The 72,089-nt window shown below is 43.5% G+C and overlaps 1 protein-coding gene across 1 annotated transcript; it reads right to left on the minus strand.

The window, feature by feature from the left end:
• Window positions 1–29,669: 29,669 nt before the first annotated feature.
• med10 (mediator complex subunit 10) lies at window positions 29,670–60,149 on the minus strand. The gene is made up of 4 exons (XM_068050599.1): window positions 59,886–60,149; window positions 52,018–52,101; window positions 41,865–41,967; window positions 29,670–30,946 (listed from the first exon to the last, which is right to left on the minus strand). The coding sequence occupies exons 1-4, from the start codon at window positions 60,005–60,007 to the stop codon at window positions 30,848–30,850; spliced, it is 408 nt and encodes a 135-aa protein (XP_067906700.1). The 5' UTR covers window positions 60,008–60,149; the 3' UTR covers window positions 29,670–30,847.
• Between the last annotated feature and the right edge of the window lie 11,940 nt (window positions 60,150–72,089).

The following is a 72,089-nucleotide window of genomic DNA, read 5'->3' on the forward strand; positions in this document are numbered from 1 at the left end:
TGATAGACGGTGTTGTCATTCATGCGACTAAGTGACACTAAACCCACCAATAACCTGCTTATTGATGCTCAGTTTAGGATACACCAGAACCTATGGACCTCGTTACAGCCTTAGTCTAACCATGGACATAACAGCTCAACTCCTAAATTGAGGTGAGTGTGACTGCCGTATGAGATGCTGAGCTCCCTATGGGTGTTCCAGCCCTATATTCTTGTCTGCTCCCAGCACATCCCCAATTAAAATCAACTGTGTCGATGCACATGGGGACTGCTGTATGATGGTCTGCTTTCTTGTTCTAATTCTTTTTCTTACTACACACATCAGTTGTATCAATGCAGAATCAGGACTTTAATGAGATATCACACTTCACAAAGTCAAAATAAGCGATTGAAAACAGGGTCATTTTGTGCTTGCATTTCTGTAATTGGACGCTAACATGATGGGTATAAGTCAATGATTGGTCTAGTAAAATGTGGTGGTTTTCATTTGCCGGAAAGCATTTTAAAAAGGAGGTACAAAAACAGAAAATGGGGCGGCACAGTGGTTAGTACCGCAGCCTCACAGCTCCAGCGACCCGGGTTCAATTCTGGGTACTGCCTGTGTGGAGTTTGCAAGTTCTCCCTGTGTCTGCGTGGGTTTCCTCCGGGTGCTCCAGTTTCCTCCCACATGCCAAAGACTTGCAGGTTGATAGGTTAATTGGCCATTATAAATTGCCCCTAGTATAGGTTGGTGGTAGGGAAATATAGGGACAGGTGGGGATGTGGTTGGAATATGGAATTAGTGTAGGATTAGTATAAATGGGTGGTTGATGGTCGGCACAGACTCGGTAGGCCGAAGGGCCTGTTTCAGTGCTGTATCTCTAAACTAAAACTAAAAACTAAAACTAAATATTGCTCATGGCGAATGCATTTACCATTATAAAAATCAGCTGGGTGAATTAATACATGGTTGCAATGAAGTAACATGATAGCTGATGCAATACAAGACTTCACCAGACTCTAAGTGATGTGGTTAAAAAATATACCAAGCTTAGTTAAAATGGTACTGAATCATACAATGAGAAGGTCTAAGGCTTGATCTTTAGTTAGTCATGAGTTAGCTGATTACCACTGTGGCAGAAGTTAAAATCTTACAATCGGGCACCAACACCTATTGGGGAAAAAAAATTATTCAGGGTTCTGACTCTTGATTTTTATCCAATTCTATATGGTAGAAAGTGTGCATGTATGGCCATCATCATACCCCTTCTCAAAAAATGCACCCTTGATACCTTTGTCCTTGTAAACTGTTACCCCATCACCAACCTGTTCCTCCCAAAAGTCCTTGAATATTTTGTCAGTGCCCAAACTAGTAATCATCTTTCCTACAACTCCATACTTGAATCTCTCCAATCAGGACTCTGCTCTTGCTAGAGCACTGAAATGCCCTGATCCAAGTCACAAATTACATCCTCCATGATTATAACCATGGTGCACTATTGCTTATCGGTCTCGATCGCCTTGCAGTCTTTAACATGGTCGACCTTATTATCCTCTTCTAATCCTTTCCTCCACTGTCCACCTGAGTGGGACTGCCCTTGCTTTGTTCCAATCTACCTACTGAACTGTAATCAGGGTATCACCAGCATGCAATTTTTTCAGACTTCCATAAGGGTCGATTGTTGCCCCCCTCCTCTTTATCTATATGCTTCCCCTTGGTGACATCATTGAAGATAGGTGTTGTCAGTGTACATATGTAACCTGACCCTCTATCTTTATCACTCCAGTACCACCCTCCACTGCTTCTCTGTTGTCAGCCTTCTTGTCCAATGTCCAGTCCTGGATCATCCACATTTCCTCCAGTTAAACATTGGGAAAAATAAAGCCATCGGGCTAGATTTAAAGGCCGTCCGTCGCCAGGAACGGTGGTGGGGCGGGGCAATGAAGATCAATATGGTAGCAGCCCGCCACCGATGCCAGCAGGCCCTGTACCGATCTTGGCAGCAGCAGCGAGGCCTCGTTGCGGCCGCCCTGCCGCTCAGCAATGGGACATGCATTACAATATGTTAATTGCTACTTACCATGCAGGCCGCAACGATTCTTCCAGCATGTTACAATCTTCATTCTAGCGGCCTTCGAAACCCCAGTCAGGGAAATGTGGTGCGATACCTTGGGGGGGTGGGTGGCGAGGGCAGTTTTTTCTCTGTGCGGGGGGAGGGGGTTAGAACGACTCAGATAGGTTGGGGGGGTGATGGGAAGGGGTAAAGGAGAAAGGTGCCGACCTTTGGGGGAAAAGGTCAAATTTTCAATATAGGTATTGTGGGGGGAAAAGGGAAGAATGTTGTGATATGCCATGGGTGGAGGGGGGAAAGAATGCATGAGAAGTCTTGTCCATTCATTTTTTTTAAACTTTAAAGTTACTTGCCCTTTAAAAATTTGAAAGCTCTTTTCAGGCTGCAAGCCCTTTAAAAATGGCGCTGGACGCCGTTGCCAGTGACAGCTTGCCTGCCCCCTCCACATCATTGCGGGGGGACGGCGCCGCGGCCATGCAAATGAGCCCGGCAGAGTCTTAAAATGCAGCCCATCGTCTTTGGCTCCTAGCACAAACATTGCACCCTAGTTGACAAGTCCATTCCCTTCCCCCACTTTGTCAGGCTGAAACGGAAGAATGAATTTTACCAAATTGCTGCGAGCTTCAAAGATGGTGGGGGGAGCGTGTGGGACTTACTCCGCAGAGCCACTGCGATATTAAACACGGCAGCTCATTTACATGGCTGGGGCAGAGATCCGAAAGCGTGAGAGTCCCAGCAATCGATTGGAATATCGGAGTGGGACAGCCGGCTGCAGCAGGTAAGGCATTAATTCATACATTAGCATCTATTAACATATTTAAATTTCAGCCCCGTCGCTGAGCGGTGGGAGGTCGCCACGAGGCATCACTGCTGCCGGTAATATGGGGCGGGGCATTCCCAGCGTTGAGGCCCATGGCGGGCCTCTCCCGGAAGCATTTTCCAGGCCCCCCTGCCACAACCCCTGGCATCGGGGGGCCAGTAACATTCAGCCCCAAGTGTTCACAACCTCTGCATCCTATTTCACCCTAAGCAGAGCTTCCACACCCTATCTCCTCTCCATCACAAATGCCAACTTCTACTTCCATAGCGTCACCCAAATGCAGCCCTGCCTCATCCCATATGGTGCTGAAAACCTCATCCATGTCTTTGGAATAAGGGATTGACATGACAATGCTCTCCTCGCCAGTCTTCCATCCTCTATCCTTCGTAACCTTCAGATTACCCCAAATCTCTGCTGCTGTTATCCAAGTTCCACTCACCCAACACACCAGTGCTCACTGACTTATATTGGCTCCCAATTCCCCCACTGCCTCCAATTTCAAGTTCTCATTCTCCAGTTCAAATCTTTTCACAGTCTTACCCTCCCTTCTCTAACATTCTCCATCCTTACAACCATCTGAAAACTCTACATTCCTCCAATCTGGTCTCTTGTGCATCTCCCATACCTTTCTCTCCACCACTGGCAGCAGTGCCTTCAGCTGTCTCAATCCCTTGGCTCTGTAATCTTCTCCCGGTCTCTCCTTCTTTAACGTTCATCTTAAAACCTCGTTCCATGACCAAGCTTTTCCATACCCCACCTAATAGACTGCATTTTACATTTGGCGATGTCGTAAACAATGGCGGACCGCACATCGCGGAGCCGCTGCGATATTCAGTGGGGTGGCTCATTTAAATAGCCGAGGCGGACCCCCCACCCTGTTGGCGTGGGAGGGGCAGGCAGTCTGCCCCTGGCAATGGCCTCAGCAGCCTTTGCGCAAACGCTGACGCCATTTTTAATGGACTTCGAGCCCTTCCATTTAATTTAAATATTTAAGGAGAGATGTTGCAAAAAAATTTTTTAATATTTAACTTGTCCCTCTCCCACCCCCCCCCCCATAACCATGCAATGCATAATTTGCCCTCTCCCTCCAAATATTTCCCCTGCCCAACTGACCTTCTCCCCCCCGAAGTTCATAAACTATAAACTTTACCCCTTCCCACCATCCCCTACACCAATGAAATTACTTTGATGCCGCTCCCTGCTCCCCCCCCCCACCCCCACCCCTGCGCTGAAAAACTTATCTGCTCCCCCGTAGCCTTGTATGCAATGGCATTTCAAGTGCTCATCTAAATACTTCTTAAATGGTGTGATGGTTCCTGCCTCTACCACCTCTTCAGGCTGTGCGTTCCAGATTCCAACCACCCTCGGGGTGAAAATTTGTTGCCTCAAATCCCCTCTAAATCTCCTGCCCCTTACCTTAACTTTATGCCCCCTGGTCATTGACCCCTCTGCTAAGGGAAAAAGTTTCTTCCTATCAATACCCTTCATAATTTTGTATACCTCAATCATGTCCCCCCCTCAGCCTTCTCTGCTCTAAGGAAAACAACCCGAGCCTTTTCAGTCTCTCTTCATAGCTGAAATGCACCATCCCAGGCAACATCCTGGTGAATCTCCTCTGCACCCTCTCCAGTGCAATTACATCCTTCCTATAGTGCGGTGCCCAGAACTGTACACAATACTCCAGCTGTGGCCTCTTATATTCTATGCCTCGGTTGATAAAGGCAAGTATCCCATATGCCTTCCAAACCACCTTGTCTACCTATGCTGCTGCCTTCAGTGATCTATGGACAAGTACACCAAGGTCCCTCTGACCCTCTGTACTTCCTAGGGTACTACCATCCATTGTATATTCCCTTGCCTTGTTAGTCCTCCCAAAATGCATCACCTCACACTTCTCAGGATTAAATTCCATTTGCCACTGCTCTGCCCATCCATATCATCCTGTAATCTAAGGCTTTTCTTCACACTATTTACGAAACCACCAATTTTCGTGTCATCTGCAAACTTACTGATCATACCTCCTATATTCACATCTAAATCATTAATGTACACTACAAACACCAATGGTCCCAGCACCGATCCCTGCAGTACACCACTGGGCACAGGCTTCCACTTGCAGAAACAAGCCTCGACCATCACCCTCTGCCTCCTGCCACTAAGCCAATTTTGGATCCAATTTGCCAAATTGTCCTGGATCACATGGGCTCTTACCTTCTTAACCAATCTCCCATGCGGGACCTTATCAAAAGCCTTACTGAAGTCCATGTAGACTACATCAACTACTTCACCCTCATCTACACATCTAGTCACCGCCTCGAAAAATTCAATCAAGTTAGTTAGATACGATCTCCCCCTGACAAAGCCATGCTGACTATCCCTGATTAATCCCTGCCTCTCCAAGTGGAGATTAATCCTGTCCCTCAGAATTTTTTCCAATAGTTTCCCAACCACTGATGTTAGACTCACCGGCCTGTAATTACCTGGTTTATCCTTGCTACCCTTCTTGAATAATGGTACCACATTCGCTGTCCTCCAGCCCTCTGGCACCTCTCCTGTGGCCAGAGAGGATTTGAAAGTTTGTGTCAGAGTCCCTGCTATCTCCTCCCTTGCATAACAGCCATGGGATACATCTCATCTGGGCCTGGGGATTTATCCACTTTTAAGCCCGCTAAAACAGCTAATACTTCCTCCCTTTCAATACTAATATGTTCAAGTATATCACAATCCCCCTCCCTGATCTCTGCATAGTGAGCACAGACGAAAAGTAATCATTTAAAACCTCACCTATATCCTCCAGCTCCACACACAGATTGCCACTTTGGTCCCTAATGGGCCCTACTCTTTCCCTGCTTATCCTCTTGCTCTTAACATACTTATAAAATGCCTTAGGATTTTCCTATATCTTGCCCGCCAGTGATTTTTCATGTACCCTCTTCAGTCTCCTAATTACTTTTTTAAGTACGCCCCAACACTTTATATACTCCTCTAGGGCCTCCACTGTTTTCAGCCCTCTGAATCTGCCATAAGCCTCCTTTTTTTTCCTGATCCAATCCTATATATCCCTTAACATCCAGGGTTCCCTGGACTTGTTGGTCCTACCCTTCACCTTAACGGGTACTTGTTGGCTCTGAACTCTCATTATTTCTTCTTTGAATGACTCCCACTGGTCTGATGTCAACTTTCCTACAAGTAGCTGCTCCCAGTCCACTTTGGACAGATCCTGTTTTATCATACTGAAATCGGCCTTCCCCCAATTCAGTACCTTTATTTCCGGTCCGTCTTTGTCCTTTTCCATAACTACTTTAAATCTTACAGAGTTATGGTCACTACCCCCGAAATGCTCCCCCACTGACACTTCTACCATTTGTCCAGCTTCATTCCCTAGGATTAGGTCCAGTACTGCCCCTACTACTCTTGTAGGACTTTCTACGTACTGGGTCAAAAAGCTCTCCTGTATGCATTTTAAGAATTCCGCCCCCTTTAAGCCTTTTGCACTAAGACTATCCCAGTTGATATTAGGGAAGTTGAAATCCCCTACTATTATTACCCTATTATTTTTACACCTCTGAGATTTGTCTACATATCTGCTCCTCCATCTCTCCCTGACTGTTTGGAGGCCTGTAGTACAGTCCCAGACAAGTGATTGCCCCCTTTTTGTTTTTAAGTTCTACCCATATGGCCTCATTTGAGGAACGTTCTAAGATATCATCCCTCCTTTCTGCAGTAATTGACTCCTTCATCAACAGTGCAATGCCACCTCCTCTTTTATCCCCGCCCCTGGTCTCGTCTGTAGATTCTATACCCTGGAATATTGAGCTGCCAGTCCTGCCCCTCCCTCAACCATGTCTCTGTGACAGCAATAATATCATAATCCCATGTGCAAATCAATGCCCTCAATTCATCTGCCTTACTAGTAAGACTCCTTGCATTAAAATAGATGCAATACAGCCTTGCATTTTTCACTTGTGCCTTAACAGGTCGATATTTGCTCTGCCTTTCAGACTGACTTTGCTTCTCTTCTATATTTGACCGTGCATCACCCCTTACTGTACATCCACTCTATATTCCATCCCCCTGCCAAATTAGTTTAAACACCCCCTCCCCAAACAGCACGAGCAAACCTCCCAGCAAGGATGTTGGTCCCATTCCGGTTCAGGTGTAACCCGTCCAACTTGTACAGGTCCCACTTTTGCCAGAAACAGTACCAGTGATCCAGGAAACTAAAGCCCTCCCTCCTGCACCATCTCCTCAGCCACATATTCATCTGATCTATCCTCCTATTCCTATACTCACCAGCACGTGGCACCGGGAGCAATCCAGAGATTACAAGCTTTGAGGTTCTGCTTTTTAATCTGCTACCTAGCTCCCTAAATTCTTGTTGCAGGACCTCATCCCTCTTTCTACCTATGTCGTTGGTACCAATGTGTACCACAACCTCTGACTGTTCACCCTCCCCCTTCAGAATGTCCTGCAGCTGCTCAGTGATATCCTTGATCCTAGCACCAGGGAGGCAACATACCATCCTGGAGTCACGTTTGAGGCCACAGAAACGCCTATCTGCACCCCTTACGACAGAATCCCCTATCACCATAGCTCTCCCACTCCTTTTCCTCCTCTCCTGTGCAGCTGAGCCACCCGTGGAGCCACAGATTTGGCTCTTGCTGCATTCCCCTGAGAAGCTATCTCCCTCAACAGTATCCAAAGTGGAAAATCTATTAGAAAGGGTGATGGGCCCAGGGGACTCCTGCACTACCTGCCTAGTTCTTCTACTCTGCCTGGTGGTCACCCATTCCCTTTCTGTCTGAGCAGTCTTTACCTGCGCTAACCAAGTGTTCGGCCAAAGCTTAACACCAGCCAAAGCCAAGCTTTGAGAAGCTGTCCTTCTTTCCAAAGAAGACTGATTATTTCCAAGTGCTGGTCGTTTACCCTACGTCAATCACTTGTTTAATTCCAGTTACCCAATCTTCAATGGACAGGTGCTCAACCTAAAAAGCTCCCCTGCCCATCACTGTGCACACCACCACCCCACCCCTCACCCCCCCAAAGTCACCTTGTATCTTATCGTTTGCTCGGTACCATTTGTCAACTTCTGTCAGACACTTGTCTAGAGAGGGTGCAAGGCTCTATCTTATCAGCTTTAGGAATGTCTTGTTTCAGAGCCTGTGCTCGAGTCATGTCCTTGGCAGAGATAACAGGCCCACACTGTCCTGTGTCTGTCAGCTCTGGCTAACAGAATCTTTCTTAATTAGAGAGAGAGAACTATTTCTATAAGATTCAATTAATTTCTTAGGGTATTAGACAGCCATTTCTTACACCACTGTATGGCCTGTGTCTGCATTATCTTTTGCAGGTTTTGCAATTGCATTCAGCTTGTCTGTCAGACATGCCAAAATGTTGCCTAGAAAAAAATCAAACAGAGGCTCTTGTACAATGAAATTGTCTTCAGAGCAATTAAGAGTGCTTCTAAGAGATTGTTCTCATACAGGTTGATCTTTCACACCATTATTTGGCCTAACTAAAAGTTTGTTTGCACATGAGATTAAAAATTAAAATACTAATAATATAAAATAATCATTTTACATAATGGCAATTCCTGTTTTCAAAACCTACCATTACTCATATAGGACAACACATACAGGCTGGAATGTTTATAATACAGTAACAAGTCAAGGACTCAGATGACATCATGAATTGCAACTGCAATTCTCAAGTGGATTAGGATCATCTCAACCCCCGAGCTGTTTTCTGTCCTTGAAACAGTGTCACAAACCACAAACGGAGCTCGTGTGATGATTTATTCAACTTTTGGTGAGACTTGTTTTGCTGGTGACAGGTACCATTGCAGATAATAAAGGATGGCACACTCCTACAGCTAAATCCTGTTATTTGAATTAAAGTGCTTCTGTACCTCATGATTTAAATTGTAATAATCAAAATCCATATTACAAAGGAATAACATTTCTTTGTAAATATCGAAAGGTCATTTGCCTGTATCATTTTACAAAATAAAACTCTCCAGCACAATAGTTTGAAAGATTTGGCAAAAACTACATAGGAGTCTATAGTCCATCTGAAGCTGAACAGCAGTACCTTCACTCCACTGAACAGCTACTTCTCAGCCCCATCCCATTTCATGAAAAAGATACTTACCTCCTTACATGTTGATTACCTTCGACATTCCTTTCTGTCTTATCTCCTATAGTCACTGGCTCATTCTCATCAGCTGCACTCTGGTACCGCATCAGAGAGTTATTCCTCATTTGCAAGTTTACAGAATAAGCGCTGGTGGACTACAGGGCATTAAAGCTCAGCCAGATTATCTGTACAGCCTGGGTCATTAGATAGCAATCTAACCAATTGATCACTGGAGTGGTGAGGTCAATTATAGTTTTGCACCTGCATGCCCAAAATACGATTAGCTAATTTGGCAAAAAAGGAATTGAACCTCATACCTTTTGGTTTGCATGGCTTAGTATTACATCCAATGGTGCCTTTATCCATTAGGCTATGGCAGGATAAAAACAGAAAATGCTGGAAATACTCAGAGGTCTGGCAGCATTTGTGGAAAGAGAAAGTTACAATTTCAGGTTGGTGACCTTTCATCAGATTTCTGATGAAACTCAAAAAGTGCCCAAAAAGGAGGCCCCTCCTACCACCCTGGAGCCCACCGGGAGACCGCCAGGCTTTATCTGGTGGTCTCCCCAACCAGCGGAGGGCCCCCCCAAGCACTGCCAGCGGAGGCAGGAAAAGGCCACTTAAGTGGCTCAATTGGGCTCTGGGCTGATGGGCCATCTGCCACCTCGCCCACTGCAAGATGGTATGAAGGCAGGAAGACAATGGGCTCACTGCCTTCCTGTGCCATTTTGCCAGCCTTCCTGCCTCCCAGCCTGTTCCCAAAGGGCTTGTAAAATCCAGCCCGTTAACTCTGTTTTTCTCTCCACAGATGCTGCCAGACCTGCTGAGTATTTCCAACATTTTCAGTTTTTATTTCAGATTTCCTGCATCCGCAGTGTTTTGCTTTTACCTATACAAGGAAGGGCAAAGCAAATGGTCAAGGCCAGAAACCACACAGCGAGGAGGAAGAACGGCCGGGTACAGTTTACATCCGCGGGCCGGATGGAAACCTTTGACCGGCTGGATTCTGGCCCGCAGGCCGTATGCTGGACAGCCCTGGTATAAGACAAAAATTGAAATGTGCCCCCCACCCCACACAAAAAGGTTGGACACCCCTGGTATAAGTGATGGCGGGAGTTGTATGTTTTTCTTTTAAAAAAAATTAGAGAAGTGTTTTATACTGTATTAAATAGTATTTCCCTTAGCTTTTCATTTATAATCTAATTGTAGCTCCTTTCCCTGTCCACATTTTTAGCACTATTATATTTTCTTAAATGCATGTAAAGAATAAAGAAAATAGGGAGAATGTAGTGATCTACCTTCATGTGGCCCTTTCATTTCTTGGATTTATTTTCCACATGTTCCCTCCCATTTCTAATTCTTCATACTCTAACTTTATCCCATACTTCAAGCTGGATTTGTGAGGATTAGACTGGTGGCAGGGTGTTTAAGCAATACGAGACTTGGGGGAATCATAGGATTCTCACACAACTGCAGAGGGAATTAAATTCTAAGAAAAACAAAACTGCAGCTGGGGGTTTGGGCTTATTGTAAAAGCACATGGAAAATAAATGGTTGAACAAGATTTTTCTACACATATAATTTAAACACAGATGTGTGTTAAGTCAGTAACACAACTAGATGATGTAGAAACAGCTCACACTTTTCCCTTGTGGTTTCTACCATTTCAATCCCTCAACAAATTACTGCCTTATAATACAAAGAGTATACTATTCTTGTATAATATGGCGTGGAAATTCCAATTAAAATCACCATAGTAATGCAACTCAAATTACAAGAAAGTCTTAACAGAATAACCCAAGTTGCTCGTGTATATATTATATTGAAAAATTATTTCAGGAAAAACGCATCTCAGGGGTTCAGATCTGGTCAGTCACTTTCCATTTATGATGCCATCTGAGCTCCTCAACATGAACAATGTACCCCCAGCTATTTGCTACCTTAGATGTAGCATAAATAAATAGCCTGATAATATAAATCGCTTTAGTTTTGCTCTCTGTAACTAGACCCTGACTAAAATACACTATGAATAATTTTTTCCTTGCTCATTTGTCCCCTGAATGGATTAATTCCTTGCTGAGACATGGTGCTATAATTTCCAGTTACTCTCAAATCACAACAGCCATTCTTCATTTAATGAGTCTTAAAAGGAGGCTTTGGCAGGTTATTTGACTGCAGGGGGGCAACTCAAGATTCACACATGCAAACTCTCAATATAAAATGCTGGACAACAATCAGGAGCAACAGCATAAACTGTTTTACCTTTCCTAACCCAGAGGCACAAAGGCCAGTTGTTGCACCTGCATCTGCCTTGGCCGAGAACAAGAAACGCAGCACTAATCAAACTCAAATAAAAACAGAAAATGCTTGAAATACTCAGGAGGTGAGGCAGCATTTGTGGAGAGAGAAATAGAGTTAACATTTCAGGTTGGTGACCTTTCATCAGAATGGGGAAAAGTTAGAAAATAATAGGTTTTAAGCAAGTGAAGTGGGGGGGGGGAGGATAGAAAAAGAACAAAAAGGGAAGGTCAGTGATAGGGTGGAAGACAAGAGATTAAATGACAAAAGAGTTGCCGGTGCAGGTCAAAAGGGCATGGTAATAGGACAAGTAAAGAAACAAAAGGTGTGACTCGAGATGTGACTGACAGACTGACAAACAGCTGCCGTCCAAGAGCAAAAATAATGGAAAAACGAGACTAAAATGGAAAACTGCAATGAAAGAGGAAAAATGGGGCAGAGATTTCAGTTTGAAATTGTTGAACTCAATGTTGAGTCCAGAAGGCTGTAAAATGCCTAATTGAAAGATGAGATGCAGTTCCTCGAGCTTACAGTGAGCTTCAATAGGCTGAGGACAGAGGGGTCAGCATGAGAGCAAGGTGGAGATTTAAAATGGCAGGCGACACGAAGCTTAGGGTCATGCTTGCAGACTTGAACAGAGGTGTTCCACAAAGCAGTCACCCAATCTGCGTTTGATTTCCCCAATGTAGAGCAGACCACATTGTGAGCAGTGAATATAGTATACTAAATTGAAAGCACGTGTAAATCACTATTTCACCTGGAAGGAGAGATTGGGGCCTTAGACGGTGAGGAGAGGCAGGTGTTGCATCTCCTGCGCTTGCATAGAGAGGTGCCATGGGAAGGGCACAGGGTACTGGGGGCAGTTGAAGAGTGGACAAGGGTGTCACAGAGGGAATGGTTCCCTTGGAATGCTGAAAGAGGAGGTAAAGGAATGTGTTTGGTGGCGGTGGAAATGGCAGAGGATGATCCACTGAATACGGAGGCTGGTTGGGTGGAAGGTGAGGACAAGAGGAACCCTATCATGATTCTGGGAGAGGGGAGGGGCGGGGGGAAAGGGGTAAGAGCAGAAGTGCAGGAAATGGAACAGACACGTTCAGGGGCCCTGTTGACCACAGTGTTGGGGGGAATTCTTGACTGAGGAAAAAAGAGGATATATCAGAAGCACTGGTATGGAAGCTTGAATCATCAGAACAAATGTGACGAAGACATAGAAAGTGGGAGAATGGAATGGAGTGTTTACAGGAAGCAGGGCGTGAGGAAGTGTCGTCGAGGTCGTTGTGGGAGTCACTGGACTTATAGTAAATATTTGTTGATAGCCTATCCGTAGAAATGGAGACAGAGAAGTCAAGGAAGGGAAGAGTCAGAGATGGACCATGCGAATGCGAGAGAAGGGTGGAAATTAGAAACAAAGTTGATGATATTTTCCAGTTCAAGTCAAGAGCAGAAAAGGGCACTGACACAGTAATCAATGTACTGGAAAAAGAGGTGAGAGATGTGGCCTGAGTAGGCAGGCATAGCTAGGACCCATGTGGGTACCCATAGCAACATCTTTTATTTGGAGAAAGTGAGTGGAGTTAAAGGAGAATTTATTCAATGTGAGAACATGTTCAATGTGAGAACGAAATCAAGGATTGTATTAGAGCAAAGGAAGAGACATATAAAGTTGCCCAAAAAAATGGTAACCCTAAGGATTGGAAGCATTTCAGAACTTTGCAAAGGAGGACCAAGAAAAAAAGATTAAGAAAGGGAAAATAGAATATGGCAGTAAACTAACGAGAAACATAAAACGGACTGTAAAAGCTTCTGTCAGTATATTAAAAGGAAATGATTAGCAAAGACAAATATGGGTCCATTACAAGCAGAGTCAGGAGAATTTATAGTGGGGAATAAGGAAATAGCAGAGAAACTAAACAAATACTTTGTGTCTGTCTTCATGGAGAAAAATACTAAAACCTCCCAGAAATAATGGAGAATCAAGGGACTAGAGTAAACAAGGAACTGCAAGATAATATTAGTAAAAAAACAAAGTACTAGAGAAAGTAATGGGGCTTAAAGTAGATAAATCCCCTGGATCTGATGATCTACATCCCAGAGTGTTGAAAGAGGTGGCTGTAGAGATAGCAGATGCATTGGTGGTCATCTTTCAAAATTCTATAGACTCTGGAATGGTTCCTGCAGACTGAAAGGTAGCAAATGTAACACCACTATTTAAGGAGAGAGACAGAGAGAGAAAGAAAACAGGGAACTACAGACTGTTAGCTTAACAGTCGTAGGGAAAATACTAGAATCTATACTCAAGGTTGTGATAACAGGACACTTAGAAAATAATGGTAGGATTTGGCAGAGTCAACATGGATTTATGAAAGGGAAATCATGTTTGACAAATGTATTGGAGTTTTTTTTGAGGATGTAACTTGCAGAATAGATAAGGGGAACTGGTGGAAATGGTATATTTAGATTTACAGAAAGCTTTTGATAAGGTCCCACACAAGAGATTAGTAAACAAAATTAGAGCACATGGGATTGGGAGGAATATATTGGCATGGATTGATAACTGGTTAGCGGTCAGAAAACAGAGAATAGGAATAAGTGGGTCATTTTCAGATTGGCAGGCTGTGACTAGTGGAGTACCACAAGGATCAGTGTTTGACCACAATCTATATCAATGACTTGGATGTGGGGATTAAATGTAATATTTCAAACTATCAGATGACACAAAACTAGGTGGAAAAGAGAGAGGTGTGAAGCTGATGCAAAGACACTTCAAGGGGATTTAGAGAAGCTAAGCGAGTGGACAAAAATTTGGCAGATGGAATACAATGTAGAGAAATGTGAGGTTATCCACTTTGGTAGGAAAAACAGAAATACAGAGTATTTCTTAAATGGAGAGAGGCTGGGAAGTGTTGAATTTCAAAGGGACTTGGGTGTCTTTGTTCATGAGTCACTGAATGCTCACATGCAAGTACAGCAAGCAGTTAAGGCAGCAAATGGTATGTTGGCCTTCATTACAAGAGGATTTGAGTATAAGAGTAAAGATGTCTTACTGCAATTATATAGAGCCTTGGTGAGACCACACCTGGGGTATTATGTGCAGTTTTGGTCTCCTTATCTAAGGAAAGATATACTCGCCATAGAGGGAGTACAACAAAGGTTCACCAAACTAATTCCTGGGATAGAGGGATTGTCCTGTGAGGAAAGATTAAATAGACTGGGCCTTTATTCTCTGGAATTTAGAATGAGAGGTGATCTCATTCAAACATACAAAATTCTTACTGGGCTCAACAGGGTTGATGCAGGAAGGATGTTTCATCTGGCTGGGGAGTTCAGAACCAGGGGACACAGTCTCAATAAAGGACAGGCTATTTAGGACTGAGATGAGGAGAAATTTCTTCACTCAGAGGGTGGTGAATCTTTGGAATTCCCTGTCTTATAAGGCTGTGGGAGCTCAGTTGTTGAGTAGGTTCAAGACTGAGATTGATAGATTTCTACATATTAAAAACATCAAGAGTTACAGGGATAGTGCAGGAAAAAGATGTTAAAGTCGCTGATCATCTATGATCTCATTGAATGGTAGAGCAGGCTCAAAGGGCTGAATGGCCTACTCCTGTTCATATTTCTTATGTTCAGCCAGGTGAAAGAGGGTGGATACACAGGTTGGGCCTCTATTCAAGGAAAAATCAGAGAGCCCTCAGGCTGTCCGAGGTGCAGAGATTTTCTTTTCATGTTCCTGATGAAGAGACGACAGTTAGAGGGAGGAAATTGGAAACTGTTAGTGCTGGTAGAGGCACAGATGTGGGAAGAGACAGGACGGGGGGGCGGGGTGGAAACAAAGAGTCGAGATAAGAAGAAATCAGTTCGGGGGGCTGGAACAAGCTGAAGTGATAGGTCTACCAGGGCAGTCCTGTTAGTCCTCACCTTCCATCCCACCAGCCTCTGTATTCAACAGATCATCCACCGCTATGAAGTAAGTAGCATGGAGTCCAGCTCGACAGGGTACTGCTTCGACAGAGTACTTAACTTGGGGAATTTGGTGAGTGAGGAAAGTTTAAGGGTTGATCATTTTCTAAAATCTCGTCAAGTTTTGTATTTAGCATTTAACTTAACTTTGACTATAACAAGTAGTTTTGTTTGTTATATAGTGTTAGTCAGTGGAAAATAAGCTGTCTCCAAGTGGCAGCTGCAGCCAATTAGATGGCTAGTTGGAACTGGTTATTTGGTCAGCAGGAGCTGACTCAGGTCTTTGGGATTTTTGCTAGTATAAATACAGGAGGTCTTTGCTTATGCACAAAGTGAGTAGCATGGACTCCAGCTTCAACAGAGTGCTTAATTTGGGCAATTTGGTGAGTGAGGAAATTTGGCGCAGTGAAGGAAGAGGTGCTATTCTGGTCTTTTACAAAACAAGGAGTGGTCCGAGTCAAGAAATGGGTGACAGCAAAACCTGAGAGCTGAACTGCAGAGGCATTAATTAGGTGAGCAGGGAGATGTTCATCTATATTAGAGAGACTCTCACTGGCAGCAACAAGGTGGTGGTGAATCTGGGTGGAGACTGAGCACACAACTGAGGAGCAAAAGCAAGGGAGAGAGCCTCCAGCAAAATCTCTGACAACAAAAGCAACATCTGCAAAACTATAGTGATGTCCCAACAAGGGAAGGAGCTAATTGGTGAGTGGCTGGAAAGTGTTTCTAGATAATAATCTAGAAAGTAAAGGTAAGGCAGGGAACCTCAGCCCTGTGGTATGTATATCCTGTGCCATGTGGGAAATCCTGGATGACCACATGTGCAGGAAGCATTGCCAATTGGAGCGCTGGATTTCAGAGCTTGAGCAGCGGCTGAAGTCACTACAGGGCATCCGTGAGGCAGAGATCTTTGTGGATAGCATGTTTCTGGAGGTGGTCACCCTGCAACTTAGAAAAGTGCAAGCAGGGAGGGAATGGGTGACCGCCGGAAGGACAAGGAGGACCAGGCAGGAAGAGCAGGGATCCCATGAGTGCATCTTGCTCTCCAACCAATTTTCAGTTTGTGAGAGCAATGGCTCCTCTGGAGTGCGCAGGCAGAGCCATGTTCATGGCATCATGGGTGGCTCAGCTGCACAGAGTGGGAAGGAAGAGAGGAAGTGCAATAGTGGTAGGGGATTCGATAGTGAGTGGAACAGACAGCGGCTGCAGTCTTGACTCCAAGATTGTACATTGCCTCCCTGGTGCCAGGGTCAAGAATGTCATTGAGTGGCTGCAGGACATTCTGAGGGGAAAGGGGGAACAGCCATAGGTCATGCTCCGTATCTGGACCAATGGCACAGAGGGATGATGTCCTGAAGGCAGAGTTTAGGGAGAAAGATGGAAAAGCAGGACCTCAAATGTGGTAATTTCCAAATTACTCCTGTGCCACTGAATATAGAAAAAGGAAGAGAGCGCTGATAAATAGATGACCGGAGAGATGGTGCAAGAGGGAGGGCTTTAGATTTCTGAGGCGTTGGGACCACTTCTGGGGGAGGTGGGACCAGTACAGCCAGACGGATTGTACCTTAACAAGACCCGAACCAATATCCTCACAGGGAGTTTTGCTAGTGCTTTTGGGGAGCATTTCAACTAGTTTGACAAGGAGATGGCAACTTGAGAGTAGTTTCAGAAGGGAGAGAAGAAAAATTGAAAATGGAAAGCAGAAAATTAGTAAGCGTGTTTGGAAGACAAGAGAAAACAAAGGCTAGAAAATAAACAAGAAGGGACTTTGGCAGTGCCAGGTGGTATATACTTTGATACAAGAAGTCTAGGGAATGTGGCAGATGAGCTGAGAGCATGCAGGAGTATGATATTATAACTATTACTGAGACATAACTGAAAGGGCAGGAATGGCAGCTCAACATTCCTGGCTACAGGATTTTTAGGCAAGATGGGGAAAAGATAAAAAAAGGAGAGGGGGTCGCAATATTGATTAAGGAAACAATTAAGCTGTGAGGGGGTGTGGGGGGGGGGGGGGGGGGGGGAGGGGAATGAGATGGTAGGATCATCAAATGAAGCCATATGGGTTGAAGTGAAGAACACAAAAAGGCAATCAATGACTGGGAGTGTATTTTAGACCCCTCAAACAAAGGGAGATAGAAAAGCAAATGTGTAAGCAAATCTGAGAAATCTGCAAAAATAATAAAACAGTAATAGTGGGGGATTTCAATTACCCTAATATTAACTGGGATAGAATTAGTGTGAAAGACACAAAAGGAGAAAAATTTGTAAAATGCATTCAGAACTTCTTTTTAGCGAGTACATAGCAAGCTCAACAAGGGAGGGGGGGGGGCAGTTCTGGACTTAGTTTTAGGTAATGAAGCTGGGCAGGTGGAAGGCGTATCAGTTGGACCGCACTTTGGTGGAAATGATCATAATTCAATTAAATTTAGGATAGGTATAGAAAAGGACAAAAAGACAGACCAGAAATAAAAGCTCTCAATTGGGGAAGAACTAACTTTCCTAAGCTGAGATGTGATTTAGCTAAAATTGACTAGAAACAGCTACTTGAAGGTAAATCAGTGCCAGATCAGTGGGAGGCATTCAAGGAAGAGGTAGTGAGGGTTCAGAGCTGTGATAGAATATTGGTATAAGAGGCTTAATTAGGTAGAATTTAGATATAGTTAATATATTATACCTTTTAGAATTAAAGATTGAATAAATGGTCAGTTTTGAAGACTCACTGACAGTCCCCTTTAAGAAGGTAGAGTTAAAAAATTCAAGGTCATTCAAGGTCCCTGTTACAATAGAATGTGAACCAGAAACAAATTGGAAAATCCATTTTAGTGTTTCTGTTGCCAGGGAATCGGAGAATAAACACACATTGAAATATCCTGTGTGACAACAGTAAGAGGTAGCAATAAACTTAATTGATAGACAGATCGGCCTAAAAGGTTTTTATTTTTATTTATTTAGCGATACAGCACTGAAACAGGCCCTTCGGCCCACCGAGTCTGTGCCGACCATCAACCACCCATTTATACTAACCCAACACTAATCCCATATTCCTACCACATCCCCACCTGTCTCTATCTTCCCCTACCACCTACCTATACTAGGGGCAATTTATATAATGGCCAATTTACCTATCAACCTGCAAGTCTTTTGGTGATGGGAGGAAACCGGAGCACCCGGCGAAAACCCACGTAGACACAGGGAGAACTTGCAAACTCCACACAGACAGTACCCAGAATTGAACCCGGGTCGCTGGAGCTGTGAGGCTGCGGTGCTAACCACTGCGCCGCCCTTACAAGGTACCATAAAAACACAATTATAGATAATAAAACAATAAATGGAATAGTACTTACAGAAACAAGAGGTCAAGTAAAGCCAATTCTAAACATTTTGACCAGATAAATGCTCACAACTTCAAGAGCAGGGGAATTCCAGAAAAACATTAAGTGGAGATGTTAGTTAATGATATTCTCATATGGGTCTTGAAAGCAGGAAAAACATACACAAAGGTTAGATGACACCTTAGAAAGAGTATAAACATGAGGGTATCTGAAGCAAAAATCAGAAGTGTTGAATTCCTCAGACAATACTTCTCACCCTATGGTTTACTCAGGGAATTTAAGATAAAAGCTTACTTCAAATTTTGATGGATATTCTAAGATATTTTGCTGTAACATTAGCAAGGTTAAACATTTGGATTCTATGTTCGAAATAAGATTGCATTACATCTCTTAATATTTGATACTGTGATATACTTATATGAGGAAAGTCCTCATCAGGGAACTCCTCTTTGCTGACGATGCTGTATTAACACCTCACACTGAAGAGTGTCTGCAGAGACTCATTGACAGGACTGCGGCTGCCTGCAACGAATTTGGCCTAACCACGAGCCTCAAGAAAACGAATATCATGGGATAGGATGTCAGAAATGCTCCATCCATCAATATCAGCGACCACGCTCTGGAAGTGGTTCAAGAGTTCACCTACCTAGGCTCAACTATCACCAGTAAACTGTCTCTCAATACAGAAATCAACAAGCGCATGGGAAAGGCTTCCACTGCTATGTCCAGACTGGCCAAGAGAGCGTGGGAAAATGACGCACTGACACGGAACACAAAAGTCCAAGTGTACCAAGCCTGTGTCCTCAGTACCTTGCTCTATGGCAGCGAGGCCTGGACAATGTATGCAGCCAAGAGCGACATCTCAATTCATTCTATCTTCGCTGCCTCTGGAGAATCCTTGGCATCAGGTGGCAGGACCGTATCTCCAACACAGAAGTCCTCGAGGCGGCCAACATCCCCAGCACATACACCCTACTGAGCCAGCAGCGCTTGAGACGGCTTGGCCACGTGAGCCGCATGGAAGATGGCAGGATCCCCAAGGACACATTGTACAGCAAACCCATCACTGGTATCAGACCCACCGGCCGTCCATGTCTCCGCTTTAAAGACGTCTGCAAACGCGACATGAAGTCCTGTGACATTGATCACAAGTCGTGGGAATCAGTTGCCAGTGATCGCCAGAGCTGGCGGACAGCCTTAAAGGCGGGGCTAAAGTGTGGCGAGTCGAAGAGACTTAGCTGTTCGCAGAAAAAAAGACAGAAGCGCAAGGAGAGCCAACTGTGTAACAGCCCCGACAACCAATTTTATCTGCAGTGCCTGTGGAAGAGTCTGTTACTCTAGAATTGGCCTTTATAGCCACTCCAGGCGCTGCTCCACAAACCACTGACCACCTCCAGGCGCTTACCCATTGTCTCTCGAGACAAGGAGGCCGAAGAAGAAGAAGAAGACGAAGAAGAGTCCTTTTGAGGAGATTTACCAGAATGGTTCCAGGGATGGAGGATTTTAGTTACAAGGTTAGGTTGGAAAAGCTGGGCTTGTTCTCCTTAGAACAGAGGAGATTGAGCAGAGATTTAATAGAAATGGGCAAGATTATGACAGGCATAGATAAGTTAGATAAGGAACAGTGGCGCAGTGGTTAGCACCGCAGCCTCACAGCTCCAGGGACCCGGGTTCGATTCTGGGTACTGCCTGTGTGGAGTTTGCAAGTTCTCCCTGTGTCTGCGTGGGTTTTCTCCGGGTGCTCCGGTTTCCTCCCACAAGCCAAAAGACTTGCAGGTTGGTAGGTAAATTGGCCATTATAAATTGTCACTAGTATAGGTAGGTGGTAGGGAAATATAGGGACAGGTGGGGATGTTTGGTAGGAATATGGGATTAGTGTAGGATTAGTATAAATGGGTGGTTGATGGTCGGCACAGACTCGGTGGGCCGAAGGGCCTGTTTCAGTGCTGTATCTCTAATCTCTAATCTCTAATCTAAGTCCTGTGACATTGATCACAAGTCGTGGGAATCAGTTGCCAGTGATCGCCAGAGCTGGCGGACAGCCTTAAAGGCGGGGCTAAAGTGTGGCGAGGCGAAGAGACTTAGCAGTTGGCAGGAAAACAGACAGAAGTGCAAGGGGAGAGCCAACTGTGTAACAGCCCCGACAACCAATTTTATCTGCAGCACCTGTGGAAGAGCCTGTCACTCTAGAATTGGCCTTTATAGCCATTCCAGGCGCTGCTTCACAAACCACTGACCACCTCCAGGCGCTTACCCATTGTCTCCCGAGACAAGGAGGCCAAAGAAGGAGAAAAGATATACTTATCCACTTAAAAGTGTGTTGCATGTTAAATTCTTTAATAAATTTATAAAAGTTAATAAATCATCTCATGTAGTATTCCGCATACAACTACAAGAATCCCCTCTCTGTGTCTCTAAGTGGAGAAATATGTATTGGAGTTTCCTAGACCCATAATATCTGGAATATTTATGACAGCCATAATTATTTTTTTTTAAATAGGCACTCCGAAAGATAGTAATATTCTGTTAGTTTTCTTTGAGGGAAAACTAGTTCAATTCTTTGGACCCAAATAAGTGTCTATAAGAATTTGTCTGGTTTGAACTTAATTAAAGGAGATTCATAGCAATGTTCGCCTGATTTGGTTTAGTCGCCATAAGGGGTTAAAGTCATAAATCACTTCAGAGCAAGTATGTTTCCTTAAAGAAAAAGGTGGGATTAAAAAATCCAGAGCCCCCAGATATCAAGGGTCTTAAAGGAGAGGATAAAGAAAAAAAAGGAAGCATATGACAGATACCCAGGATTTAATACTGAAAAAAACTTAACTGTCGGGGTGAAATTAAAAAGGAAATTCTGAAAGCAAAGAGCATGAAAAAATATTGGAAAACAAAATCAAGGAAACCTAAAGATTGTTTTATAAATACATAACGAGCAAGAGGATAACTGAAGAAAGAATAGGGCCTATTGGGGACCATAATGATAACCTGTGTGGAGGCAGAGGATATTGATATGGTTCTTAATGCATCTGTTTTCACAAACAAGGAGGACGATACGGGTTTTGCAATCCGGGAGAAATGTGAAAGATTAGATGAAATTAACAGTGAGAGGAAATATTAAGGGGTTTAACGTCTTAGAAAGTGGATAAATCCCAAGGCCCAAATGAAATGTATCCTAGACTAAGGGAAGCAAGAGAAGGGCGGCACAGTGGCGCAGTGGTTAGCACCGCAGCCTCACAGCTCCAGCGACCCAGGTTCAATTCTGGGTACTGCCTGTGCGGAGTTTGCAAGTTCTCCCTGTGTCTGCGTGGGTTTCCTCCGGGTGCTCCGGTTTCCTCCCACACGCCAAAGACTTGCAGGTTGATAGATTAATTGGCCATTACAAATTGCCCCTAGTATAGGTAGGTGGTAGGGAAATATATAGGGACAGGTGGGGATGTGGTAGGAATATGGGATTAGTGTAGGATTAGTATAAATGGGTGGTTGATGGTCGGCACAGACTCGGTGGGCCGAAGGGCCTGTTTCAGTGCTGTATCTCTAAACTAAACTAAAACTAAGAAACAGCAAAGACTCTGACCAGCATCTTCTAATCCTCTCTAGCTAAAGATGTTGTGCCAGAGAGCTGGAGGACAGCTAATATTGTACCATCATTTAAAAAAGGAGAAAGGGATAGACCAAGTAACTATAGGCCAGTCAGCTTAACCTCAGTGATGGGAAAATCATTGGAAAAAATTCTGAGGGACAGGATAAATCTTCATTTAGAAAGACATGGATTAATCAGTCAGCATAGATTCGTGAAGGGACAGTCATGTCTGACTAACGTGATTGAATTTTTTGAGGAGGTAACAAGGAGAGTCGATGAGAGTCGTGCATTTTACGTAGTCGAGATGAATTTTAGCAAGGCTTTTGACAAGGTACTACATGGCAGACTGGTCACTAAAGGCCATGGGATCTAAAGCAATGTGGCAAGTTGGATCCAAAATTGGCTCAGAGGCGAGAAGAAAAGGGTGATGGCCGATGGACGTTTTTGTGACTGGAAGGTTGTTTCCGGTGGGTTTCCACAGGGTTCAGTACTAGGTCCCTTGCTTTTTGCATATTTATCAATGATTTGGACTTGAATGGAGGCGAAAGATTAAAATGTTTGTGACAATGCAAAAATTGGCCATGTGGTTGATAATGAAGAGAGCAGTAGACTGCAGGAAGTTATCAACGGACAGTCAGGTGGTTGGAAAAATGGCTCAATGGAGTTCAACCTGGAGAAATGTGAGGTAATGCATTTGAAGGCTAACAAGGCAAGGGAATGCACAATAAACGGTAGGATACTGAAAAGTGTAGAGGAGCAGAATGACTTTGGAGTGCATGTCCACAGATCCTTGAAGGTGGCTGGACAGATAGATAAGGTGGTCAAGAAGGCATACAAGATACTTGCTTTCATTAGCTGAGGCATAGAATATAAGAGCTGGGAGGTTATGCTGAAACTGTATAAAACACTTAGGCCACAGCTGGAGTATTGCAAGCAGTTCTGCTCACCACACTAAAGGAAAGATGAGATTGCACTGGAGAGGGTACAGAGGAGATATACAAGGATGTTGCCTGGACTGGAAAAGTTTAATTATGAGCAAAGATTGGATAGGCTAGGGCTGCTTTCTTTGGAAAAGAGGAGGCTGAGAGGAGACCTAATTGAAGTATATAAAATTGAGGGGCTAGTTTGAGTGGATAGGAAAGCCCTATTCTCCTTGGTTGAGGAGTCCATAACCAGGGGGCATAGATTTAGGGTGAGGGGATTAGAGGGAAATTTTTTTTACCAGAGTGGTGGGGATCTGGAACTCTACCTGGAAGTGTGGTAGAGGCAGAGACTATCATATAACTTAAATAATTACTTGGACATGCACTAGAAGTGCCGTAACCTACAAGGCGACAGACCAAGAGTTGGAAAATGGGTTAGGTTGGATGGCTACTTGTCAGCCAACGTGCACCCGATGGGCCAAATGGCTTTCTTCCTTGCTGTAAATTTCTATGATTCAACAAAAGCTCAGAACCGTACCTCATTTTACAATTAGGCTTTCAGCCACAACATGGAGTTCCATTTCAGACCATAATTTCTGCCCCCATTTTGTCTTTCTTCGCAGATTTCAGTTTTAGTCTCATTTTTCCTTTTTTGGTTTTGGACGACAGCTGTTTAGTCTGTTCACACCTCCTCTAGTCACTTGCCTTTCTTGTCCCATTCTTTTGTTTCTTTACTTGCCCCATTACCACTCCCTTTGGCCCTGCATAACTAATTCCTGTCATTTAATCTCTCCTGTCTTCCACCATATCACAGACCTACCCCTTTCACTTGCTTAAAACCTATAACATTTCTAACTTTTCCAGTTCTGATAAAAGGTTATCAACCTGAAACAATAACTGTTTCTCTCTCCAAATACTGCCTGACCTGATTAATTCCAGCATTTTGTTTTTAATTTCAGATTTCCAGCATCCACAATATTTTGTTTTTGTATTAATGGATCAAACTCAGCTGTTCCTGGTTTGTATGCCTGAACTACTCACTGAACAATCAGGTGAGCCCCATCTTGTACTTTTTTTTTGAATTAATAGAAGGCAGCCATTCAGCCCATTGTGCCTGCATCAGCTCTTTGAAAACACTATCCAATTAGGCCCACTCATCTTCCCTTACCCCATGGGGTTGAAAGGTTTTCCCCTTTTAAGTATTTTCCAATTTCCTTTTGGAAGTTACTAAGGAGCCTGCTTCCAAATTGGTAAAACTTCACATTTAAGTTCATATCTTGTATTACCAGTTTTTCAACAACTGTTCTAGCTCAGTATTATTGGAAACTGTTATTCTGTTAGCTTTTTTGATTATGCTCCCGTGAAGCACCTCTGAACATTTTACTACATTAAAGGTGCTTTATAAACGCAAGGTTCCCCCCCTTCCCCCTTTTGGCTTTCATGACACACAATGACAGGGAATATCATTTGTATTAAATCAGTAAATTGAGGGATTGAAATGACAAACCATAAGGGAAAAGTCGGAATAGTTTTCGCATCATAACAAATAGGTACTGGCTTAAAACATTGTGCATTATGTGACAGAGGTAGTCTTATTGGAAAATTATGCAGGTTCTTCAGTTGCATACATTGTATGAAAACACCAATAACCCAGGATTGTATTCTTGTTTTACTATATACCAAGTCACACACTGATAAAAGATTACCATGCAAGAAAAGCTTAATCCCCTAATTTGGGGACGTTTATGGTAATAAAAGTTTTTTTTGCCCACCTCCCCTTTACTTGCAACAGAATTCAAAATTTTCCTGCAATATTTTAGCTCTTATGATGTTTCCTTTTAGAGTGAATCAATTTGATTGGCACACTGGTCTATAACAGAATGCTACTTGATAAATAGTATACACCCAGCAATATCCTTTTGGTCCTTTTAAGTCTTTAACCTGAACAAGGTAAATAGGATATTTATGTAATCATTGAAATGCAATTCTGGAGGCTACCCTCTAAATTAAACATCTATAGACCAGCACTCCTACTGGTAAGTACGTCTAAACTTAAGGAAACCAGTGAACTAAAAGCTGCTGCAAAATCAAGCACAGCTCTGCTGTCTGATTGCCAATTTGGTTTTAAAGCAAATCAATTAACTTTTGATGCTCACAATCTTGGTCAAGAAATGGTGCAATTCTCTCCCTGTGAAGCACTGAACTAAGCTGTAGTCCACAATTTCCAGAGGTTTTGATAAAAGTATTGCACTCAGCCTCATTGTAAAGCTGCTTGCATGTAACATAATGGAGAACATTAAACTTCCTCAGAAAACAAGGTCATTTTGAGTCACTATTCATTTTCTTATCCTAACACCCATAAAAGATTTAACCTGAAAGCATGCCTGACCAAAATTGATTCCTCCTCGATCAAAAACCATATCTTTGCAAACCACTCTCTGCTGGTTGATTAAATCCCACCTAAAATTGGCAACTGAATCACTGCAGATATTGTTATAATTGAGGCAGTGACTGTACACATATTATCCTCAGCACAGAATATAGCAAGTCAAGAACTCTGTTTAGGAAGATTGATTAAAAGGTCATGGTGAAAATTTTAGGCCTCTACAAGATTATGACTGGAGTTGCATTACAATGGTTGCTCAGCACTCAAGCCAGTGTTACGACCAAGTGAAAAAAGGTGTCTAGGGTTCCCGCTCAGCCTTCACCTGGTCTTACTGTAACTGGGTGCAAATTTTTAAAACACTGTTTTTAGCTCCCACTTGGTGAATCCTTGTTCACCGCTTTCCAATTATAAGACAAGGAAACTAGCACAAACAGGTTTTCTCAGGTTTAAAGGAGGTTGAAATTTAACAAACTCTAATTTGGTTAACGCCTACAGATACACGACGTGCCCACGCTAGCATGCATACGCTAAACACACGTGCTGATGGAGACAGAACAGAAGAAAAAGTGGAAAAGTTTGAGGCAATCTCTGGTGAGAGTTTTTGTTACGAATCTTCGAGCTCACTGTAGAGTCCTTGATTGTAGGTAGATCTTGCTTTTCGTTGGGGCACAGTATTATTCTTAAACCTTGTTCGCTGTAGGAGACTTTTCTCTCTTGGGGTTCATGTGTCTTCAGTAGATTTGGAGTTCCGTGAGAAAAGAGATGGGAGCAGACAGACAGGAGGCTGTGATAAGCCACCCAGGAGAGATCTTTTCAGTCCAGGAGCAAACCGACAGAATTCAAACTGTTTGTACAATTCAAGAAAAAAAAAACAAGTTGCCAAGCAGGCTAGTCATGTGACCAGCTGGTCTGACCATGTGTGTTTGTGGATTCTCTGGTCTGAGCTCAAAATCCATTGTGGGTTAAATTGGATAAGGGAAGTAACACCTTTGTCTGCACAAGCACTGTTAATATGCAAATGTCTTTCCAGCCAGGGGCCTGGTGATTTTTTGAACATGTCCTTTCTTCACTTCAGCAACAGTTTTCAAATCAACGTTCATATGACAAAATCCAGGGAGAAGACTTGGAGGGCGGAGTTCCGGACCAGTAAGTATAAAAAAAAACCTACCTCTGGTTAAAAAAAAACTGAAAAAGTGACGTCACAGGAAAGCTGTGACCTGATTGGATGGTAGTGAATCTGTACTGAAATTGAAAATAAAACATTGATAAAAATTGATTAAAACCCTAATTAATTAAGTAGAGTAACTAAACTGGAGGGAGATTACTGTATTTAGTTAGCATTTAATATTTATAGTAGAAATCTAGCACTAGGGACCATATAGTTAATTGTAACAATTTAGTAAGGATTTAATAAGTATTTATTTATTTTAAATTAATTTATTAATTAGTGCTAGAAATGTCAGTTAGAGCGGTAAAGTGCTTCATCTGTGTGATGTGGGAGGTCCGTGACGCTTCCAGCATTCCGGAGGACGACATCTGCAGGAAGTGTACCCAGTTGCAGCTCCTCACAGACCGCATGGATCGGTTGGAACAGCAACTGGATGCACTTAGGAACATGCAGGCGGCAGAAAGCGTCGTAGACAGGAGTTTTAGAGAAGTGGTTCCACCCAAGGTGCAGGCAGATAGATGGGTGACCGCTAGAAGGGACAGGCAGTCAGTGCAGGAATCCCTTGTGGCTATCCCCCCCCCTCTAACAAGTATACCGTTTTGGATACTGTTGTTGGGGGGGGGGGGGGGGTGGTTGGCCTATCAGGGGAAAACAGCAGCTGCAGCCAGAGCAGTGGCACCACAGCTGGCACTGTTGTTCAGCAGGGAGGGACAAAGCGCAGAAGATCAACAGTTATGGGTACTATTATAGTCAGGGGCACAGATAGGAGCTTCTGTGGATGTGAAAGAGACTCCAGGATGGTATGTTGCCTCCCTGGTGCCAGGGTCAAGGATGTCTCTGAACGGACAGCGGGCATTCTGAAGGGAGAGGGTGAACAGCCAGAGGTTGTGGTACACATCGGTATCAACGACATAGGCAGGAAGAGTGATGAGGTCCTGCAGGGGGAGTTTAGGGAGTTAGGTAGAAAGTTAAAAGACAGGACCTCTAGGGTTGTAATCCCGGGATTACTCCCTGTGCCACGTGCCAGTGAGGCTAGAAATAGGAAGATAGTGCAGCTAAACACGTGGCTGAACAGCTGTTGTAGAAGTAAGGGCTTCAGATATCTGGATCATTGGGATCTCTTCAGGGACAGGTGCGACCTGTACAAGAAGGACGGGTTGCATCTAAACTGGAGGGCACTAATATCCTGGCTGCGAGGTTTAGCGTCACTCGGGAGTGTTTAAACTAGTGTGGCAGGGGGGTGGGAACCAGATTAGTAGGACAGGTGAAATAAATGAGGGCAAAATAGTAAATAAGGCCAGTAGGACTAAGAGGAAGAGCAGGCAGGGAGATGTTGCTGAACATAGCAGGATTGGTGGTCTGAAGTGCATTTGTTTCAATGCGAGAAGTATAACAGGTAAGGCAGATGAACGTAGAGCTTGGATTAGTACTTGGAACTATGATGTTGTTGCTATTACAGAGACTTGGTTGAGGGAAGGACAGGATTGGCAGCTAAATGTTCCAGGATTTAGAAGCTTCAGGCGGGATAGAGGGGAATGTAAAAGGGGTGGGGGAGTTGCATTACTGGTTAAGGAGAATATCACAGCTGTACTGTGGGAGGACACCTCTGAGGGGTCCTGCAGCGAGGCAATATGGGTGGAACTCAGGAATAGGAAGGGTGCAGTCACGATGTTGGGGGGTTTACTACAGGGCTCCCAACAGCCAGCGGGAGGTAGAGGAGCAGATATGTAGACAGATTTTGGGGAGATATAAAGGTTACAGGGTTGTAGTGGTGGGTGATTTTAACTTCCCCTATATTGACTGGGACTCACTTAGCACTCGGGGCTTGGATGGGGCAGAATTTGTAAGGAGCATCCAGGAGGGCTTCTTGAAACAATATGTAGATAGTCCAACTAGGGAAGGGGCCGTACTGGACCTGGTATTGGGGAATGAGCCTGGCCAGGTGGTCGAAGTTTCAGGAGGGGAGCATTTCAGGAACAGTGACCATAATTCCATAAGTTTTAAGGTACTTGTGGATAAGGATAAGAGTAGTCCTCGGTGAAGGTGCTAAATTGGGGGAAGGCTAATTATAACAATATTAGGCAGGAACTGAAGAATTTAGATTGGGGGCGGCTGTTTGAGGGCAAATCAACATCTGACATGTGGGAGCCTTTCAAACGTCAGTTGATTAGAATCCAGGACCAGCATGTTCCTGTGAGAAAGAAGGATAAGTTTGGCAAGTTTCGGGAACCTTGGATAACGAGCGATATTGTGAGCCTAGTCAAAAAGAAAAAGGAAGCATTCGTAAGGGCTAGAAGGCTGGGAACAGACGAAGCCCTTGAGGAATATAAAGAAAGGAGTCAGGAGGGCTAAAAGGGGTCATGAAAAGTCATTGGCAAACAGGATTAAGGAGAATCCCAAGGCTTTTTATACATATATAAAGAGCAAGAGGGTAACCAGGGAAAGGATTGGCCCACTCAAGGACAGAGGAGAGAATCTATGTGTGGAGTTAGAGGAAATGGGCGAGGTACTAAATGAGTACTTTGCATCAGTATTCACCAAAGAGATGATGAGTCTAGGGAAGGGGGTGTAGTCTGGGTCATGTCGTTATCAAAAAGATGTTGGGCGTCTTGCAAAGCATTAAGGTAGATAAGTCCCCAGGGCCTGATGGGATCTTCCCCAGAATACTGGGGGAGGCAAGGGAAGAAGTTGCTGGGGCCTTGACAGAAATCTTTGTATCCTCATTGGCTACAGGTGAGGTGCCAGAGGACTGGAGAATAGTCAATGTCGTTCCTTTTGAAATCCAATTTTCTTGCCTTTGTACTTGTTAACTTACTTATTTTTGTTGCTGTATAATAATTTCTTTTTTAAAAAACTGCAATCACAGCACTGTAAGGAAACATTTATAATGTTAAGACAGCGGGTCTCAAAAGGTATGTCAACAGTTGCAAGCAACCACCACATACAAAAGTTTTAATACAATAAGTTTTTAATCCTAACCAAGGTTTCAGTTAGGTGCCAAGTGGGGGTTGTATCACCAGAGGGGGAAGAACACAGCAGAAAAGGAAAAGTCAATCCACGTCTGTACATTATGCATCTCCTAAAAACCAGATTACGTTCTACATAGTTGGAGGCTTTGGAATGGTCCACTTGTCCACCCAGTTGGATGGGATACGCCACCGTGCATAGAATTAGTGAAAGGGAAAAATAAAGCAAGAGGTACATGTTTGTTGGTACGTGCCTTGTTTAAGGACACGCAATAAGCAATAAAAGGCTTTCTACAGTGACAGCATATGGAAAAATCAAACTTTATTTCAATGAACATGTGCCTCAAGGACATATAAAAATTCACAAACCTCAAGGACCAGAAAAATACTCTCCCCTCACTTCCCTCCCCACCACCTCCCGCTGCAAGATAGCCAATATGTGGAACTCCCAGAGAACATAGTTGATTTGAAATAAAAACAGAAAATGCTGGAAGTACTCAGCAGGTCTGACAGCATATGTGGAAAGAGAAATAAAGCTAGGTTTCAAAATGATAATCTTTCATCAGAATGGAAAAAAGCTAATTTGGGACTGACTGGCACCTTTACAAAGCGGAGATATTAATTGTTAAGAAGGAGTGTTTCAAAGATAATTAACATCACAGCTTGATTCAGCGCCCCCAAAGAGAGGTATGGAAAGAAAATTAGTATTTAAGGTAGTGTGGGATGGACATCCATGGACTCCTGATAATGTGCACTTTGAGCTAAAGTGTCTTTTTTTTTTGCTCTGAATTTTTTGGGCCTTTTAAAGTCATTTAGAAATTGTACAGTTAAAATCTGTTTAAGCATTCTGGTCACAAAGAACCTGTTTTATTACAAAAATTGCTGCACTGACTAGCACTATACAAAATGCATTTATCATGTACACCGGTACAAAAGTATCTGAATCTGTTTTACTGAGTACATCTTCCCATCCAATCATCATGCTGCCTTCATAATATCTGACACGAACGAACTAAGTCCCATTCAATCCAAGCACTAATGCATCTAGAAAGGAAAAACGCATTTGCTTCTTTCCCAGTTTTCTTTTCAGGTCCATTTCAGTGTAGGAAACAAATTATGTATTCCTCTTAAGCATTCAAGAATAATTTCTCAGGCTGCAAAAAGTTAGCCACATTGTTCGTTTCCTGAAAAAAGGAAGCAGTATAGTTCCAAATAGAACATGGTGGATCTAGCTACGTGGGCAGATGATCTTCACATCGAATAGCTCGGTATTTGGACATTTCTTCAGGAAACACTTTGCTCAGTTCATGAATCAGAAGTCCTTTGAATTTCTGAAACAATAAAAACAAAATTCACCATTGCAAAACATGTTTCATTACGAGCTTAAAGCTAGCACATTTTTATTCCCTAGGCCATTATTTTTACACCCTATCAAGGGCATGTGCTCTCTCTCCATCCATCACAACACCACCACCCATCCCTCCACACCACCTTTTTTTCCCCGATTGCTACCAGTCATTTTCAGGTTCTATTATTTAGAAGTATCTTCACTGATATTTGAACGCTCTGGATGTTACAAGAAAAAGATTGCTTTAACACTTAAAAACATTCTTAAAATATAAAAACAAAACCAGAGAAAAGTTATACAAGTTAGATGTCACAGAATGGTAGAATGAGTTTATGCAACTCTCGGTACAATTTCCAGATTTTCACTGGGTTAAAAAGAAAAGGTCATGAAGGTGAAAACATTATCAGTGTAAAACAAAAACATAATTAATCAACCCAAGCTATTCTTATACATTTGTTTCCAGTTCAACACCAACCTCATAACAGTGCAAGTTGAAGAAAAACAACAAATTATTTTTAAAGAAACAAAAAAGAGGAGGAAACACCTGCTTTAGTGGCAGTTTGGGGAAGAGTAGCTTCGCCAAACTTTGTAGCTGTAATAGCTGCACACAAGACACAGAAACAATGACAGCAACTTTAACTACTTAAGTGCAGTTTTAAATGCTGCATTACAGGGAAAGGCCAGTTAGACCAATTTACACCAGTGTTCCCTCTCCACACAACCAACCACTCAAGTCTAATCCCATTGTACTGCTGTTCCTTTAAACGTAGGTAGGATGTTTTTAAGAGTTAAATTGACTCCAAGATGACAAACCTAGCAACAGAGGATTGGAAATGTGAACTCTCCCCCTCCCCACCCCCAAATACTCAATGGCCAGTGGATCCAAGCCTCAGTTCCAGAAGAGGAGGAAGCTGGAAATTGCATGCAATATAAATTAATGTTGAGAATTTGTTGTTCCAAATAAAATGTGCTGACTCTCAAAGCTCTGTAGAGCAGTCACTGACTATCCAATCAACTTATAGATTTATCTCCTCCTGTCAACTTAGGCACAAGATGCCATAGAAGACAATAAGACTAATATAAGTGCCCTTCCAGACTGCATTTCAACAAAGGAAGAAACTTAGCCCCAACAATGGATAGGCTCAAATCAACTGGACGAGACAAGAAAAGTTACTTTTTTGTTGCAGTTTAATTCACATGCTGACAAGTACAAAGCCACAAATGCCTAAAGGAAAATTCTGCCCTTTATAGTTCAGTAAGAATAATTAACTGGGGGGGAAAGCAGACTTCAATAGGGCAAGAATAGAGCTGGGGTGAATAAACTGGAGTCAAAAGTTGGCAGGAAAACCGGTAGCTGAACAGTGGGCTACCTTCAAGAAAAGATAGTTTGGGCACAATCAGGTATGTTCTCTTGAAGGGGAAAAGGTAGGGCAAAAAAATCCAGAGCTCCCTGGATGACAAAAGAGGTAGAGATTAAGATAAAGAAAAAGTGTGCTTATGACCGATGCCAGGTAGAAAATACAATTGAGAACCAGTCTGAATATAGAAGGTCCAGAGGGGAAGTGAAAAAGAAAATAAGGGAAGCAACGAGAGAGAGCAGGGAAAGAGACTGGCAGCTAACATGAAAGGAAATCCCTAAGTTTTCTATGGGAAAATAGTAAAAGGGTGGTAAAAGGAGGAGTGGGGCTGATTAGGGACCAGAAAGGGGATTTACACATGGAAGCAGAGGGCATAGCTGAGGTATTAAATGAATACTTTGCAACTGTCTTTACCAAGGAAGATGCAGCCCAGACAGACAATGGTGAAAGAGGAGGCAATTCAGACATTAGAAGGGTATAAAATTGATAAAGAGGATGTATTAGATTGGCTGCCTGTACTTAAGGTGGATAAAACACCAGGTGCGGATGAGATGCATCCAAGGATACGGAGGGAAGTGAGGGTGGAAATGGAGGAGTCACTGGCCATAATTTTTCAGTCCTCCTTAGACTCAGGGGCGCGAGAGGACGGGAGAATTGCAAATGTTACATCCTTGTTCAAAAAGGGGTGTAAAGATAAGTCCAGCAACTATAGGCCACTTAGTTCAACTTTGGTGATGGGAAAAAATAATTCGGGACAAAATAGTCACATGGATAAATGCGGGTCAATTAAGGAAAGCCAGCATGGATTTCTCAAGGGAAAATAATGTTTAACTTGCTGGAGGTTTTTGAGGAGGTAACAGAGAAGGTTGATCAGAGCAATGCTGTCGACGTGGTGTACAGTTTGATGCAGTGCCACACAACAGACTTGTGAGCAAACTTATAGCTCATGGAATAAAAGGAACGGTAGCAACATGGACATGGAATTAGCTGAGTGACAGGAAACAAAGTAGTGGTTGATGGATTTTTTTTGGGGGGGGGGGGGAGGGGGGTGGGGGCGGGAGGAAGATTTGTAGTGGAGCTCCCTAGGGATCAGTGTTGGGACCCTTGCTTTTCCTGATGTATATTGATGACCTATACCTTGGTGCACAGGGCACAATTTCAAAGTTTGCAGATGATTCAAAACCAGGAAGCATTGTGATCTGTAATGAAGATAGGGTAGAACTCCAAAAGGATTAAGACAACTTGGTGGAATGGGCAGACAGGTGGCAGATGAAGTTCAATGCAGAGAAATGTGAAGTGATTCATTTTGGTAGGAACAACATGGAGAGACAATACAAAATAAAGGTATAATTTTAAAGGGGTTGCAAGAGCAGAGGGACCTGAGTGTATATGTGCACAAGTCATTGAAGGTGGAAGGGCAGGTTGAGAGAGTGGTTAATAAAGCACACAGTAATCTGGGCTTTATTAATAGGGGCACATAGTACAACAGCAAGGAAGTTATGTTGAACTTGTATAAGACACTATTTTATTTCAGATTCCCAGCATATAAGACACTAGTTCAGCCTCAGCTGGAGTATTGTGTCCAGTTCTGGGTGTCACACTTCAGGAAAGATGTGGGGGCATTGAATAAAGTACAGAAAAGATTCATGAGAATGGTTCCAGGGATGAGGAACTTCAGTCATGAAGACAGATTGGAGAAGTTAGGGCTGTTTTCCTTGGAGAAAAGGCGGCTGAGAGGTGTTTTGATAGAGGTATTCAAAATCATGAGGTGTCTGGACAGAGTAGAGAGAAGGGTTCCGAAGAAGGGTCACTGACCCGAAACGTTAACTCTGCTTCTCTTTCCACAGATACTGCCAGACCTGCTGAGTGGTTCCAGCATTTCTTGTTTTTATTTCAGATTTCCAGCATCCGCAGTATTTTGCTTTTATATTAGATAGAGAGAAACTGTTCTCACTTGTGAGAGGAACAACAACAAGGCGGCACAGGTTTAAAGTATTTGTTAAGAGAAGCAAAAGTGACACGAGGAAAAACTTTTTCAGACAGAGTGTTAACATCTGGAACGCACTGCCTAAGAGTGTGGTGGAAGCAGGTTCAATTGAAGCATTCAAAAGGGAATTAAACTGTTATGTGAAAAGGAAGAATGTGCAGGGTTACAGGGGAATGGAACTGAGTAAATTGCTCTTTTGGAGAGCTGGTGTGGACACGATGGGATGAATGGCCTCCTTCTGCACTGTAACAATTCTGTGATTCAGAACCTGGGAAGCTTGCAAATGTCATACTCCTTTTATCTTACAGATTTGCTTCCGATATGCTTGCTGCATCACAATGCATTGCTCCCCAGGCATTCTCCCTCTGTTCACACTAGCTCTGGTGCTGCATGACAGCAAGTGCAACAGATCAGGAAAATTGGTGATGTAGGTTATTTCCATAAAATAATGCTTTTGCTACAAGGGCATAATCAGATCATGCATTCTCAAATTTTTTGCCATGTATGCTACACTGCACCATGAATTTATTTATTTGCGGTATATGACTTTACTATGAAGTGCTCCTACATATTAGATACCTTCAGTGGATAGCTGCAAACATACCTCTGGAAGTATGGCATAAAAGTTTTGTGCAGCACTTCCCAAAAACAAAGCAACTTGTAATTTAGCCAAAAACAAAACGCAAATGACAATGAAATCAGTACAAAACTAATACTCCACATTTTTCAACTTCACATCTTTGAAAAGCTATCAACTTCTAATACAGAATATCAATACAGATGATAAAACATAACCAAGTAGCTCTCATTCCAATACACACTGGCCTCACTAAATAAGAAATGCCTGGTCTCCCACATACATTCAATGCCATCACCAGAATCTGTATTCTAATTTGTTTCCATTGAGACTTTTTAAAAACGCAAAGATGTAAAATATCTATAATATATAAAGTCCAGTCGCAGACTTCTAATGTAAAATAACCATCTGAGTCAACAAGTTTGCATTCAACCCCAATTTGTAATCTCATGGCCCAGCATATACCCTACCATTACCATCAAGCCAGGAGTTCAACCCCAGTTCAATGAGGAGTGCAGGACAGCATGCCAGGAGCAGCACCACACACATCTAAAATGAGATGCCAACCAAGCGAAGCTACAACACAGGACTACATGCATGCTAAACAGCAGAAACTACAAGCGATAGACAGAGCTAAGTGATCCCACAACCAACTGATCAGATCAAAGCTCTGCAGTCCAGCCACATCCAGTCATGAATGATGGTAGACAATTAAAACAACTAACTTGAGGACGATGCTGCATGAACATCTCCATCCTCAACAATGGGAGAAGCCGAAAAAGCACAAAAGACAAGACTGAACAATCTTCAGCCAGAAGTGCCAAGTAGATGATCCATCTTGGCTTCTTCCTGAGGTCCCCAGCATCTCACATGCCAGTCCTCAGCCAATTCGATTCGCTCCACGTGATATCAACAAATAGCTATAGGCACTCGATACAGAAAAGGCCTTAGGGCGCTGACAACACTCTGCTTATAGTGCTAAAAATATGTGTCCCAGAACTAGCCATGTCCCTAGCCAAGCTGTTCCAGTACAGCTAAAACACTGGCATCTACCCAACAATGTGGAAATTTGCCCAGGTAGATCCTGTCCATAAAAAGTAGGACAAATCCAACCTTGCCAATTACCACCCCAGCAGTCTACTCTCAATTATCAGCAAAGAGATGGAAAGTGACATTGACATTGCTATCCAGCACCACTTACTCAGCAATAACCACCTGCTCACCGATGTTCAGCTTGGGTTCTGCCAGGGCCACTCAGAATCAGAGCTCATTACAGCCTTGGTCCAACCATTAACAAAACAGCTGAATTCCAGAGGTGAGATATGAGTGACTGCCCTTGACATCAAGGTAGCATTTGACCGAGTGTGGCATTAAGGAGCCCTAGCAAAATTGAAGTCAATGGGAGTCGGGGGAAAATCTCTCCACAGGCTGGAGTCAAACCTCACATAGAGGAAGATGGTTGTCATTGTTGGAGGCCAATCATTTCAGGATTAATCCCAGGATTAGAACAGATGGGTGCTTGATGGCTGGCACAGACACAATGGGCCGAAGGGCCTGTTTCTGTGCTGTATAACCGACTCTGAGGACATCGCTGCAGGAGTTCCTCAGGGAAACGTTCTAGGCCCAACCATCTTCAACTGCTTCAACAATTACCTTTCCTTCAACATAAGGTCAGATGGGAAGATATTTACTGATGATTGCAGTGTTCTGTACCATTCGAGACTCCTCAGATACTGAGGCAGTCCATTCCTGCATGCAGCAAGACATGGACAACATTCCGGCTTGGGCTCATTAAGTGGCAAGTAACATTTGCGCCTCATAAGTGCCAGGCAATGACCATCTCCAACATGAGAGAATCTACCCATCTCTCCTTGACATTCAAGGGCATTACGATTGCTGAAACCCCTACCATCAACATCCTGGGTGGGTTACCATTGACCAGAAACTTAACCAGACCAGCCATATAAATACCGTGGTTACTAGTGCAAGTCAGCAGCCGGAATGCGGCAGCAAGTAACTCATCTCTTGACTCCAAAAGCCTGTCCACCATCTACAAGGCACAAGTCAGGAGTGTGATGAAATACTCTCCACTTGCCTGGATGAGTGCAGCTCCAACAACACTCAAGAAGCTCAACAACATAGAGGACAAAGCAGCCTGCTTGACTGGCACTCCGTCCATCACCTTAAACATTCAGTCCCTCCACCATGAGCACCCAGTGGCAGCAGTGTTCCATCTTCAAGATGCACTGTAGCAACTCATCAAGCTTCATTTGACAGGACCTTCCAAATCCATGACCTCTATCACCGAGGCCAAGGGCAGCAGACAAATGGGACCACCTGCAAGCTCCTCTCCAAGTCACACAACATCCTGACTGGGAAATACATTACCATTCCTTCACTGTCGCTGGGTCAAAATCCTGGAACTCCCTAAAGCACTATGCGTGTACCTACACCATGTGGACTGCTGCAGTTCTAGAAGGTGGCTCACCACCACCTTCTCAAGGTGAATTAGGGATGGGCAATAAATGCTGGTCTTGCCATCAATGCTCACATCCCCTGAAAGATTAAAATAGTTGTATTTATATAGCATCTTTAACATCTGGGGCGGCACAGTGGTTAGCACCGCAGCCTCACAGCTCCAGCGACTCGGGTTCAATTCTGGGTACTGCCTGTGTGGTGTTTGCAAGTTCTCCCTGTGTCTGCGTGAGTTTCCTCCAGGTGCTCCGGTTTCCTCCCACAGCCAAAAGACTTGCAGGTTGATAGGTAAATTGGCCATTATAAATTGCCCCTAGTATAGGTAGGGGAATATAGGGACAGGTGAGGATGTGGTAGGAATTTGGGATTAGTGTAGGATTAGTATAAATGGGTGGTTAATGGTCAGCACAGACTCTGTGGGCCAAAGGGCCTGTTTCAGTGCTGTATCTCTAAATCTAAACATAGTAAATCATCGTGCTTCACAGGAGCATTATCAAACAAAATTGGATACCAAGCCACATACGATATTAGGGTAGATGACCAAAAGCTTGGTCAGAGGTAGGTCTTAAAAGGAGGAAAGAGTGATAGAGAGATTTAGCGAGGGAATTTCACAGCTTGGGCCTAGGCAGCTGAAGGCATGGCCACCAACAACGGTGGTGATTACAATCACAGATGTGCAAGAGGCCAGAATTGGAGGAGCGCAGCGATCTCTGGAATGTAGGACTGGAGGAAGTTACAAGAGATCGAGATGGATGAGGCCATGGAGGGATTTGAAAACAAAGATGAGAATTGTAAAATTAAGCTATGAGCAGACTGGGAGCCAATGTAGGTCAGCAAGAACAGGGGTGCTGGGTTAACAACACTTAGTGCAAGTGAAGATAGGAACAACAGAGTTTTGAATGAACTCAAGTTTATGGGGCAACGAATGTAGGAGACTAGCCAATGGTGCATTGGAATAGTCAAGTCTAGAAGTAACAAAGGTATGGATGAGAGTTTCAGCAGATGAGCTGAGGCGGGGTGGATTGAGGTGATGTTACACTGGTAGAAGTAGGCAGCCTTGGTGATGGAGCGGATATGTGGTCTGAAGTTTATCTTGGAGTCAACTATGACACCAAGGTTGTGAGTGGTCTGGTTCAACCTCAGACTGTTACCAGGGAGAGGGTTGCAGTTGGTGGCTGGGGAAGAGATTAAGGTGCAGAAAGACGACAATGGCTTCAGTCTTTCCGATATTTAGTTAAAGAAAATTTCTGCTCATCTAATACTGGATGTTGGACAATAGGTCTGACAAATTAGAGACAGTGGAGGTGTTGAGAGAAGTGGTAGTGAGATAGAGCCAGGTGTTGTCAACATACATTTGGAACCGGATGTGTTTTCAAATGAAGTCGCCAAAGGGCAGCACGTAGATGAGAAATAGGAGGGGGCCAACAATAGATCCTTTGGGGACACCAGAGGTAATGATGCAGGAGCAGGAAGAAAAGCCATTGTAGGTGATTCTCTGGCTATGACTGGACAGATAAGATTGGAACAAGGCAAGTGGAGTTCCACCCAGCTGGATGACGGAGGAAAGGCTTTGAAAGAGGATGGTGTAGGCAACCATGTCAAAGGCTGCAGACAGGTCAGGAAGGAGATAAAGGGATAGTTTACTTCAGTCACAAAAAATGTCACTTGTGACTGAGTCAGATCAGAAAGGCCTTGGTTCAATCCCTGGTCTGGGCTAATTTAGCTGGTCTCTATGAAATCTATGACCACAATTAGCTGCACTACTGTTTTGTAGAATGGCTTCTAAGCAGTGTATAGTGACCCTCACTGGAAGCTTGTATGCACCCCAAATGAGAAAAAAGGAGAAGGCCTATAGTGCCTTTGAATCAGATAACTTGCCAGGACTCACTGTCAAGGCTCAAATGAATGGCCACTTAGGTAATCACTGCCAGGGAACCTTATTCTAGTAGGAAATGAATATTCCTATTAGAATGAGTGAACAGTAGAAAGCTATATAGTATATTTTAAACCGGTGGAAACACTTAAGAATTTTTTTTTTTTTTAAAGTGATTAGCTGTTCAAACTAGATGGAACCACATACACAAGATCCTGCAGTCAAAGCTGGTTTCACATCTGGTTTATCTCAGCTTTCACCTTAAATACAGTCTTTTCACAGCTACAGCCTATTCCACAACACAAAGATACTGTTTTCAGCCATACAGCACACATATCCTTGCCATTATAATCATTTTACCATAACCTGCTCCATCATACACAAGATATATCTTCTCATTAAGCCAGCAATCATTCGGTCCTGCACCTGATAGTGAACATCTTTTTGCACTTCTCCTTTGGGAGATCCAATAATAACCTAATCCCTAATCACATTTGGTCCCACAATTATCCAGGCAATCAATGTTTTTTTTCCCCCTGCCCAGATATTTTATGGGGAACAAAGAATGAAGTAATCATTGGATCCTCACGAAAAACAAAGCACTACTAACCTATCAATACAATATTTTAGGAAAAATAACCAAATAACCATTTAATTAACAGTATGCTCTACTATCTCAAACACATTTCAGTCTTCCTTTATCCTTGTACTACAGGCATATCCTCAATCTATGGCAACAATTGAGCTTCACCCTTTTCCTTCATCTTCCAGGTCATTGTGATGAAACAACCAAGGTATCAATAAGGTCAGCAACATCCTCCACATATTTCATATCCTTTTCTTAGGTTCTGGCCCAAATTTTAGTGCGCCCACTTCCAAGTGGCTCTTTTGGATCAATTACAATACTTAACAAGGTGGTGCGCAGATGTAACCTTGATGTCCATCTTGACATTAAAACCCGACCCTGACCCGACCACAGCCAACCTATACCCGGCCCCGAATCCTTTAATTTTTTTTCACGCCCAACCCGACACGAATATCCTTCATCCATTCAAGCAGCAGACTATTCCTGCAGATGGACTTGTGGGGAATCACAGGTAAGCCCGATCCCGGGACCTCCCGACCACAGCCCGAATGCTGGGCTTGGAATATAGACCCGACCCGAACCCAACACGTAATCGGGTCTAGTCAGGTTCAGGTCTGGTAGCCAGGCTTTAACTTGAGTACCTCAAAAATTCCTGAAACCATTGATGTCAGACATGCAAGATACTTTCCTCCTTGCATTCTTCTGTCCTTGCTCACCAGTTTCCAAACCTTTGATTTTCAGTTTTCTTTCCTCATTTATAAGTGCGATTTAGTGTTACCTATTCCATTTCGATTGTTTACTTCACAAAGAGCTCTTTCCCTCATCTTAGTTTTACATTCTCAACATCTTTCCTTTGCTTCTCATTTTTATCCATGCTTATCCACTTTTCATCATTGGTACCTTTCTTTCAACAACTTCCTCTATTAAGCAAAGAGAATAGGAAAGCAAGTGGCCAAATATCATCTTAACTTTTTCCCCTTGTAGGCATTCAATAGCATCCCTGCATTTTCTTCAAAATCAGCAAGTGAGACAACTTTATTTATTTTTTTAATTTAGAAATACAGCACTGAAACAGGCCCTTCGGTCCACAGAGTCTGTGCCGACCAACAACCATCCATTTATACTAACCCTACAGTAATCCCATATTCCCCATCACCTCCCTACACTAGGGGCAATTTACAACGGCCAATTTACCTATCACCTGTAAGTCTTTGGATGTGGGAGGAAACCGGAGCACCCGGCGAAAACCCACGCAGACACGGAGAACTTGCAAACTCCACACAGGCAGTACCCAGAATCGAACCCGGGTCCCTGGAGCTGTGAGGCTGCGGTGCTAACCACTGCGCCACTGTGCTGCCCAATGAAACTTGCTTGCCAATGAAAACCATTAAATGATATACCTTTGCTTGGTCCTTCAATGCATTGAGATTCACATTCATAACCAATCTCTGCAAAGTTCCTTGCAATTTAACCACAATTCAGCCACAGGTTGATGAATATGTTTCAAGATACACGGAGTGAAATTTCTGTACATGAAGGATGCAAGCATATGCTATCCTCAATCACCAGGTTCATACCAGCTGCCTCATTTAACTCCAGCACAAGTCTTCACGTCATGTGTTAAGAATATGAAAAAAAGGCTATTCAGCTTATTACATAGGAATTCAATATGTTCTCAACTTTTGCTTCAAATGAAATAGCCCAATTGCTACCGCTAAACCAAGCCCTACATCATTCTATTACTCCACTAATCAGGGTCTTGTCCACTTCCTAAAAATTCATTAATTACACTTGACAATATATTCCATTTATAAACACTTCTGTGGCACTGTAAACATTGTTAGAATGTTTTTCCCATTTTTACAAGAATGCTACTGCAGCTTTCAATGATTAAGCATTCATCAGATGTAACACCACCACTTCTATTTGACAGTCAGTGTTAAGCTTTAAACAGGAGGTAACCTTATTAAGCACATATCTTTGGTTGTCTCATAGCATAACTCCTTAAAATCAGAGTTGATGAATAAATTCCTCAGATTACCTACCTTCAACGTGTCAATTTTTCCTTTGACTTGCTCGTTCTTGGCCAAGGCTCTCTCCAAGCATTCTTTGGTGTAAAGTTGAGGATTGCGGCCTTGATCAATGTACCTGTGTTTAAAATGAATAATTTGAGATGAATATACATGTAATTTTTCTGGATATTCCCTCATAATACTGCAAAAAAAAAAAAAAAATAGGATCCCAAGATACTGAAACTCAAACATTGGTAAGAAACAGTTGTAAATGAGAGTCTCAATCAATAAGGCCATCTCTGATGATTCCCTTGCATCGCTTACCATCCAAATTAAATTCCATTTCCTGTCTCCATCTTTGGGGGGGGGGGTGTTGGGGGAGCTTCCCATCCCAATCCCTTACTGCCTATCCTTAGGCTCTCCTTCACTGCGGTACTTCTACAGCTGTTGATTTGCTCCTCTAATTCCCAACTCCATCTTTGATGCCCTTGTCCCCTGATCAAAATCTTCACTCCTTCCCATCCCAATCATTCCCACCTGCATCTTTGCTCCCACAAGCCCCAAGGGGCACAAACATGAGTAACTGGCATACAAATGTCTTAGCAATCTATCAAAGCGGGTTGGAGCACATCAAGCTCTACCAAGCCTCGCTTTCATCTGCCAACACCACTTACCCCTCTAGGATCACCTAGGAGAGCAAAATTAACTCTTTACTATCAACTGCCTCCTTAAAACCACATCTCCTTTCCCCTCCACCCTGACCTCCAGCAAGTGCTGATGGATTTCTCATTTAGCATAGAGACACAATCTATTCAGTTACCCCTGCTGTTTCCCCTCTTACCCCTGCTCACCAAGTGAAAGCAGCTCCCATCCCCAATCTAGCCCTGAACCTGTCTTTCCCTCTTATATTCCCCTTTTTCTTCTCCAAGCTCACCTAATCAATACCCCGCACTTTCCACCTCATTCCCATTAAACTGTTGTGCACCCAATTTTGCTAAATACAAGTGTTGTTGTCGTGGTCCCACAAAATTAATCTCCAAACCACATGCGAGAACAGGGTCATTCAACATATGGCCCGCCGGCCAGAATCTGGCCGGCCAATGGTTACCATTTAGCCCACGGATGTATTTCAGAGATGAGAAATTTAATTGTCATCTTCTTTCAGACTGGCTTTTTAAAACATCGCACTGTCAGTTTCACAGCTGACAGGTGCTGGCTTCGGGAATAGCGGTTCCTGAACACTGGCAGATTTGGGGTTTCTGGTGGGAACTGACCGTTGATTTTTAAAAGCCCGCAGCAAAACCCAAATCTGTCCCAAGTTCAGAAACCGTTGTTCCCACTCCAAGCACCTGTCAGCGCAATACTTTTTTTAAAAATCTGACCAACCATAAAGCTGCTGTGCTGAGCACCCCTGTTCCCTGAAAATATCGGCGGGGGGGTGGTGGGGAGAGAGAGGAAGAGAGACATGGGGACAGAGAAAAGAGGGGGAGACCACAGACCAGGGGGTGGGGCGGGGGAGGAGGGGTGGCAACGACAAGAGAGAGAGACAAGGAAAGGCAAAGTGATCAGATCACTCTTGACAGGCTGAATTGCCTATTCCTGTTGCTAGTTCTTATGTTACCTCATTTTTAGGTTTGCCTGGTGCTGGTCCTGGTATGCCCTGCTGCACTCTACATTGAACCAGGGTTGGTCTACTGGCTTGATGTTAACCGTAGAGTGGGGGATAAGCCGAGCCATGAGGTTGCAGATTGTGATTGAGTACAATTCTGCTGCTGCTGATGGCCCACAGCACCTCACGGATGCCCAATTCTGGGTTGCTAGATCTGTTCGACGTCTATCCCCTTTAGCACTTGAACAAGTGGGGTGAGTGGGAAAATGCATGGCAGATGCAGTACAACGTGGATAAATGTGAGGTTGTAAAAACAGAAAGGCCAATTATCTGAATGATGATAGATTGGGAAAGGGGAGGTGCAACGAGACCTGGGTGTCCTTGTACACCAGTCGCTGAAAGCAAGCATTTAGGTGCAGCAAGCAATTAGGAAGGCAAATGGTATGTTGGCCTTCATTGCAAGAGGATTTGTGTACAGGAGCAAGGATGTCTTACTGCAGTTATACAGGGCCTTGGTGAGAAGACATCTGGAGTATTGTGCGCAGTTTTGGTCTCCTTATATGAGGAAGCATGTTCTTGCCATGGAGGGAGTGCAAAGATGATTTACTCGGCTGATTCCTGGGATGGCAGGATTGACGTATGAGGAGAGATCGGGTTGACTAGGCCTATATTCACTGGAGTTTAGAAGAATGAGAGGGAATCTCATAGAATCCTATAAAATTCTAATAGGACTAGACAGGCTAAATGCAGGGAGGATGTTCCCGATGCTGGGGAGTCCAGAACCAGGGGGTCACAGTCTCAGGATGAGGGGTATGCCATTTAGAACCGAGATGAGGAAACATTTCTTCACTCAGAAGGGTGGTGAACCTGTGGAATTCTCGGCTGCAGAAGGCACTGGAGGCCAAGTCATTAAATATAGTGGCAGTGGAGGTCAAATAATTTAATATATTCACGATAGATATATTTTTCAATGCCAAAGGGATCAAGGGAGATGGGGAAAAAGCGGGAACAATGTACTGAATTAGACGATCAACCATGGTCTTTCAAGAATGGTGTAACAGGCCCGAAGGGCTGAATGGCCTACTACCGCTCCTATTTTCTATGTTTCCTATGACAGATTGACATTTATCTGGAATACTCTGCATTGCTATAAGTGTGCAGGCAAACACTGACTACGTGTGCAAACAAAAAAACGCGAGGTCTCTTGCTAAATCAGTGTCCAACATAATGACGAGAAAGTAAGTCAATATATTGATCTTCCCATTTAAAGCTTCTTCACAAAAATGTACATTTGTTGTTGTTTTGATTAATAGTAGAATGAATTTTTAATGTCTTGATCTTTCCACAATTCCCCTAAGACAAAAATTGTACTATGCCCACCCCCCATTCGAAAAGTTTGGACAATCCTGTGCTAGAACATGGAAGGACAGGAAGGTCGAGAAACTCACTGCATGGCTAAAGCAGTAGCATCAGGATAAGGGATTCCGCTTTGTTGGGCATTGGCAACCGTTCTGAAACAGATGGGGCGACATCGGAACAGGAAGGGTGTTAATGTAATGGCAAAACAGTGACATAAGAAAGTGATACCGTTTTTAAACTGAGGGGGCTGGGTAAATACAAACAATCACTGGCAGATAGAATTCAGTACGAGTAAGTGTGAGGTGATAGTTTGAGTTTAAAAAAGTAATTATACTCTGAATAGTCACAGTGCTGTGGATTTCAAGAATTTGAGAGGATACAGGTTCACAAAACATTAAAGGCAGCACCTAAGGTTAATATAGCTGTAAGAAAATGCTAATAGAATTCTAGAATTTATCTCAAGAGGTATAGAATATAAAAGCCAAGGGATAATGTCACCCTATATAAAACCTGAAGTCCTCAGTTACGATGCTGTGGGCAGTATTGGGCTCCACCCAATAAGAAGGATGTTGAGGCTTGAGAAAGAGTGCAACAGATTCACAGGATGTTGTCTAGTTTGAGGAAATAAAAATACAAAAAAAAACGCTTGAAAAATTGGGGCGCTTTTGTTAGAAGAATGCAGATTTGGCTATTTCTCAAAATTATAAAAGGATGGGATAGGGTAGTTAGAAGCAGATTGCTTCCAGCAAGTCTGGGGCAATATAAGATTAAATGCAAGAGATTCAGAACAAATGGCAATAGAAACTTTGAGTTTTGAAGCTGTGCAATTCACTTCCTGCATTAGGGATTGAGGCAGAAACTGTCAATATTTTAGTTTATACTGGATAAGTGGAAGAAAAAGGGGTTGAAGGAATACGGGAACAAAGGATAAATATGATTAGAACTCTCGTGCAGAGAGCAAATGCTGACACGGACTGGCTGGGCCAAACGGCTTGATTCTGCTTTGTAACTGCCATACATTTCTCGAATACGATCTGCTGTAAATCAGTATAATATACTGACCTTGAATGAAACTGCCATTCTTCTTTGCTAAAACTGCTCTAAGAAACCGGATTCCTTCTCTCGTGGCAAAGACTAGTTTCCTCAACAACTAAACTACTTATAAAAGTTATGGGTGCCCAGTTCCAGGACTTGGGCACAAACTTAGCTGGACACTTGTATAGTACTAAGAGAGTGCTTCATAGTTAAAGGTACAATACTTCATCTGCGTGTATTGGTGATTCAGGTGAACGCTAAAGACCTCCAATGAACTGCTCAAAATAAATAGAAGGATGTGAACACATGGAGAAAAGATTCACGAGAATGGTTCCAGGGATGAGGAACTTCAGTTACGTAGATAGAATGGAGAAATTAGGACTGATGTCCTTGGAGAAAAGGCGGCCGAGAGAAGATTTGATAGATGTACTCAAAATCATGAGGGGTCTGGACTGAATAGATAGGGAGAAACTGATCCCATTTGTGAAAGGATCGAGGACGAGGGGGAACAGATTTAAAGAAGCAAAAGCGACATGAGGAAAACTGTTTCCATGCAGTGAGTGGTTAAGGTCTGAAATGCACTGCCTGTGAGTGTGGTGCAGGCAGGTTCAATTGAAGCATTCAAAAGGGAATTAGATTGTTAACTGAAAGGGAAGAAAGTTCTGGGTTTTTTTATTTATTCGTTCATGGGATGTGGGAGTCACTGGCTAGGTCAGTATTTATTGCCCATCCCCAATTGCCCTTGAGAAGGTGGTGGCGAGCTGCCTTCTTGAACCATTGCAGTCCTTGGGGTGTAGGTACACCCACAGTGCTGTTAGGAAGGGAGTTCCAGGATTTTGACCCAGTGAGAGTGAAGGAATGGCGATATCGTTACAAGTCAGGATTGTGTGTGACTTAGAGGGGAATTTGCAGGTGGTGTTCCCATGCATCTGCTGCCCTTGTCCTGCTAGGTGGTAGAGATCGCAGGTTTGGAAGGTGCTGTGGCGAGTTGCTGCAGTGTATCTTGTAGATGGTACACACTGCTGCCACTGTGTGGTGGTGGTAGAGAAAGTGAATGTTCAAGATGGTGGATGAGGTGCCAATCAAGTGGGCTGCTTTGTCCTGGATGGTGTCGAGTTTCTTGAGTGTTATTGGAGCTGCACCCAATCGGGCAAGTGGAGAGTATTCCATCACACTCCTGACTTGTCTTGTAGATGGTAGACAGGCATTGGGGAGTCAGGAGGGGAGTTACTCGCCACCGAATTCCCAGTCTCTGACCTGCTCTTGTCGCCACAGTATTTATTTGACTGGTCCAGTTCAGTTTCTGGTCAATGGTAAACCCCAGGATGTTGATAGTGGGGAAATTCAGCAATGGTAATGCATGGATCATCAAGGGGAGATGGTTAGATTCCCTTGAGATGGTCATTGCCTGGCACTTGTGTGGCACGAATGTTACTTGCCACTTATCAGCCCAAGACTGGATGTTGTCCAGGTCTTGCTGCATCTGGACACAGGCTGCTTCATTATCTGAAGAGTCATGAATTGTACCGAATGGCACTGACCACTGTACAATCATCAGCAAACATCTCCAATTCTGATCTTATGATGGAGGGAAGGTCATTGATGAAGCAGCTGAAGATGGTTGGGCCAGGGACACTACCCCCGAGGAACTCCTGCAGTGATGTCCTTGGACTGGGATGATTGACATCCAACAAGCATCTTCCTTTGTGCTGGGTATGACTCCAACCACTGGAGAGTTTCCCCTTTGATTTCCTGGTTACGCGGAGAAGACAAGGAAATGGCACTAAGTGAATTGCTCAGAGAGCCGGTGCAGACACGATGAGCCGAATGTCCGCCTTCTATGTTGTAACAATTCTGTGATTGTGATCAATGCCTTGCCCTCAACCAATGCCACTAAAAAAAAAAAAATCCATTAACTGGTCATTCATTTTGTTGACTGCAAAATGGGTTGTAATCTCTGGATTACTCCCTGTGCCACGTGCCAGTGAGGCTAGAAATAGGAAGATAGTGCAGCTAAACACGTGGCTGAGCAGCTGGTGTAGAAGGGAGGGTTTCAGATATCTGGACCATTGGGCTCTCTTCAGGGACAGATGGGACCTGTACAAGGACGGGTTGCATCTAAACTGGAAGGGTACTAATATCCTGGCTGCAAGGTTTGCTAGCGTCACTCGGGAGGGTTTAAACTAGTGTGGCAGGGGGGTGGGAACCAAAGCAGTAGGACGGCTAGTGAAGTAAATGAGGAGGACATAGTAAATAAGGCCAGTAGGACTAAGAGGAAGAGCAGGCAGGGAGATGTTGCGGAGCACAGCGGGACTGGTGGTCTGAAGTGCATTTGTTTCAATGCGAGAAGTATAACAGGCAAGGCAGATGAACGTAGAGCTTGGATTAGTACTTGGAAATATGATGTTGTTGCTATGAGAGACTTGGTTGAGGGAAGGGCAGGATTGGCAGCTAAATGTTCCAGGCTTTAGAAGCTTCAGGCAGGATAGAGGGGGATGTAAAAGGGGTGGGGGAGTTGCATTACTGGTTAAGGAGAATATCACAGCTGTACTGCGGGAGGACACCTCAGAGAGTTCATGCAGCGAGGCAATATGGGTGGAGCTCAGGAATAGGAAGGGTGCAGTCACGATGTTGGGGGTTTACTACAGGCCTCCCAACAGCCAGTGGGAGGTAGAGGAGCAGATATGTAGACAGATTTTGGAAAGATGTAAAGGTAACAGGGTTGTAGTGGTGGGTGATTTTAACTTCCCCAATATTGACTGGGACTCACTTAGTGCTAGGGGCTTGGACAGGGCAGAATTTGTGAGGAGCATCCAGGAGGGCTTCTTGAAACAGTATGTAGATAGTCCAACTAGGGATGTGGCCATTCTGGACCTGGTATTGGGGAATGAACCCGGCCAGGTGGTCGAAGTTTCAGTGGGGGAGCATTTCGGGAGCAGTGACCATAATTCCATAAGTTTTAAGGTACTTGTGGATAAGGATAAGAGTAGTCCTCGGGTGAACGTACTAAATTGGGGGAAGGCTAATTATAACAATATTAGGCAGGAACTGAAGAATTTAGATTGGGGGCGGCTGTTTGAGGGTAAACCAACATCTGACATGTGGGAGTCTTTCAAACGTCAGCTGATTAGAATCCAGGACCAGCATGTTCCTGTGAGGAAGACAGACAAGTTTGGCAAGTTTCGGGAAGCTTGAATAACACAGGATATTGTGAGCCTAGTCAAAAAGAAAAGGGAAGCATTTGTAAGGGCTGGAAGGCTAGGAACAGATGAAGCACTTGAGGAATATAAAGACAGTAGGAAGGAACTTAAGCAAGGAATTAGGAGGGCTAAAAGGGGTCATGAAAAGTCATTGGCAAACAGGATTAAGGAAAATCCCAAGGCTTTTTATACATATATAAAGAGCAAGAGGGTAACCAGGGAAAGGGTTGGCCCACTCAAGGACAGAAATGGGAATCTATGCGTGGAGCCAGAGGAAATGGGTGAGGTACTAAATGAGTACTTTGCATCAGTATTCACCAAGGAGAAGGACTTGGTGGATGATGAGCCGAGGGAAGGGAGTGCAGATAGTCTCAGTCATCTCATTATCAAAAAGGAGGTGGTGTTGGGTGTCTTGCAAAGCATTAAGGTAGATAAGTCCCCAGGGCCTGATGGGATCTACCCTAGAATACTGAGGGAGGCAAGGGAAGAAATTGCTGGGGCCTTGACAGAAATCTTTGCATCCTCATTGGCTACAGGTGAGGTCCCAGAGGACTGGAGAATAGCCAATGTTGTTCCTTTGTTTAAGAAGGGTGGTAAGGATAATCCAGGAAATTATAGGCCGGTGAGCCTTACGTCAGTGGTAGGGAAACTATTAGAGAGGATTCTTCAGGACAGGATTTACTCCCATTTGGAAACAAACTATATTAGCGAGAGACAGCATGGTTTTGTGAAGGGGAGGTCGTGCCTTACTAATTTGATTGAGTTTTTTGAGGAAGTGACGAAGATGATTGATGAGGGAAGGGCAGTGGATGTTGTCTTTATGGACTTTAGTAAAGCCTTTGACAAGGTCCCGCATGGCAGACTGGTGCAAAAGGTGAAGTCACACGGGATCAGAGGTGAGCTGGCAAGATGGATACAGAACTGGCTCAGTCACAGAAGACAGAGGGTAACAGTGGATGGGTGTTTTTCTGAATGGAGGGATGTGACTAGTGGTGTTCCGCAGGGATCAGTGCTGGGACCTTTGCTGTTTGTGGTATATATAAATGATTTGGAGGAAAATGTAGCTGGTCTGATTAGTAAGTTTGCGGACGACACAAAGGTTGGTGGAGTTGTGGATAATGATGAGTATTGTCAGAGGATACAGCAGGATATAGATCGGTTGGAGACTTGGGCGGAGAAATGGCAGATGGAGTTTAATCCGGACAAATGTGAGGTAATGCATTTTGGAAGGTCTAATGCAGGTGGGAGGTATACAGTAAATGGCAGAACCCTTAGGAGTATTGACAGGCAGAGAGATCTGGGCGTACAGGTCCACAGGTCACTGAAAGTGGCAACACAGGTGGATAAGGTAGTCAAGAAGGCATACGGCATGCTTGCCTTCATCGGTCGGGGCATAGAGTATAAAAATTGGCAAGTCATGTTGTAGCTGTACAGAACCTTAGTTAGGCCACACTCAGAATATTGCATGCAATTCTGGTCGCCACACCACCAGAAAGACGTGGAGGCTTTGGAGAGGGTACAGAGGAGGTTTACCAGGATGTTGCCTGGTCTGGAGGGCATTAGCTATGAGGAGAGGTTGGAAAAACTCGGATTGTTTTCACTGGAACGACGGAGGTTGAGGGGTGACATGATAGATGTTTACAAAGTTATGAGCGGCATGGACACAGTGGATAGTCCGAAGCTTTTTCCCAGGGTGGAAGAGTCAGTTACTAGGGGACATAGGTTTAAGGTGCGAGGGGCAAAGTTTAGAGGGGATGTGCGAGGCAAGTTTTTTTTTTTTTTTTACACAGAGGGTGGTGAATGCCTGGAACTTGCTGCCAGGGGAGGTGGTGGAAGCAGATACGATAGCGACGTTTAAGAGCCATCTTGACAAATATATGAATAGGAAGGGAATCGAGGGATATGGGCCCCGGAAGTGCAGAAGGTGTTAGTTTAGGCAGGCATCAAGATCGGCGCAGGCTTGGAGGGCCGAATGGCCTGTTCCTGTGCTGTACTGTTCTTTGTTCTAAATTAATACAGCACGATACAAGTGCAGCTCTTCCTATGCTCCTTCAATTTCCGAATACTGTTCCCATATCTGGACAGGATGCAAGAAAGTTTACTGTTTGACAAGATGGTCTTTCACCCAGCTATACATTCCAACCTCCCTCTGTTTCAACCACTGCTTACTTTACCAATACTACAATAATGTGTTCTTTTATTGATTCTAACTTGTAAACAACTTGCAAGACCCCCTGAACAAAATTACTGGTCACCAGCTGTTCAAAGTCTTCTCAAGGTGCTTTGGCTGACATGCCTGATACGAGGACTCCTTCTGCAGAGTGACAATGGACTGGTACAGGTTGAAGCTCAAATTCTTTCACTCATGAGGAAAACCAACAGCAATTCCACCTCAATAAACATTTCTTGTTGATAGGTCCTGGTGACAGTCATAACCAGTCATTCCAATCAGCCCAGGTAAATGAAGTTGCGTAGTACTAAGTAGCTTTGTGGCAACTACAAACGCAAAAAATGCCTTATTAGCTTTCTCAGTGTATTTATGCCATAATTTCACAATGATGCTAATATGGCTTCTTTGGGGAATCTTTTACTTTATGCTGGAATGATGATCTTTGATTCTAGATTTACAAGTAAAACTTAATTGAAACAAAGTATACCCACTTTTCACCAAGCCTACAGTTCTGGTGTGAATGCAGCCTTAAACAGCAAAGATTTAATACAATTGTAGGAACGAATACAGATACTTAAATCAATAGCTTTCTTTCACTCGTGACACAACTGAAGTGACATGTATTGACTTGTTTATTTGTAAAAGCACTACCAAATGAAATTTCATCTTTGTAATACAGCAATGTATTGTAGAAAAGCAGATATTTGGTTCAAACACCCTGCTGAGTGCACACTACCAAGTTGCGCTGTAATCATTAAATTGTCAGAATTTCTTATTTTTTGTCACAAACTATGTGCCACAATTAATACTTACTCAAATACTTCCAATGGTACATTAATATCATGCAGCTGTTGTCGGCATTTGTCAACATCTTGCAGCCCCGTAATCATGGAATTGCTGGAGATTAAAAGAAAATTGTGCTTTTACTGACAGACTTTCAAATTAAATCAAGAATTTGTATTAAATATTTCAGAAGTCTTTTGAGAGAAACTATACCAATTGCTTGATTAGTCTGGTAAATTGAAAATAGATTTAATATAATCTAATGTTAGAAAAAAGATTATTTTATGTAGATTTGTTGTGAAATATGCAGATTTTTAAAGGATGTTTAGAAAAATTACTGCTGAATACTATTAAAGATTTAACTGCTTAAGCTGCTTTTACATTATTTTAACTCAGACTTTGGATGGCTAATATCCACTGCTTCCCAGTATTTACACTGTTAAACAGTTTTATGTAGCTCATTTTAGCTGGATCTATGACTCTGCCACTGGATTAGAGTCAATAGATTGAACATAAAACAGCAACACCCAGTTACTGGAATCTGAATTAGAACATAACCAACAATTTACTGGTATCCATGGAATTCTTACTTTGCCAAGTCCTGGTGCTCAAGGACCATCTAGTCAACCACAAACCAAATATAAACCTGCCACATTTGCCTTACCTGCATCAAGGAAGACAATAACAAGCCATAGTGAATATGGTAGCTTTATATTAGAATTGCTGTACAAATCTGCACTTTTGAAAGCAGAACACCCCATAGCTGCTCCCCTCTGACTGCAATTGTACCCATAGATAACATCACTACCCACTAATCAGTATAATCATATCTTCTCAGAATCGTAAGTGCAGGAAGCCATTCGGTCCATCGTGTCTACACTGGCTCTCAAAGAGCAATTCCCTCAGTTCCATTCCCCCGCCTTCTCCCTGTAACCCTGCATATTCTTCCTTTTCATATAACTGTCTAATTCCCTTTTGAATGCTTCAATTGAACCTGCCTCCACCACGTTCGCAGGCAGCGCATTCCAGACCTTAACCACTCGCTGCGTGAAAAAGTTTTTCTTCATGGCACTTTTGCTTCTCTCAAATACTTTAAATCTGTGCCCCCTCCTTCTCGATCCTTTCATGAGTGGGAACGGTTTCTCTATCTACTCTGTCCAGTCCCCTCATGATTTTGAATAACTCTAACAAATCACCTCTCAGCCTTCTCTTCTCCAAGGAAAACAGTTCTAACTTCTCCAATCTATCTTCATAACTGAATTCCTCATACCAGGAACCATTCGCGTGAATCTTTTCTGTACTCTCTCCAATGGCCACACATCTTTCCTAAAGTGCGGCGCCCAAAACTGGACGCAATACTCCAGCTGAGGCCCAACTAGTATCTTACACAAGTTCAACGTAACTTCCTTGTTCTTGTGCTCTATGCCCCTATTAATAAAGCCCAGGAAACTGTGCTTTATTAACCACTTTCAACCGCTCCTGCCACCTTCAATGACTTATGCACATATACACCGAGGTCCCTCTGCTCCTGCACCCCTTTGTGAATTGTAACCTTTATTTTATATTGTCTCTCCATGTTCTTCCTACCAGATTGAATCACTTCGCAGTTCTCTGCTTTAAACGTCATCTGCCACCTGTCTGCCCATTCCACCAACTTGTCTATGTCCTTTTGAAGTTCTACACTATCCTCCTCACTGTTCACAATGCATTTAAGTTTCGGATCATCTGCAAACTTTGAAATTGTGCCCTGTACACCAAGGTATAGGTCATCAATAAATATCAGGAAAAGTAATGGTCCCAACACTGATCCCTGGGGAACTCCACTACAAATTTACCACCCCCCCACCCCCACAAAATAAAACATCCATTAACCACTACTTTGTTTTCTGTCACTCAACAATTTCCTATCCATGTTGCTATCGTCCCTTTTATTCCATGAGCTACAGGTTTGCTCACAAGTCCATTGTGTGGCACTGTATCAAATGTCTTTTGCAAATCCATGTACACCACATCAACAGCATTGCCCTCATCAACCCTCTCTGTTACCTCCTCAAAAATCTCCAGCAAGTTAGTTAAACATGATTTTCCCCTTAAGAAATCCATGCTGGCTTTCCTTAATTAACTCACATTTGTCCATATGAGGATTGATTTTGTCCCGAATTATTTTCGAGAAGTTTTCCCACCACCAAGCTAAACTCACTGGCCTGTAGTTGCTGGGTTTATCTTTACACCCTTTTTTGAACAAGGGTGTAATGTTTGCATTCTCCAGTCCTCTGGCACCACCCCCAAGTTTAAGACTGAAAGATTATGGCCAGTGTCTTTGCGATTTCCACCCTTACTTCCCTCAGTATCCTTGGATGCATCCCATCCGCTCCTGGCGCTTTATCCACTTTTAACTACAGACAACCAATTTAATATTTCCTCTATCAATTTTAAACCCCTCTAGTGTCTGACTTACCTCCTCTTTCAACATTACTAAGGAAGATGATGCAACGCAGGCAAAGACAATTGCAAAGTATTCATTTAATACCTCAACCAAGCCCTCTGCCTCCATGTGTAAATCCCCTTTCTGATCCCTAATCGGTCCCCCTTCCCCTTTTACCACTCTTTTACTATCTATATGCAGATAGAAAACTTTAGGATTTCTTTTAATGCTAGCTGCCAGTCTCTTTTTATGCTCTCTCTTTGCTTCTCTTATTTGCTTTTTCACTTCCCCTCCGGACCTTCTAAAATCAGCCTGGTTCTCAATAGTATTTTCTACCTGGCATCTGTCATTAGCACACTTTTTCTTCTTTATCTTAATCTCTAACGCTTTTCTCATCAAGGGAGCTCTGGATTTGTTTGCCCTACTTTTCCCCTTCAAGGGAACACACCTTGACTGTGCCCGAATTATCTCTTCTTTGAAGGCAGCCCATTGTTCATCTACCGGTTTTCCTGCCAGCTTTTGACTCCAACTTATTCACCCCAGTTCCATTCTTACCCCACTGAAGCTGGCCTGACCCCAGTTAATTATTCTTACCCTGGATTACTCTTTGTCCTTTTCCATAGTCAGCCTAAACCTTATGATACAATGATCACTATCTCCTAAATGCTCTCCTACTGATACTTGATCCACTTGGCCCACCTCATTCCCAAGAACCAGGTCTAGCAGTGCCTCCTTTCTCATTGGACTAGCAACATACTGTTGTAGAAAATTTTCCTGAACACACTCTAGGAACTCTTGCCCCTCACTGCCCTTTACACTATTATCCCAGTCTATATTTGGAGAATTAAAGTCCCCCATTATAACTACCCTATAATATTTGCACCTGTATGTAATTTCATTGCAAATTTGTTCCTCCACGTCCTTCCCACTAGCTGGTGGCCTATAGACAACACCGAACAATGTAACTGCACCATTTTTTGTTCCTTAGCTCTAGCTGCACTGATTCTGTCCTTGACCCCTCTGGGACATCCTTTTTCTCCAGCAATGCAATACTCTCCTTAATCAATACCACCACCCCTTCCCCTTTTTTTCCCTTTCCTGAACACCTTGTATCCAGGAATATCTAACACCCAGTCCTGCCTTTCTTTGAGCCAGGTCTCTGATATAGCCACATCATATTTCCACATGACAATCTGCGCCTGTACCTCACCAGTCTTATTAACCACCCTCCATGCAATCATATACATGTATGTTAACCCTGATTGAGACTTGTACTTTCTCGCTTACTTTGACCCCACCTAATAACTTACTATTCCCTACTCTAGTGCTATCTATCTACTCCAGTATTCTGTGCACCTTGGTATTTCTCTGATACTTGCTCTTGGTTCCCACACCCCTGACAAGTTACCAGTTTTGCTTCCCTCCAATCTGAACTCCCTCTCAAGTTACCATCCCCCTGACAATTTAGTTTAAACCCTCCCCAACAGCACTAGCAAATCTCCCTGCGAGAATAATCATCCCAGTCTTGCTAAGATGCAATCCATTGATCTTGTACAGGTCCCAGCTGCCCGAGAACCTGTTCCAATGTCTCAGAAATTCAATGCCCTCCCTCCTACACCAGTTCTCCAGCCACCTATTCAATCACTCAATTCTCCTATACAAAAGCAAAATACTGCAGATGCTGGAAATCTGAAATAAAAACAAGAAATGCTGGAAATACTCAGCAGGTCTGGTAGCATCTGTGGAGAGAGAAGCAGAGTTAACGTTTCAGGTCAGTGACCCTTCTTCAGAACTGACAAATATTAGAAATGTAAAAGATTTTAAGCAAGTAAAGCAGGGGGTGGGGCAAGACATAACCAAAGAGAAGGTGTTGATAGGACAGGGTCACAGAGAATAACTGACCAGAAGGTCATGGAACAAAGGCAAACGGTATGTTAATGGTGTGCTGAAAGACAAAGCGTTTGTACAGAGGGGGCGTGAATAGACTGTAAAGCACAAACACTAAAAAAATTGTTTTTTTTTTTAAAAACAGAAATAGTGGGTAGGCACAGCAGAAACAAACTAAACACACTAAAAAACCTGAAATAAAATAACCAAATAAAAAATAACTAAACATAAAAAAGGCGGGGGGGGTTCCGTCATGCTCTGAAATTATTGAACTCAAATGTTCAGTACGGCAGGCTGTAGCGTGCCTAATCGGTAAATGAGATGCTGTTCCTCGAGCTTGCGTTGATGTTCGCTGGAACACTGCAGCAATCCCAGGACAGATATGTGGCATCAGAGCGGGGGGGGGGGGGGGGGGGGGGGGAGGTGTTGAAATGGCCAGCAACCGGAAGCTCTGGGTCATACTTTTGGACCGAGCGGAGGTGTTCCACAAAGCGGTCACCCAATCTGCGTTTGGCCTCCCCAATGTAAAACAGACCACATTGTGAGCAGCGAATACAGTATACTAAATTGAAAGTCGTAGAAGTAAATTGCTGCTTCATCTGAAAGGAATGTTTGGGGCCTTGGATAGTGAGGAGAGGAGGTAAATGGGCCACTGACTCCCACAGCTACCTCGACTACAGTTCTTCACACCCTGCCTCCTGTAAGGATTCCATTCCGTTCTCCCAGTTTCTCCGGCTCCGACGCATCTGCTCTGATAATGCTACCTTCCATGACAGTGCTTCTGATATGTCTTCCTTTTTCCTCAACCGAGGATTCTCCCCCGTTGTGGTGGACAGGGCCCTCAACAGTGTCTGGCCCATTTCCCGCACCTCTACCCTCACCCCTTCCCCTCCCTCCCAGAACCGCAACACGGTTCCCCTTGTCCTCACTTTCCACTCCACCAGCCTCCAGATTCAAAGGATCATCCTCCGCCACATCCAGCATGATGCCACTACCAAACGCATCTTCCGCTCCCATCCCGTCAACATTCCAAAGGGATCATTCCCTCAGCAACGCCCTCATCCACTTCTCCATTACCCCCAACACCTTGTCCCCCTTCCCATGGCACCTTCCCATGCAATCGCAGGAGGTGTAATACCTGCCCATTTACCTCCTCTCTCTCCACACTATCCCAGGCCCCAAACACTCCTTTCAGGTGAAGCAGCGATTTACTTGTACTTCTTTCAATGTAGTATACTGTATTTGCTGCTCACAATGTGGTCTCCTCTACATTGGGGAGACCAAATGCAGATTGTGTGACCGCTTTGCGGAACACCTCCGCTCAGTCCATTAGCATGACCCCGAGCTTCCGGTTGCTGCCCATTTCAACACACCCCCCTGCTCTCATGCTCACATCTCTGTCCTGGGATTGCTGCAGTGCTCCAGCAAACATCAACGCAAACTCGAGGAACAGCATCTCATTTACCGATTAGGCACGCTACAGCCTGCTGGACTGAACATTGAGTTCAATAAATTCAGAGTATGATGGGCCCCCCCTTTTTATTTATTTTTTCTTTGGTTATTTTATTTAGGTTTTTTGTGTGTTTAGTTTGTTTCTACTGTGCCTACCCACTGTTTATCTTAATTTTTTTAAATGTTTGTGCTTAGAGTGCTTTGTAGTTTACCATTTATTCACACCCTCTCTGTACTAACGCTTTGTCTTTCAGCACACAAGTAACATACTATTTGTCTTTGTTCCATGACCTTCTGGTCAGTTATTCTCTGTGACCCTGCCCTATCAACACCTTCTCTTTGGTTATGTCTTTCCCCACCCCCCACTTTACTTGCTTATGATCTTTTACATTTCTAATATTTGTCAATTCTGAAGAAGGGTCACTGACCTGAAACATTAACTCTGCTCCTCTCTCCACAGATGCTGCCAGACCTGAGTATTTCGAGCATTTCTTGTTTTTATCTCCTATGTTCACTTGCATGCAGGACTGGGAGTATCCTGACATTACTGCTTTTGAGGTCCTACTTTTTAAATCTCCTTCCTAGCTCTCTAAAATCTGCTTTCAGGACCTCATCACCCTTCTTACTGACATCATTGATACCAATGAGGACCACAACCTCTGGCTGTTCGCCCTCCCCCAGAAGAACGTCCTGCAACCGCTCCGTGACTTCCTTGACCCCGGCACCAGGGAGGCAACACACCATCCTGGAGTCACGTTTACTGCCAAAGAAACACCTGTTCCCCTAACTGAGTCCCCTATCACTACTGCTCTTCACTCTTCCTCCCCTCCTGTGCAGCTGAGCCACCTGTGGTGCCACAAACATGACTCTGACTGCACTCCTCTGAGGAACCATCACCCTCACCAGTATCCAAAATGGAAAACCAATTAACGAGTGAGATCATATCAGGGGCCACTTAGATTGCATCCATAAATGAACCTTCATAAGTGCATCTCTCCTTTAACGTTTGACAGTTATGAACTTAAATTTATTCTCTGTTCAATTATTGCTTTCATATTATGCAACGTTTACCTTTGATAATATCTGTCTGTTTCTTTCCCCCTTCAGAGTTGTAACTGTTGGCCCAGATTTTGCTGTGGTAACATTGACCAAACTGTCAGCATTTGCCATCATTACTCCACTGAAACGGACAGCAACTTCATGAGTCCGCACATATGCAGAATATTGCAGAAATCCTTCTCAGTTTTGTGCCATTGAGTTCACAATCTTTTAAACTGACTGATTAAGGAGATACATAGTCATTTGCCCTGTTCAGTCAGGTCCCAGAATTACCTCACTGCACTGTTAATCAGCTTCCACTTTCAGTAATTTAGTGGGCAAAATATCATGATTCAATGGACAAGAGCAAGTCTGACTAACAGCATATAGTTCATTGCTCAGCTACAGCAAAAGTGGTCCTATATTTTAATTATTTCTACATAAATGCACTCTTTCTAGCTAAGAAGCCACAAAATATTTGCTTTTTTTCCCCCTTTATTTAAGGGGAAGCTAGATTTGTACATAAGAATAGAAGGGTTTGCTGAGGGTTAGATGGAGGTGTAGAAGAAGAATCATGTGGAGCCTAAACACCAGTATAGACCAGTTGGGCAGAACAGCCCATTTCTGTGCAGTGCATTATATGCAATTCTGTTAACAATAAATTTAACATTCTTGAAAAGCATGGATATTTAATGGCGACACTAAGCCAATTAAGAAAATCTAACTGGATTAGGTTACATCAGTACTAAGGGCTGCTGAGGTTTAATTCAAAAGGAACAGTATTGAGTTGAACAGTGAAATTGTTTCACTCACTACAATTTTGTCTGCCTACAAGTTCCCGATTGCCCTCCAAGTCCACCCCCACTGCCCCCCACCTCCCCCGTCCACTTCCCCCCACTGTTCCCTTTCTCTCCCCCTTTCCCCACTCCCGCTACCCCTACTGAACTCCTTCCCTTCCCCCACCCCTCTCCACCTCTCCCATCCCCTGCCTATCAACCCTCCCGTCTCTCCCCCACCCCCTCCCTATCACCCCCACCCCCTTCCGTCTCTCCCCCACCCCCTTCCTCTCCTCCTGTCTCCTCCCCTCCTCACTTACAGTTTCTGGTTCAGACCCGCCTGGCTACTGGGCTGGAAGTCGCTGACGATGATGCCAAGCTGCCGAATGTTCTCAATGAATTTCTCAAGATGTTCTTCCAGATTGTCGAACTTTTCCGCCATAGCGCGAGCAACACCGGCCTCCGCGCGCTTATATAACAAACGGTCCGCACCGGACCAGAGAATACGAACACGAACCGGAAACTCGCGCGTTCCGCTTCACGCCGCCATGTTGGGCACTTGGGAGATTTTTTTTTTCAGCTGAGGTCACTTCCGTCCGTGTATAGTGGTTTCTGGGATACTGGAGGACTGACCTTTGCTTTTCATCAGTCACATGGTCGTGTGTGTTGGCTTTGTGCCAAGCACCTTGTAGTTGGAAGCCAGATTGCTAAAATGCTAGTAAATCCAACATGGTACGCTGTCTGACACACAAGCAGAAGCTCTTGAGTCCAGAGCTGTCACTGGGTGTCTCCTCTCTGAGGTGCGCCCACCAAGATCCTACCTCATTCTGGTATAAGATTAGAATTGCCCTGTAGTCTCAAGGAGTTGGAGATTAATCTCTTTGACATTGCTGCGAGCAACCCAGCATATTCTTTGAACACTTGTTTATTACTTGACCTCCACCCATATGTACTTCTAATTGGGTCAAAATATTTCTTCTCCCTTGGTCAGGGGTGCACAGGCCAATTGTACAGATGAGCTGACTGTCCAGGCTAAGCATCAAACTCAGGGTCTTCTATTTGCCTCTGCTCCTTATCTTTGTCCATTCATCATGTGTCATTTCCTGGTATGAAACATTTCTGTTTTGGCTGTACAAATCAAATGACTTTCCTGTATGATTTGTCCATACCTAGTAAGAATCCTCACTCTTCTCTACAAATTATCACTCAATTCCCTCCCAGCACCCCCTCCCCAATCATTCTTACACCCTACAATGACTGCTTTGCTTTCTGGCAGTCCATCTCTGAGACTCTTTCCACTCCTAACTCTAAGCTCCATTTGTCTTACTTGCTCCCAATCCTAGCACCCAGCCCTGGTTTCCCTCCCAGCCCATGGCTTAGCTTTCAACGCCCACTCAACCATCTGCTCTCTCCAAATACATTTACCAGACTCTCAGGGTATAATCTCAACCACCATTTTTTTCCATGTTGTGATGGCCAATTAAAGTTGCTTGCTTTTATACTGACATGTGTTTCCTGCGATGATTCAGTGAAGGAAGTAGCAGGACTGAAAGTGGAATGGGCACTGACTTGTCTTTTGCTAACACATCTTCCAACTTCCCCAGAAAAAAAATAAGGAAAACCGGCCAGCCTGATGGTTTTGATGGTGGATTCAGGAGGTGGCAACTGGAATGGTGATGCAACAATCCCCTGGTCAACTGAAGTATTTCTGTGGTGGACATTTTGGAAGAAAGTTGGAAGATTAGGATGATGCTTAAGAGGTCAGTTAGTTATATCCAGCGACAGACCAGATGATTTCTGCAACTATCAGAAAGTCAAAATTCAATGCCTGCTTCAGAACTCGAGATTGTTGAGAGGGAAGACAAAGTCTGAGAAGAGGAAGGCAGCTATGCAGAGAGAAAGTTTGAGACAAGATCAGAAAGACACACAGAGAGGGTATCAGATATACTGTTGGGGAAATAGACAAAGAAAATATTTACCTAGAGAGGGATAGATTACGAAAAGTTGGTGGTGATCAGGAAGATAGACAGCAAAATTATATTAAAGACATACAAAGAGATGGAAACAAAGTGAGAGCAAAAGCTGAAAGACTAAGAGACAGAAAGTATTAGACAGTAGATAACAAACAGAGACAATTACAGGAAGAGAGACTTTTTTCAGATTCTTGCATTGCTGTTTGTGAACAAAATCGCAGGAAATCAACCAGTGTTCAGATGGCTTTGCAATTCTCATTTTGTTGATCATAAATCTCATCCCTATCATTTCTATGATATTGAGTGTTTTACATTCAAGCTATTCATTTGGGATTTAGATAAACCTTCTTAGATGCACCTTACTCTAAATTACATAGGGTTTAGTTGTCAATGGACTTTCATTCTGAATTGTAGAAAGTTCTTATTCTTGATGTCTCTTCATCGTGTATAATGTAGAAATATAGGCATAAATGGTAATTCAGTTGCACACGGATCAAGGGTCAACTTTTCATGTGTAGGGAAATTCAAACAGTTCTACTGTTTCTCCTATGGGTTTCACCAGTGGCAATGCATTAGGTGTTTTTTTTTACTCCAAAGAAACATGGCTTACCTGATTTGTGCTTAACACTTGAAACCACTGCAGAAATAGTGGGAAAAAACCCAAACTGGAAACAGTTGATGACAGCTAAAGTGGAATGAAGGTGAAATTGGAAGGATTCAACAAGGAGTTCTGGGAAAGTTGGGCATGGATTTGGGAGGTGACAACAAGTTCAAGGACTTTGGAGAGAAAAGGGAGGTGGGAGATGGGGCAGGTAATTTGTAAGGATGGTAGGGTCAAGGGTTTTTTGAGGAGGTGGGTGAAGATGGCAGATTTAAAAGAGAGGGAGACAATACCTGAAGAGGGAGAACATAGCAGCCAGAAAAGGAAGTTGGGTAGTCAGCAGTTTAGTGGGAATTGGGTTGAGGAAGCAGGAGTTTGGCCTGAAGATCAAAATAAGCTTCAAGAGGGCTGCAACTGTTCAAAAGGACAGCTCACAACCACCTTCTCAAGGACAATTAGGGATGAACAATAAATGCGGCCTTGTGTGCAACACCCATATCAAATGAATGAAACAAAGAAAAGGTCTGCATTCCTTGGACTTAAGGGAGCAAAGATGAGGGCCATACCAGGAGGAATAGCCAGTGTGCAAGAGAGTAATGGTTTTAATGGGAACTAGGGCATCAAAGGTGGAGGTGAGGGTACGGTTATGTAGATTGGTGGCAGCAAAAATGTTGTGGTGAGTGGGACACCAAAGGCTAGACTTTGGAAGTGTAATTGTAAGTGAATTGGGAGAGAGTTTTTTCCAGGGGCAGACACAGAAGAAAGTAGGGTTGGGAGGGAGAAAAGGGATGTGAGTGGATAGTGAGACAGGAGAGACATGTTCCTGTGAAAATAAGGGATAGAAATGGCAAGATTAGGGAACCATGGATGACAGGTGAAATTGTGAGACTAGCTAAGAGGAAAAAGGAAGCATACATAAGGTCTAGGAGGCTGAAGAAAGACGAAGCTTTGTAAGAATATCGGGAATGTAGGACCAATCTGAAACGAGGAATTAAGAGGGCTAAAAGGGGTCATGAAATATCTTTAGCAAACAGGGTTAAGGAAAATCCCAAAGCCTTTTATTCATATATAAGGAGCAAGAGGGTAACTAGAGAAAGGATTGGCCCACTCAAGGACAAAGGAGGAAAGTTATGCGTGGAGTCAGAGAAAATGGGTGAGATTCTAAACGAGTACTTTGCATCGGTATTCACCGAGGAGAGGGACATGACGGATGTTGAGGTTAGGGACAGATGTTTGATTACTCTAGGTAAAGTCGGCATAAGGAGGGAGGAAGTGTTAGGTATTCTAAAAGGCATTAAGGTGGACAGGTCCCCAGGTCCGGATGGGATCTATCCCAGGTTACTGAGGGAAGCGAGAGAGGAAATAGCTGATGCCTTAACAGATATCTTTGCAGCATCCTTAAACACGGGTGAGGTCCCGGAGGACTGGAGAATTGCTAATGTTGTCCCCTTGTTTAAGAAGGGTAGCAGGGAAAATCCAGGTAATTATAGACCGGTGAGCCTGACGTCAGTGGTAGGGAAGCTGCTGGCGAAGATACTGAGGGATAGGATCTATTCCCATTTGGAAGAAAATGGGCTTATCAGTGATAGGCAACATGGCTTTGTGCAGGGAAGGTCATGTCTTACCAACTGAATAGAATTCTTTGAGGAAGTGACAAAGTTGATTGATGAGGGAAGGGCTGTAGATGTCATATACATGGACTTCAGTAAGGCATTTGATAAGGTTCCCCATGGTAGGCTGATGGAGAAAGTGAAGTCGCATGGGGTCCAGGGTGTACTAGCTAGATGGATAAAGAACTGGCTGGGCAACAGGAGACAGAGAGTAGCAATGAAAGGGAGTTTCTCAAAATGGAGACGTGTGACCAGTGGTGTTCCACAGGGATCCGTGCTGGGACCACTGTTGTTTGTGATATACATAAATGATTTGGAGGAAAGTATAGGTGGTCTGATTAGCAAGTTTGCAGACGACACTAAGATTGGTGGAGTAGCAGATAGTGAAGGGGACTGTCAGAGAATACAGCAGAATATAAATAGGTTGAAGAGTTGGGCAGAGAAATGGCAGATGGAGTTCAATCAGGGCAAATGCGAGGTGATGCATTTTGGAAGATCCAATTCAAGAGTGAACTATACAGTAAATGGAAAAGTCCTGGGGAAAATTGATGTACAGAGAGATTTGGGTGTTCAGGTCCATTGTTCCCTGAAGGTGGCAACACAGGTCAATAGAGTGGTCAAGAAGGCATACGGCATGCTTTCCTTCATCGGACGGGGTATTGAGTACAAGGGTTGGCAGGTCATGTTACAGTTGTATAAGACTTTGGTTCGGCCACATTTGGAATACTGCGTGCAGTTCTGGTCGCCACATTACCAAAAGGATGTAGATGCTTTGGAGAGGGTGCAGAGGAGGTTCACCAGGATGTTGCCTGGTATGGAGGGCGCTAGCTATGAAGAGAGGTTGAGCAGATTAGGATTATTTTCATTAGAAAGACGGAGGTTGAGGGGGGACCTGATTGAGGTGTACAAAATCATGAGAGGTATAGACAGGGTGGATAGCAAGAAGCTTTTTCCCAGAGTGGGGGATTCAATTACTAGGGGTCACGAGTTCAAAGTGAGAGGGGAAAAGTTTAGGGGGGATATGCGTGGAAAGTTCTTTACGCAGAGGGTGGTGGGTGCCTGGAACGCGTTGCCAGCGGAGGTGGTAGATGCGGGCACGATAGCGTCTTTTAAGATGTATCTAGACAGATACATGAATGGGCAGGAAGCAAAGAGATACAGACCCTTAGAAAATAGGCGACATGTTTAGATAGAGGATCTGGATCGGCGCAGGCTTGGAGGGCCGAAGGGCCTGTTCCTGTGCTGTAATTTTCTTTGTTCTTTGAGACAAGGAAGTGATCATAGATGGCCTAATATGTGATTGACATGATGGGAGTGACGAGACCGTGTGCGATGGCATGATCAAAGTGCTGACTGTAAATATGGGTTGGAAGTCTATATGGAGGGAGACATTGAACTCAGAGGAGAGAGAGCACCATGAATTGAGATGGAAGTTGAAATCACCGCGAATGAGAAGCCACTTGGTTCAGAGGCTGAGAGCAGAAAGCAGTGAAGATATCTTGGTGAGAAAATGTTTATGGTATTTGGGTAGGCAATAGAGAATGAGGAATTCAAATGAGAGATAAGAGGGGTGGAACAAGGTGCAATTCAATTTAGGTAAATTACCAAAAGCAATCCTTTAACATGAATACAAAATCACAGAAAGACATAGATGGAGAATTAGAATTGTCTTGGCTGGCAACAGAGGGAACTCAGAACCATCATGTAGCTTAACTGCATATACTGGTACATAGAAAGAAAAGGAATGACAAAGGTACAATCAGGAATTGCACAGCATGGGGAGGAAGAAAAGGAAGATCACAAGTACAAATTGAAGATAATGGGGAACCAACACAAGCATACCCTTAAACTGGCAGAAGTTAAATGATTACAAGACCAGAGGCTGGAGTCCAGTTGATTCTGCCCAAAGTTCTGTACAAAGCATCTTTATTCAAGTTTAGCCTCTTTCCACTTTTAAATGAAGAGGGTAACACAGACTGTTTCTTAACAGCATTTAAATTCTGATAAAAGCATCATCAGTGAGTGAGCGAAGAATGGAAAGAAAAGCACTTCCATTTTAATGAGTGGATCTGATGTACAGTGCAGATTATAATGTTGTAATGGGAGATTTTCACCACTTTTAAATTCACATCAGAAGCACATAGGCATAAATTTAAAATGTTCTGGAAAATTCAAGACAAGAGTTACAGTAAACTGTTGATAGAAACAGAATGTTTATTAAAATTGAGATTACAGGAAGACAATATGAGGACTTACAATGAACCAGGTGAGTTCATGTTAATCAAACATTTTCTGGAAATTCTTCCAGATGATTTATGGGCCTTGACCAAGGGCCAATCATTTTGCAGCTTCAAGCCTACAGGAGAGTTAATGAAGCCCTCATACCAATTGAGCAGCAGGTGATACACTGAACTAGATGAACAGCTGACACCCCGTGATCTAGCGATATTACAGGATCGTATGTGACTTGGAGGGGAACTTGCAGGTGGTGGTATTCCCACTTGTCTGCTGCTCATGTTCTTCCAGGTGGTAAAGGTTGTGGGTTTGGAAGTTGCTGTCGAAGGGGCCTTGGCAAGTTGCTGCAGTGCATCTTGTAGATGGTACACACTCCTGCCACTGTGCACCAGCGGTGGAGGGACTGCATGTTTAAGGTGGTGAATGGGGTGCCGATCAAGCAGGCTGCTTTTTCCTGGATGGTGTTGAGCTTGAGTGTTGTTGGAGCTGCACTCATCCAGGCAAGTGGAGAGTATTCCATCACACTCCTGACTTGTGGTGGACAGAATTTGGGGAGTCAGGCGATGAGTTACTTGCCACAAAAATCCCAGCCTCCACCCTGCTGTGCAGCCACAGTGTTTATATGACTAGTTCAGTTAAGTTTCTGGTCAATGGTGACCCCCAGGATGTTGTTGGTGGGGGAAAACAGTGATGGTAATGCTGTTGAACATCATGGGAGATGGTTAGATTCTTTCTTGTTGGAGATGATCATTTCCTGGCACTTCTGTGGTGCGAATGTTACTTGCCACTTATCAACCTAAGGCTGGATATTGTCCAGATCTTGCTACACGTGGGCACGGACTGCTTCAGTCTCTGAGGAGTTGCAAATGGCACTGAACACTGTGCAATCATCAATAAATATCACCACTTCTGATGTTATGTTGGAGCGAAGGTCATTGATGAAGCAGCTGAAGATGGTTAGGCCTAGGACACTACCATGAGGAACTCCTGCAGAGATGTTCTGGAGTTGAGATGATTGGTCTCCAGAGCCATCGCCATCTTTCTTTGTGCTAGGTATGATTCCAACCAGTGGAGAGTTTTCCCCGACTTCAATTTTGCTAAGGCTCCTTGATGCGACACTCGGTCAAATGCTGCCTTGATGTCAAGGGGAGTCACTTTCATCTTAGCTCTGAATTCAGCTCTTTTGTCCATGTTCAGACCAAGACTGTAATGAGGTCTGGAGCAGAGTGGCCCTGGCAGAACTCAAACAGAGCATCGGTGAGCAGGTTATTGCTGAGTAAGTGGTGCTTGATAGCACTATCAACAACACCTTCCATCACTATGCTGATGATTGAGAGTAGACTAATGGGACGGTAATTGGTCGGATTAAATTTGTCCTGCTTTTTGTGGACAGGACATACCTGGGCAATTTTACACATTGTCAGGTAGATGCCAGTGTCGTAGTGTTACAAGGGTTTCCATTTTTGTTGTTAAAACTTGAGAATTTATATTTTAAAACTGAAAAGAATTCCATAGAAGCTGAACTTTGTGTTTTCTTTTAAAAGGAAGGGCACCAGAAGGTTGGGACTGAGAGTGGAACTGTAAACAGTTACTGAAAGACATCTGTTTTCAAATAAAAACGGCAGGGGTTATTTTGGTTTGGAGAAATCTTTGAAGAGAGGTGACAGGCCAAGATTTATGGAGATCATGAGACTGGACTTCTGGAAAAGTTTTCATTTCATTTTGAACTGTTACAAAAGCCAGTTGGTGTTTGGCCTGAAACATAGTAAGTTGGCTTATTGACCTGCCAGGAGATGACCAGCTCATCTTTCTCTTGAAAAGGAATCCTGCATCAAGGGTGTTCCTATTTCCTTTGTATTTGAAGAAAGCCTGCACGATTAAAGAACTTGCATGTCAAATGTGTGCAACTGAAACCCTTTTTACTGCCTCTCTGCAGTAAGACTGTTGTGGAGCCTTCTGTAGCAGCAACCTGACTGAAACCTTCTGTAGCTGCATCTCTTGGAAGCCTACCCAAACTGATCATCAACATGCCCTGGAAAGAACTGTTCTAGGAAGATCCCATTGACAGATGCCTATTCGCCTTTGGGACACCTCACCAAAACAAAGGACTTCCTTCCAAACCTTCTTTTCAGCCTTAGTTTTTTTTTATTTGTAACAGCTATAAACAATAATCCCTTTTTTTTCCCGGTTAACCGGTTGTATATATGTGTGTGTGTGTGAGGGCGAGGATAAATATTTCAATTTGTCTGTATGTTTTACTTTATTATTAGTTAAGACTTGGTTTATAATAAACAGATAATTTTGTGTTTATTAAAGAAACCTGGTTGGTGTGCTTTATTCTGTGGAAAAATAGAGTATCTGATTGACTGTTTCGGTAAGTGGGAAAATTTAGTTATATGTTGTAACCTTTGGAGAAGTGGGACAGAATTAACAATGCATTCCTCCTCCTCAGTCATAATGTAATAATTGGGCGGTCTTGTCGGGATTTAAATCCAATGCCGACGATGTTTAATTGTAAGTGGGGTAATAATAATTGGAAAAGGAAAATAATACAGCCAGGTTTCTTGTGTAGTAGAATAAAGTCTACAGCACCGGAATGTCTTTAGCAGTTACTGAGACTGTTCTGGGGAAGGAGATGTATCCCTGAGTGACTTGTGGAACTTAGCCAAGGTTAAACCAAAGGATTTGGTAGCACAATTGGGGTTAGCATTAAAATCAGGAGCTAAAAAAGCAGAGATAATTGAAGTAAGAGCCCAAATTTGAATTTTTAAATTGGAAGAAGAAGAAAGTAAACCAGAGGGTAGTGCAGTTGAATTAGCTAAAATTCAGTGTGAAATGGAATAGAAATAAGAAAACTTGAACAGGAACAGCAAATTGAAAAACTTAAGCTTTGATTTCAAAGAGAAAGTGAAAGGGAAGGAAGGGAATTCAAATCTAAAAAGATGGAACTTGACTCAAGTGAAAGTTCTGGTGGGGAAAGATCCGACTCCAGTCCAGGATCCAGTGGACAGCTGTTTAAATTTGTGCAAGCCCTCCTTAAGTTTGAGGAAAGGGACGTAGATGCATTTTTCATTTCTTTGAAAAGATAGCCAAACAAATGAAATGGCCAAAGGAAAACTGAACATTCCTTATGCAAAGCAGGTTAATGGGCAGAGCTCATGATGTTTATGCCATGCTTTCTGAGGAGGCTTCTGCAGATTATTCGATGGCAAAAATGGCTATTCTGGCTGCGTATGAGTTAGTCGCTGAAGCTTATCAACAGAAATTTCGCAACATCCAGAGATTGGCTGGCCGACTAATATAGAATTTGAGAGGGTAAAGCAAATTAATTTTGATTGTTGGATAGGAGCACTAAAGATGGAAGCCACGTACGAGAACCTTAGAGAACTAATTCTCCTGGAAGAATTTTAAAATTCCCTCCCTTCATTGGGAAGAACTCATGAGGAGAACCAGAAGATTTCAACAGCCAGACAAGTAGCAGAAATCACTGATTATTATGAGCTTGTGTATAAGCCCAAACCTTTTGTCCATCACCCCCACAAATCCGAGAAGGATAGAAGTTGGGAGAGTGAAAGGAAGGCAAGTAGCCGGGGATAAGAACGCACAGCTGGGAAAGCCCCAGGATCTCCTCCTCAAGCCAGAAAGGAAGGTGTTGAGTGTGGAAATGAGGTCCGCAAGCCAAAGTGTTATCATTTTCACAAGGTGGGACATCTTCATTCAGAATGCTGGAAGTTGCGAGGTAAACCCATGGGACTTGTTGGGGTACACAAAGCCAATGCAGACAAAGGGGCCCTGACTGAGAGTACAGTAGATCAGACTGTAGCTTTGATGGCATCTGTAAAGCCAAATACAAAAACCAATGTGAGAGTAGGGATTGAGAGTAAGAGACCTGAAAGTTATAGGGAATTCTTGTTAAAAGGAAAAGTAACTCCTTATCCCTCAAGTAAGGCAGGCAAACCCATAGTTATACTTAGGGAAACAGGAGCAATCCAAACTCTTTTGCTGATGAAAGGCATAACATTTCCACCAGAGAACACACTGAATGCTAAAGTGTTAGTAAATGGTATTGGCAGTAAATGATATTGGTGGGGCATGCATACTCGTACCTTTGTATCGGGTGCACCTACAGTCTGACCTAATGTCTGGGATGGTAACTGTAGGAGCTCTCCATAGTTTGCCAGTAGATGGAGTTGACCTACTCCTGGAGAATGATTTGGCTGGAGCAAAAGTAGTAGCTTCTTCCGCAGTCATGGAAAAATCAAGTGAAGTTAAAGAGACAGAACAGTTACAGGAAAAAGTTCCAGAAATTTTACCTTGTATAGTAACCCAAGCAATGGCTAACCAAGTTTCATTGTCGGAAGTAAAATTGATACCATGGACAGATAGCCGAATATCTGAAACTTTCTTTGGGGATTTAGATAATCCAACGGAAATGTTTAATAAGTCTTCTCTGTTCACAGCTCAGCAAGCTGATCCAGAGTTAAATAAAGTGGCACAATCAGCTCTAACAGAAGCTGAGGCAAAAGGAGTTCCAGAATTCTATTATATTAAAGATGGGGTTAGACATAGAGAGATACAGCACTGAAACAGGCCCTTCAGCCCATTGAGTCTGTGCCGACCAACAACCACCCATTTATACTAATCCTACATAAATCCCATATTCCCTAGCACATCCCCACCATCTACCTACACTTGGGGCAATTTATAATGGCAAATTTACCTATCAACCTGCAAGTCTTTGGCTGTGGGAGGAAACCGGAGCACCCGGCAGAAACCCATGCGGTCACAGGGAGAACTTGCAAATTCCACACAGGCAGTACCCAGAACCGAACCCGGATCGCTGGAGCTGTGAGGCTGTGGTGCTAACCACTGCGCCACTGCTGAGGATTCTGATGAAGAAGTGGAGACTGCCTCACAGACCTGTGGATGAAGAATGGATGGTTGTTAAGCATTTGATGGTTGTTAAATATCGGCAAGAACTATTAAGGTTAGCGCATGAAATTCCTATAGCAAGAAATGTGGGGATCCGGAAGACTAAATCACGTATAAATCAACATTATTACTAGCCAGGTCTTTCCAAGGACTTGGTGCAGTTCTGTAAAACATGCCAAATGTGCCAGATTGTGGGAAAACCAAACCTGCCATAAAACTGGCACCTCTAACTCCCATACCAGTTTTTGGGGAATCACTGAGTAGAATGTTGGTGGACCTTGTAGGACCCTTACCGAAAACAAAAGTGGGACACCAATATATACTCACTATCATGGATACTCGATTCCCAGAAACTATTCCCTTGAGAACAATTACTGCTAAGTTAGTGGTAGAGAAGTTAGCCCAATTCTTCACTAGATATGGATTATCGATTGAACTTCAGTTGGATCAAGTTTTCAATTTTATGTCTAAATTATTTCAAGAAGTTATGGGTAATTTGGGTAGAACACGGTTAAAGTCTTCAGCTTTAGAAAGGTACCATCAGACCCTCCAAACAATGATCAGGGCATACTGTCATGAATATCCCCATGATTGAAATAAAGGGTGTCATGCAGGCCCCCAATTGCCAAGAATGAGGCACATTAATTTCACCACATGGACATTGTTGCTGGGAAGAAGAGAGGGCCTGTTACAAGGAATTGCCAGGCCCCTGGCCAGAAAGACATATTTGCATATCAGCAGACAGTGTTGGAACAAAGGAGCTATCCCTTGCTGCCATACGATACACAGAACAGACCTGGTCAAACCAGTCAGTCACGTGACCACCGTGCTGGCCAACGTGGGGAGTTTTAAATTGTAGAGACAGTGTTTGAACTGGCAGACAGCTCTTTGCTCCTGGATTGAAGAAGACCTCCTGTCTGCCTGTCTGCTCCCATCTCTTTCTCACAGAACTGCAACCCCCTGAAGACACATGAACCCCAAGAGAGAAAAGTCTCCTACAGTGAACAAGGTTTAAGAAGAATAGGTGGCACAGTGGCGCAGTGGTTAGCACCGCAGCCTCACAGCTCCAGCAACCCGGGTTCAATTCTGGGTACTGCCTGTGTGGAGTTTGCAAGTTCTCCCTGTGTCTGCGTGGGTTTCCTCCGGGTGCTCCGGTTTCCTCCCACATGCCAA

The sequence above is a fragment of the Heterodontus francisci genome, chromosome 2 (assembly GCF_036365525.1).
Source record: "Heterodontus francisci isolate sHetFra1 chromosome 2, sHetFra1.hap1, whole genome shotgun sequence".
NCBI classification, from domain to species: domain Eukaryota; kingdom Metazoa; phylum Chordata; class Chondrichthyes; order Heterodontiformes; family Heterodontidae; genus Heterodontus; species Heterodontus francisci.

Coding starts and splice junctions, on each gene's coding strand:
- med10 (XM_068050599.1), bottom strand. CDS start 60,007: ATGGCGGAAAAGTTCGACAATCTGGAAGAACATCTTGAGAAATTCATT. Junction 41,968..52,017: donor GTACCATTGGAAGTATTTGA/GTAAGTATTAAT, acceptor TTTTAAACACAG/GTACATTGATCAAGGCCGCA. Junction 30,947..41,864: donor GAAAAATTGACACGTTGAAG/GTAGGTAATCTG, acceptor TTATTGTTTCAG/AAATTCAAAGGACTTCTGAT.